This window comes from Mesoplodon mirus, assembly GCF_964341445.2.
Source record: "Mesoplodon mirus genome assembly, chromosome: 7".
In the NCBI taxonomy this organism is placed as follows: Eukaryota; Metazoa; Chordata; class Mammalia; order Artiodactyla; family Ziphiidae; genus Mesoplodon; species Mesoplodon mirus.
Window position 1 is genome coordinate 110,565,325 of NC_138983.1, and position 57,536 is coordinate 110,622,860.

At 38.4% G+C, this 57,536-nt stretch overlaps 1 protein-coding gene and 1 pseudogene across 6 annotated transcripts in view; one reads left to right on the forward strand and one right to left on the reverse strand.

Annotated features, from left to right (window-relative positions):
- Positions 1-1,162: 1,162 nt before the first annotated feature.
- LOC309808939 (small COPII coat GTPase SAR1B-like) lies at positions 1,163-29,485 on the reverse strand (annotated as a pseudogene). The gene is made up of 4 exons: positions 28,927-29,485; positions 28,581-28,699; positions 2,800-2,869; positions 1,163-1,234 (listed from the first exon to the last, which is right to left on the reverse strand). The product of its transcript is annotated as a small COPII coat GTPase SAR1B-like (transcript).
- Positions 29,486-50,100: 20,615 nt separating this feature from the next.
- Positions 50,101-57,536, forward strand: part of BIRC3 (baculoviral IAP repeat containing 3) — a 16,392-nt gene continuing 8,956 nt past the window's right edge. The window contains exons 1-4 of one of the 5 annotated variants that reach the window (XM_082626475.1): positions 50,101-50,219; positions 50,992-51,094; positions 54,244-57,381; positions 57,493-57,536. The exon at positions 57,493-57,536 is cut by the window's right edge and continues 56 nt beyond it. In XM_082626475.1, the coding sequence (XP_082482601.1) occupies positions 56,532-57,381; positions 57,493-57,536 (894 nt within the window). In that variant the 5' untranslated portion in view covers positions 50,101-50,219; positions 50,992-51,094; positions 54,244-56,531. Of the gene's footprint in view, positions 50,220-50,253; positions 50,597-50,991; positions 51,095-54,243; positions 57,382-57,492 lie in introns of those variants that run through there. The other 4 variants (XM_082626477.1, XM_082626476.1, XM_082626474.1 and 1 more) reach the window with 4 other exon arrangements.

The window sequence follows — 57,536 nt, forward strand, 5'->3', positions numbered from 1 at the left end:
AGGGTTTAACTATAAACATTGTATATAATTATAGTTCCTTCTTCTGAAACTGTTTTGTAAAGTGATGACACATATCTTTTTTTTTTTAACCTAAAGGGGATGGAAGGCATTTCCTTCAGATCGTTACTTCTATTTTTACCTGTTTACACCTGATTTTCATTTTCCATATCATCATTTATTTGTTTTCACAGTACAAATGTTGTGATTTCCTGTCATCCTATACTTTTCATCATTTACTGGAAATGGATAGCTTCTGGACTTATTGGCAGGCAAAGAAAGCACTGTGAAAGTTGATCTCTGTTCCTATTAACTAGCAAATTGGTAGCAATCACTTAATAGAAGTGGAAAAGTACAAATTTTATTTGATGCAGCAAAGTGGCAATTTCTCCAGATACACAACAGTGCTTGTTTATCCTTACTGTGAAGTTAACTCAGACTGGCACTTGAGTGGCTTCAAGCCCTGGCCCCCCTACCAGGTCCCTCAGAACAGCCAGTTCCGAGCTACACATGGGCTGTGTTCCAAAGCTGTGTTTGAAAGTCAGTTTAGGACTCAGATCACTTTTCCCATGCAAGCAGTGTAATAAGTGAAAGTTGACTCAAGGGGCCGTCCCCCCAAGTCTTCTGAACCCTCAATGTAGCTGAGATTGGGTGGGCAGTAGTTCTATTCTATTCCCCCTCCCCCACCGCCTACACCCCTAATCCCATCTGCTCTGCACACAGCCATGGCCAGTGATCTCCCTCATTTTATGACTCAGTGCTTAAAACCCTACCTCTACCCCAGGACCCCATATCAAATCAAGGTTCAATTCTATCCCCTAAATCCTTCTGTAATCTTAGTGTTTTTTTTTCCATCCTCATTGCTATGATCTCAGTCTAGGCTGTGGTCTGTCGCTGCCCAGACTATGAGAACGGTGTCCCAGCGGTTCTCCGTCTCCCGTTCCACGTGCCCGCCACTGCGGCCAAACCCTGGAGTGTGGCACGTCTGCTTCCGCACCAAGTCACGTGCTTCTGCACGTGCTCTTTCCTTTACTTGGAATTCCTGAGACATTTCTGGTCAAAGCCCAACGGCAGCTCCTCCGGGGAGTGTTCCCCAACATCCAGAAAGAGAAAGGCACTCATTCCTCCGTGCTTCCCACCCACTTTTATTATTGCGCACCACGCATCACTCACGACGGATAGTCAATGGGAAAGTGAAGATGACAAATTCCCACTCCTCATTCTTCAGAAGCTCGCTCTAGACAGAGACAGAAATCAGTAAACACAAAACATTCACTTTACCTAAGTGTGCTGAGGGTGCTGTGGATTCAAGGACAAAGGAGTAACCAAGATTTCCTTCCCCGGGGGCCTGGAAGTAATTAAAGAGGAGGTGATATTTGAGTTGATACTTGAAGGATGACTAGAACTTCATGAAGTGCTTCAAGTGGGAAAGGGCATCACAAGTAGAGAGATGAGTGTTTGCAAAAGCCTAAAAGCATGGGAAAGGTTAGAGTGCTTGGAGAACTGTAAAGAGTTTCATATGGTTCCAGGGCAAGGCATGTAAGAGAGCAACGGAAACCAGGCAAAGTCAGATCAGGAAAGGCCTTAGCAGCCAAAGTACAAAGTTTCCATTTTATTAGATATGACTGTCTATTATAGAGTTAAGGCTATGTGGTTATTCATCTTCGTATCACTTCTAGAAGCTGGAACCAGGTGGGCACATTGTAGGCCTTCTATATATATATATATATATGTATTTCTATAATGATTTTTTTTTAATTTTTATTTATTTATTTGTGGCTGTGTTGGCTCTTCGTTTCTGTGCGAGGGCTTTCTCTAGTTGCGGCAAGTGGGGGCCACTCCTCATCGCGGTGCGCAGGCCTCTCACTATCACGGCCTCTCCCGTTGCAGAGCACAGGCTCCAGACGCGCAGGCTCAGTAATTGTGGTTCACGGGGCTAGTTGCTCCGCGGCATGTGGGATCCTCCCAGACCAGGGCCCGAACCCGTGTCCCCTGCATTGGCAGGCAGATTCTCGACCACTGCGCCACCAGGGAAGCCCCTCTATAATGATTTTTAACATCGTTTTTTGTTATCTCTTAGTGATAAAGTCTGGAAAAATATAGGCAAAACTAAAAGTTAAATCTAATCTAATTTGCAAACAAACTTCTTATTTCTATACATTTGCTTCTATTCTTTTAATACTAAAAGAAATCAAGATACACAAGAAAGCGGGTATTACTTTTTCCCTTTAACTGTATATGTTTCTGTATAGTTTAAACATTTAGAAAATCTGGTTCATATGCTTTTCTAATTCAAAAAAGAGTTTACATTTTGTTAATTTAAAAAAGCAAATAGAGGCCTAAATATTGAAGGTCGAAAAATGATTCCCTCATTAACTTACTTTCCCTTTGAGATTTTTTGCACAGTAAATTAGTTAATTGCAAACCTTCCAGCAATGTTTTACTCCATTATAGATTACTTTGGAAAAACAAATTTGAGTTTTCCCTCTTGAACAATGAGTGGTTTATTTTAAAGTAGGTGAAAGGTAATGTGAAAGGAGAAAAAAAACCCAGCTTCACAGATGTATGGTTTAAAGTTTGCCAAATACTTAGAGAAGGGTTACACTAACTTCAAACGGTTGGAAAGTATAATGTAATGTGAGAACGTGAAGGTCTTGTTTCTTTTTCAGCTCTTACTCTCACTCAGTTCCCTGCAAACCGTCAACATAAAGAGCAGAGAGTTATCAAAATCACATCCCCTAGTGGAGAGCAAATGAACATAATGGGAAAGAGAAATGCAATGCAATGCGTGTCCTCCATTACATTTGCAATTGGGTTACGCTGTCCTTCGATAAGAATTTTATGTTCTCCGGTGAGTCTGAGCGTCTGTTCTCTAAATTATTATGTTGTTCAATTCAAGCAATGATCCAAAGCCAATAGCAGTGTGCAGAGCTGCCGCTTCTCGGTAGGTTGAATACTCATTTGTATATTTTATGTACTTTATAAAAGGCAAAGTAAATATTGGTAGTATAAAAGTTGATATTCCGCATGAATTGTCATTTGCTAGCCAAGCATCTCAAGCCTTTACCTTTAGGTGATGGGGTTTAAAATCTCAGCAGGAAGTCCTTGGGTTTGAAGTCTCTCCCATAAGCATCCAGTAAGACACTCTTTTTTTCTAAGATAGACCTCAGTGTATTGGTGTGAAGCGGAGCAGAATATGCCACCCCAAGATATGCTTCTTTGGCATAGGGATTACATTGAACTGATTATTTGAGAAACAGCAGATACAGGAGAAGCTCTTAAAACAGTAGAATTTACCCTTTGGTAAGGAACATTTACATTTATAAAGGAAATTTCCATTTGTAAGTGGCCTCCCTCTTTGCACCAGGAAGAAAAGTGTGACTAAATCAAAAGAGAATCTCATCAGTGGAGAAGACACCAACTTAAATCTATATAACAAACCCTTTTCCTGGTAACCTCCCCATAACTCTCCCTCCCACACACCTTTCTTTTTCTTCCCCCAATATCATGTTGTCTTTTTAAACTATTGTTATTATTTTAATTGAAGTATAATTGATGTACAATATTATATAAGTTACAATATTATATAAGTTACAACATAGTGATTCACAGTTTTTAAAGGTTATACTCCATTTATAGTCATTATAAAATATTGACTACACCTTTCTTTCTTTTGTCTTTAGCTGAAGATGGTATTTAAGCTGGTGGCTTAGGCCACCTTGGGAAGTTACTCACTTTCCCTGGCTATCTCCCATGTATACATGAGGTATACATGTTGATAAGCTTCTGCATTGTTTTTCTCTTGTTAATTTGTCTTTTGTTACAGAAGGTCTTGGCTAAGAGCTTTGAAAAGTAGAGGAAAATTCTTCTTCCTCCCCTACAGATGTTTCCAAATTGCAATCCAAAGGGCAATCACTGTCCTTATTTGTGACTCTTCTTGGAGGATAGTATTTGCCCCAATCCACCCCAGATCTGGGTAGAGGCTATACTATTTGCCCCAGTCTGCCTTAGATCTGGGTAGAGGCTAGCCTTGACTGGAGCCTCTGCCTGGAACCATGCATGATTCCACTACAGGCAAGCTGTTTCCACTTGGTGACAAGACTTTCCTTATGGGTGAAGGAGGTGACTTCCTACGGGATGTGATTTCAAGAGTGGAAGTTTACCTGAGGTTCCTGGAAGAAATGCTTTTCCCACCTGCTGATTCCCTAATATAAAGCTTCATTCCTTTTGTTAAAATGCAAATACGCCTTACAGAATAGTTAAAGCTGTTTGCTGTTATAAGTCATTTACATCATAGTGAGAGTGAGACTCATTTATGCTAAGCACAGGCTTTAATTAAAAGTGGAAGAGAAAGGAACATGAAGGTATTGAGATCTTGGCAACAGAAGGAAAGGGAAAGTTTGGTTTGAAAACAGTAATAATGGTGAATAGACATACCATACAGAGATGTTCAAGATAACTTTCATTACAATTTTGCCTAAGGCAAGGCTGAATGCAATGTTTCCCTTTAACAGAAGGGACAACGCATTCATTCAACAAGCACTTAATTGAGTGCCTTCTAGAGAAGGATTGATAATTCAATTTTTAGAAAATTTATAGAGGAAAATAAAAACCAATACTAAAATAAAAATGCCAATTTTTTTCCCAATGGTTCTGTTATCAAAGTATAACTAGAATTATAAGTGCAGAGTTAAACTCCATTTTTCTGTTAAGTGTAATTATAAGGAGCTATGTCTAAAATTGTGTTTTTCCTTCTGAACAATCTATCTTCTGCCTCAAAGACATTTTCTGAAAATGATCTGCAACCACTTTTTTTTTTCTTTTGGTCAAGATACCAGCACTGTGACTTTAAGTAGTACATTGTTAGCATGCATTTAAAAAAATGTACCAGTTAAGGAAAAATTATGAAAATAGTACATCTCACTAAAGCAAGGGTTGGCAGAGTACAGTCAAATCCAGTCCCCTGCCTGTTTTTTGTATGGCCAGTGAGTTAAGAATGCTTTTCACATTCTAAAATAGTTTTTTAAAAAGTCAAAAGAAGAATAACATTTCATGACATGTAAAAATTGCATTAAATCCAAATTCCAGTCTCCATAAACAAAGTTTTATTAGAACACAGCCACACCCATCCATTTACGTGTTGTCTATGGCTGCTTTCTAGCCAAAATGGCACAATCAAATAGTTGCAACAGACCATTTGGCCCACAGAGCCTAAAATATTTACTATTTGGTCCTTTAGAGAAAAAGTTTGCAAGCCGCTAGTTCCCAAAGTGTGTTCTAAGGAATAGTCGCCCCAGATGCTCTGCATAAAAAAGGCTTCTGTGGTCAAATAAATTAGGTAGATACTACAACTCACTTTGAGATAATCATGTCCACGTTGGCATATTAAAGGATCTGAGAAGTCCTGAAGTAACTGAATCCTGTTTAACTATTTTAAACCAGTTTCCAAAGCTTCTTTGACCTCAGAACAATCTCTCGCCACTCCCTTCTCTTTTACATTACACCTATAAACTTCCCATGGGACCGAGAGAAATTCTAGCCTAGATTTGCTTGGGGACCTCCTTACAGGTGGGAAGTATTTTCAAGCAAGGTTCCTGCTGTTCCTTTGATTTCATATGCTCCCACATACTCAGCACATTTCTAAGGAAGGTTTAAGATCATTTTGTCCAGTCACCTCATTTTACAGATTGGATGGGGGAGGCGAGTCATGACCCTGTGGCTTGCTGTTTCTTTTGCCCGGAGAGCTCTTCCCCTGGTCATCCATGTATCTCCATCTTTTGCCTCTTTTAGGTGCTGGCTCAGATGTCACTCACCTTCCCAGTGGGGGCTTCCCTAACCACCCTCATGGAAAGTGAAACTCTCTTCCCGACCCACCTTGACTGTGTTATTTTGTTTCACAACGTTTATCACTATCATACCCGACATTGGCGTATTTTTTTTTTAAGTTATGTGTCACCCCTCCTTTCCCAGGGGTTTTTGTCTGTTTTGCTGTATCCCAGGGCCTAGAATAGCATATGACTCATATGTATCGTATTCAATATGCATTGTCGTATGCAGTAGGCACAAAACCAGGGCTTGTTCCCATACCTCCTGCAGGAAAGCAAGTGGGCTAATAGTACGTTCAGTTTCAAATCTTAATTTTGGCATTAGGTAGTGGTGGCAATTTGGACTAGTTTTCACCCAGATAGCAGTGAGATAAAAAGGCATCGTTTTATCTTCTGTATATTCCTGTGATTAAAGAAGTCAGGGCTGATATGGCAGCTCCCCAGCCATCAGGGACCCAAGCTCCCTCCACCTATTTGCTTTGCCCTCCTTAGAGTATGGTTTCCCTCCCCAGCATGCCCCCAACCCCCTCCTCCCCGGGAGCTCCAGTCAGGACACCCGCATTGCTGGCAGGAGGAAGAATTCCGTTTCCTCTAAGGAATTATTCCAGTGACTTCCGCTTTTCTCTCACGGACCATCCCTGGGCTGGGAAATGGGCATGTTGTCAACCTCAACAAAGCTTTCCTCTGTTGGCAAAGAAAAAGGAGAGAATGGACACTGGTATAGGTAACTATTAGTCACTGACATAGTAGCTGTGTAACTTTTGGCAAATTACTTAGTGATATCTATCTTGTAGAGGGTGTTCGTTTCCTAGGGCTGTCTGAACAAAATACCACAAACTGAGTGGTTTAAAACAACAGAATTCATTTTCTCGCAGTTCAGGAAAATAGAAGTCTGAAATCAAGACCTCAGAAGGAATATCAAGTAGGGTTGATTCCTTGCTGGAGGCTCTGAGAGAGAATCCACCCCACGGCTCTCTCCCAGCTTCTGGGGTTCTGGTGAGGGGAGGAAAATCTTTCTTCAACTCTCGTAGTGTTTCTGGATGGGTCTGAAAATTAAACTGATAAAGATACACAGGAGGAAAGCATACACATGTATTTAATATAAGTTTTATGTGACACAGGAGCATTCATAGGGAAATGAAGGCCTGAAGAAAAGGTTATGCTTGTGTACTTTTATGCGAGGTTTGACGAAACATGGAAAGATATAATAGGGCAAGGAGTATGAGGTATGTACAATAAACTGGGGGAAGCTTGGCAAAGCCTGCTTATTTGGATTCTTGGTGTCCCTTGTCTTTGGAGATAAGGATGTTCTTTCCCTTTGAGTATAGGAAAGGCATCTCTTACGTGAGAGTTTTATGATTTGCTTCAGGAGAGAAGGGCAGGGTGGTCGGGGAGGTCAGCATGACCTTCCTGTTTCTGCTGTTTGCTCAGACTCCTTCAGTTTATGCCCACGTGCCATATTTTGGAGTAGTGTGTCCTGGACCCCCTCACAGGCAATCTTTGGCCTTCCTTGGCTTGCAGACCCATTCCTCCAATCTCTGCCTCATCTTTTCTTCTTCTGTATCTTCAGTGTGTTTTTCTCTGTGCCTTGTAAGGACACTCTCATTGGATTTAGGGCCCTCCCTACTCCAGTATAATCTCATCTTGATCCTTACATCTGCAAAGATCCTACTTCCAAATAAAGTCATATTCTGAGGTTCCAGGAGGACATGACTTTTGGGGGGAACACTATTCAATACAATATACAGAGTTGTTGTGATAATTAAAGATTACGAATATAAAGTGCTGGCACAGCTTATCATATCAGGAAAAGAAATCTTTTTTACTGAGATGTGAGTATGAAACTACATACACATCGCAAAACACTCTTTGGAAGTTATAGCATGAAAAGGAATCTTTTTCCTGCATTTCTTATGCTTATTTATAGGTAGTTTCATGTACATATCAGAGGCCTTTAGTTCTATAAGGTAATGTTTAGTTCTGTAATCCTGAGGATTAAACCTGGGGAAAATTAAGCTGTTGGACATGAGAAATACCATTCATCCATATCATGTGAAGGAATTTAAGGAAATTAGTGGAAGTGCCCACGGCAAGCAGGTGCCTCTTGGGTAGATGCCCAGCTCAGAATCATTCCTCCCTTTCTAGGAACTGCCAGCAGCTGGGCCAGTACTACAGGACTGCCTCAAGGCCAGAGCTGATTGGTCTAAGGATGAACCCTGATCCTGGCCTACAAGATTCTTTTTTTAAAATATCTGGAACTTTAAACTACAGATGTAAATGTGGAGTGAGTGGACCTGAGCCCTGTTGCTGCAGCCTTCTGGTCCTGCTTCCTGCTTGCTCCAGGGGCAACCCCAGATCTTTCCAATTCATCTGTGCTTTGGGGTTGTTTGAAGATGGTGCAGGTCATTTTTTGCAACCCAAAGGACCTTAACTGATAAAATACTGACGTCTCAGGATACTAGACTCAATATACAAAGGACAGTACACAAATTACAGATTGTATCTACTTTCATAAGTTTTCTGTTTAAATAACCATGTCTACTTAATTTTTCTGATCTTGAAATCATTTTTTTTTAAGATTTTTTTTTATGTGAACCATTTTTTTAAAAGTCTTTATTGGATTTGTTACAATATTGCTTCTGTTGTATGTTTTGGGGTTTTTTTGGCCATGAGACATGTGGGATCTTAGCTCCCCGACCAGGGATCAAACTTGCACCCCCTGCATCGGAGGGTGAAGTCGTAACCACTGGACCGCCAGGGAAGTCCCCCTGATCTTGAAATTATTGATAAAGAATATGAACTTGATTTTAAAGCAATCTTCATTTTATGGATAAACATCAGCACCTTAAAACCCTTAAGAGTGTCACTGGACTTTTAAGCGCCAAGCCGTCCATTTTTCTGAACTCTGGGAGGTGGAGCTAGATGAGCCATGCAGATGCAAAAGGAACTGGTGCAGATGCTGGGATTTCTACTCATATCTGCACGTTCCTTTAACTTTCTATTATTCGGCTTGAAAATCTGTGGCCCAGAACATAAAGACAAAATAGAAGAGGAGCTAAAATGGCCAAGTTTTATAGTAAAAATCTATACCAAAGTCATGGTTTAACATTTCCTCTATTTGGAACCAACATATTAAAGAAGAAAAGGCCACACAAGGTATTTGCTTCCTTAACATATGTATGTATTTAAAAATATTTGTCACTGCATTTTGACTTACTCAAATCATTTAACATAATGATATTTGTTGGTAGTATTGTTAGTAAAATAGAAATAAAGGTAATTTTTGCTTTGGCAGCATATTTCCTTCCGGTATCTCTGAGAGTGAGGGGAAGGAAAGATGTAAAGGATCTAAGAAAATTCTGGCGTGGGGAGAGATGAAGAAATGGGGGTTCTCTTTAGCCTTGTGGTGTCCTTGACAAGGCACTTGCTGTAAGGAACGCTTTTCAGGTTTATGTGTGGTAGTCGGGGTTACGTGTGGTCTCTCTAACTTTATTTCCTTTCCAGTCAAATATTTGTATTTTTAAAATGTTCTTTAGGTAGTGAGGATAAAGGTCCAAGTCATTCTGTCAGAAGCACGTTAAAACCTTTTTAAACCTCGTACCTCGGACTTCCCTTGTGGCGGAGTGGTTAAGAATCCTCCTGCCAGTGCAGGGGTCATGGGTTTGAGCCCTGGTCCGGGAATATCCCACATACTGCGGAACAACTAAGCCCATGCACCACAACTACTGAGTCTGCGCTCTAGAGCCCGTGAGCCACAACTACTGAGCCCGTGCACTGCAACTAGAGAAGCCGCCACAATGAGAAGCCTGCACACCACAACGAAGGCCCAATGCAGCCAAAACAAATAAATTAAAAAAAAAAAACCCAAACCTAGTTACCTTAATACTTTCAATGGATGCTTTTATTTAGATTATAAAATATACTCTATAGATTATGCTCAGATTACTAGTTAATTATAATCATATATAACATGCTTTCATATTTCAAAAAATAGGATTGTGACCACTACTTAGAGCTGGGATGGACCCTTCCCTCCCCCCAGATTTAATTTAGGTGTGGAGACTGTTTATTTCATACCTCCACCGGGAGGGTATGAAAAGGTTTTTTAATTTGTTTTTTATCACTAGGTAGCTTTTTATTTGTTATTATTATTATTATTTTCATTGAGGTATAATTGACATTTTTATACCTCAGGTGTACAACATAATGACTCCATATTTGTATACATTGTGAAATGATCACCACAACTAGTCTAGTTAACCTCCATCGCCATACATAGTTACAAATATTTTTTTCTTATGATGAGAACTTTCAAGATCTACTCTCTTAGCAACTTTCAGATATGCAGTACAATATTATTAACTATAGTCACCATGCTGCACATTACATCCCCATGACATATTTTATTTTATAACTGGAAGTTTGTACACTTTGACCTCCTTTACCTACTTCCCCCATGGCCCACCCTCTTCCTCTAGCAATCACCAATCTGTTCTCTGTATCTAAGTGTTCAGTTTTTTTTAAAGATTATAATATAAATGAGATCATATGATATTTGTCTTTGTCTGACTTATTTCACTGCATGATGCCCCCACAGTCCATCCATGTTGTCACAAATGGCAAGATTTCCTTCTTTTATATGGCTGAATAATACTCCATTATACACGACATCTTCTTTATCTGTTCATCTGTTGATGGATACTTAGGCTGTTTCCATCCATATCCTGGCTATTGAAAGTAATGTTGCAACAAACATGAGGGGTGCATATATATCTTTTTTGAGTTTGTGTACTCTTTTTCTTCAGATAAATAGCCAGAAGAGGTGTTGCTGGATCATACGGTAGTTCTATTTTTAATTTTTTAAAGGAAACTCCAGACTGTTTCCCATGGTGGCTGCACCAATTTATATTTCCACCAACAGTATAGTAAGGCTCCCTTTTCTCCACATCCTTGCCAACACTTATTTCTTGTCTTTTTGATTATAGCCATTCTGACAGGAGCAAGGTGATATTTCATTGTGGTTTGGATTTGCATTTCCCTGATCATTAGTGATGCTCACAACTTTTTCATGTGCCCAGTGGCCACCTGTATGTTTTCTTTGGAATAAATGTGTATTCAGATCTTCTGCCCATTTTTAAATCAGATTGTTTGTTTGTTTTTGTTTTTAGTTATTTTACTATTGAGTTGTATGAGTTCTTTATATATTTGCATATTGACCCCTTATCAGATATATGATTTACAAATATTTTCCCCATTCAGTAGGTCGCCTTTTCATTTTGTTGATGGTTTCTTTTGCTGTGCAGAAGTTTTTTAGTTTGACATAGTCCCACTTGTTTATTTTTGCTTTTGTTGCTTTAGCTTTTGGTGTCAGATTCAAAATATCATAGCCAAGACTGCTCTCAAGGAGCTTACTGCTTACCTTTTCTTCTAGGAGTTTTATGATTTTAGGTCTTATGTTTGAGTCTTTCATTCATTTTGAGTTAATTTTTGTGTGTGGTATAAGATATGGTCCAGCTTTATTCTTTTGCATGTGGTGGTCCAGTTTTCTCAAAACCGTTTGTTGAAAAGAATGTCCATCCCCATTGTACATTCTTGGCTCCTTTGTCATAGATTAATTGCCCAGATAAGCATGTGTTTCTTTCTGGGCTCTCTATTCTGTTCCATTGATCTATGTGTCTGTTTTTATGCCGGTATCATACTGTTTCAATAACTATAGCTTTGTAATATAGTTAAAAATCAAGGAGTGTGATGCCTCCAGCTTTGTTTTTCTTCCTCGAGATTGCTTGTAAAGGTTTATTAAGCACATAATGAGGCTTTCTGGGGAGAACAGTGTGGTTTCTGAGCAGGTCCAAAAATGGCTATCTTGAGAGAGCAGGGATAGGAGACTGACTTTGTTTTCACCATGATCAAGAGGTGGGGTCCTCATGTGGGCCAGGGCTTGCATGCTTTGAACTTCCCTTCAGTGCCAAAGGAGGAAGCACCCGGGACTTCTTATAACTTTCCCAGATGTGGGGTAAAAGGAGGAGGAAGTGGTGAAACTTGAAAGCTGTCAGCAAACATCAAAAATGGAGTCAGATTCTTTATTATAAGAATAAAAGACTTAAAGTCTCATGTTCATTAATAATAAAATATTTAATTTGTAGTTTACTATACTTTCCCACAATGTTCCATAATATAAGAAAACCATTTAAGCACATTTAAAAATTAGTATATGGTCTTAGAAATTTTAAGAATTGAGGAAAAAGAAAGTACTTGAGGTGGTATAAAATAGTTTAAAAATATCATGCAAAAGGAACTTTCAAGCTGGCTCATTCAGAAGTCATTTTACCCGACTTGTAATGTGTCCATCTTTTCTCTATTAACAGAAAAGTTTCACTTAAAACAAAAAAGTGAGCAAGTAAGGTATTATCTTTATTTTGGGCTTCCAAGTTTGTAACATCTGAACTAAATCAATTGCTGAGGGCTACCCTACCAATGTGAGCCTTGGGACTAGTCTGTCCCCTGTTAGAATGTAAGTCTCACTAGGGCTGAGACTTCAGAGAGTCTCTTCTGTTCACCATTTGCCATTACACCAGGGGTCCCCAACCACCCAGCCGTGGCCTGTTAGGAACCGAGTCGCACAGCAGGAGGTGAGTGGTGGACGAGTGAGCGAAGCTTCATCTGCCGCTCCCCATTGCTTGCATTACTGCCTGACCCATCATATCCCAACCCCCACCCCCCACCCCGGTCCGTGGAAAAATTGTCTTCCACAAAACCAGCCCATGGTGCCAAAAAGGTTGGGGACTGCTGCGTTACACAGTACCTGACACGTAGTAGATAGGTGAAAAATATTGGATGGATGGTTGGTAAGTTCAAATGAGTTGCCACTAGGTGGCAATGTTTTCTCGGGCCTGTGCTGCAAATCTTCACAGCATTAAAGCAGTCGATACCTGGTGGCTATGCCCAGGATCACATCAGTCACACATGTCCAAACCTCTGTGATCCAGCCCCCCCATGGCTGAAACGTCATCCCCCACCAGCCTTCTAAAATGTTAGGGGTTGGAGAATCACACAAGAATTTCTCATTGTAAGTCATCTTAGATATTATCTGTTCTATTTCAACTCCCTGGTTTTTCAAGCCAACAAAATGGGGACAGCCAAGCCCTAAGCCTCAGAGTGGCAGTGTAGCCTTCAGCAACTGATTTAGTTCAGGTACATCAAGTTCAGAGCCCAAAATAAAGATAATACACTGAACTACTATAGATACATGATATATGATATATATATGATTTAGTACAGTTACTGGCCCACAGTAGGTGCTCAATAAATACTACTTCTTTTCCCCTTCTCTGTAATAGAGGTATAAACAAAATGTTGTGGGGACACACAGTGAGGAGCAGTAACTGTAAGAGTTTTCTGAAAACTTTTTAAAAAACGTGACACTGGAGATTGGAAGGATGAATGGGAATTTGGAGGTGCAGAAGGAAGAGAAAGTTCCAGGCAGAGGACAAAGCAAATAGACAGGAGCGTCAGTGGGTCCTCTGGGAAGCAGATGCTGAGGCAGAGTTAGGAGTGCACTGCCCCAGGTCTCTCTGCCTGCTGTCCCTTGGCACAGCCTCGTTCCCTCCCAACATGTCTCACTCTGTTATTTCAGGTCTCAGCTCAAATGTCAGACATCCTCAGAGGGGCTTCCCTGACTATTTCTCTAGAATAATCACTGCAGTCTACCTCACCTCCTGTTCTCTTTTCTTTATGAGCACATCCACTACCTGTTTATTTGTGCATTGTCTGTCTCCCCAACTACAGTGTAAGCTCACTGAGGGCAGGACTTTGTCTGTCTTTTCATGGTGGCATCACCAGTCCTTAAAATAGAGCCCTTTGTAAACACTGTTGAATGAATAGATGAATATATGAGTTCCAGGACACGGAGAAAGGTACACAATACCAGTTATAAAAGTGAGGAACCTCTGCACAGCAACGACTGTCCTCTCTATCAAAAGCTCCTTCCAGAAAGGCAGGGGCAGATTGTACAGTCTCCTCCCATACATGTAGCTGCCATGTTCTCTCCTGTGAAGAGCAGGTTTTGAGCCAACCATAGATGAACTTCTTATGTGTCCCACGGTACCTCTCACTGCCTCCCTGTGGTGTCAAGAAGAATGAGAGAGGTTGCTTGAGCTTCTGGTGGGGAGGAATGTGCTGGAGACAGAAAGGATACAGCCATAGGCAGTTACAATTTATCTCATACTCAAATCACTCATGGTCATTGTCCTACTATAGTCTCAGATCCAGTTCTCAGAACAATAAAACCCTCTTATGACATTTTTAATGTCCTAAGCAACTAAGAAAACTTAGGAAAATTTCCCATATGAGGGAAACGTTGGATTAATTATGTCCAGAGTTCTGAACCACGTCAAAAAGAAAATCTTCATAAATGGCAATTAAACTGTCTCACTGTAATGCAAGGACAGACCTGCAGTGCTGTCCAGTGCAGGAAATGCTGTTGGGAGAAGCAGGAGAATTCTTCTTCAGTGCTTTTCAGCGTTAATAGGGGCAGATTTTCTTTCTTTTGTTACTAAATGTGCAACGCCACATCTTCTATTCTTGTTGCCAGATGGATGTGGTTTAGCACAATACTATCCCATCAGCATTTCTTTTCAAACATAAGTCAGTATAATGCTGAGCTGGAGGCTATATAAAAGTAATTAACCACAAAGACAAATGCAGTTTAAGTAGCTGTTCAAAAATCTGAGACATTGTGAAAAGTTATCATTTAAAAAACAAAAACACCTAAAATTTCCTGAAACATCTTGACCTTTTATACCTAACCTACACTACATGATTTCACACTTATGATGAAATTATGCCCTGAATAGACTTCACACTATTTTAGTTTCTTTTTTTGGAAATTCACAGTCTTTGCAGTTATATGAAGAAAAGGAAAGGAAAGTAAAAATACCACGAAGCTATAGATTATGTTTGTGTGTTTTTTTACATTAAAAAAAAAACCCCAAACCATCTTGGCCAGGTTTTGCTTTTTTACCACTAGAAGGTGCTAACATTACCATTAAAAAAAGTTCACTGTTTAGTGTTTCAAGTGTGACAAACTGGTGAGCCCACAGAGAAATGTATTATTGTGTTTATTTTTGAAGAATTAACTAACAATAGTTTGATTTGAAAAGACAACATATAAAGGTTTTTTTTTCCTCAAATGGGAAAACACTTAATCATAAATGTGGTTATTAGTGTTCAATCTAAAAAATAATATAAAGAAGGAATACATACAATAAATAAATAAAATCATCTCTTAGTCTTTCAAATAAAGTAAACTGAAATGTATTCTTGGTATGTTGAGATGACTCAATGACAATGCTTCTTGAATTTTGTATCAAGGTAAAATAACAGACCAAATGAACAGAAAATGAATGAATAAGATGTTCATCTCAGAGCAGAAGCAAGAAGAACTACAATCCTGCAACCTGCAGAATGAAAACCACAATCACAGAAAGATAGACAAAATGAAAAGGCAGAGGACTATTTCCCAGATGAAGGAACAAGATAAAACCCCAGAAAAACAACTAAATGAAATAGAGATAAGCAACCTTCCAGAAAAAGAATTCAGAATAATGATAGTGGAGATGATCCAGTACCTTGGGAAAAGAATGGAGGCAGGGATCAAGAAGATGCAAGAAATGTTTAACAAAGACCTAGAAGAACTGAAGAACAAACAAACAGAGATGAACAATATAATAACTGAAATGAAAAATGCATTGGAAGGAATCAATAGCAGAATAACTGAGGCAGAGCAACGGTAAGTGACCTAGAAGACAGAATGGTGAAAAGCACTGCTGCAGAACAGAATAAAGAAAAAAAGAATGAAAAGAAATGAAGAGAGCTTAAGAGACCCCTGGGACAATATTAAATGCAACAACATTCAAGTTATAGGGGTACCAGAAGGAGAAGAGAGAAAGAAAGGACCTGAGGAAATATTTGAAGAGATTATAATTGAAAACTTCCCTAACGTGGAAAAGGAAATGGCCACCCAAATCCAGGAAGCACAGAGAGTCCCAGGCAGGATAAACCCAAAGAGAAACAGGTCAAGACACATAGTAATCAAATTGACAAAAATTAAAGACAAAGAAAAATTATTAAAAGCTACAAGGGAAAAATGACAAATAACATGCAAGGGAACTCCCATAAGGTTAACAGTTGATTTCTCAGCAGAAACTCTGCGAGCAAGAAGGGAGTGGCACAATATGTTTAAAGTGATGAAAGGAAAGAATGTACAACCAAGAATACTCTACCCAACAAGATCTCATTCAGATTCGATGGAGAAATCAAAACCTTTACAGACAGACAAAAGCTAAGAGAATTCAGCACCACCAAACCAGCTCTACAGCAAAGGCTAAAGGAACTTCTCTAAGTGGGAAACACAAGAGAAGAAAAGGACCTACAAAAACAAACCCCAAAATTAAGAAAATAGTAATAGGAACACACATACTGATAACTACCTTAAATGTAAATGGATTAAATGCTCCAACCAAAAGACACAGCCTTGCTGAATGGATACAAAAACAAGACCTGTATATATGCTGTCTACAAGAGACCCACTTCAGACCTAGGGACACGTACAGATTGAAAGTGAGGGGATGGAAAAAGATACTCTGTACAAATGGAAATCAAAAGAAAGCTGGAGTAACAATACTCATATCAGATAAAATAAACGTTAAAATAAAGAATGTTACAAGAGACAAGGAAGGACACTACATAACGATCAAGGGATCAATCCAAGAAGATATAACAGTTATAAATATATATGCACCCAACATAGGAGCACGTCAATACATAAGGCAAATGCTAACAGCTATAAAAGAGGAAATTGACAGTAACACAATAATAGTGGGGGACTTTAACACCTCACTTACACCAATGGACAGATCAACCACACATAAAATTAATAAGGAAACACAAGCTTTAAATGACACAATAGACCAGATAGATTTAATTGATATTTATAGGACTTTCCATCTGAAAACAGCAGATTACACTTTCTTTTCAAGTGTACACTTAAGATTCTTCCAGATAGACCACATCTTGGGTCACAAATCAAGCCTTGGAAAATTTAAGAAAACCAAAATCATATCAAGCATCTTTTCTGACCACAATGCTATGAGATTAGAAATAAATTACAGGAAAAAAAAACTGTAAAAAACACAAACAAACACATGTAAGTTAAATAATACATTACTAAATAACCAAGAGATCACTGAAGAAATCAAAGAGAAAATCACAAAATACCTAGAGACAAATGACAATGAAAACATGACGATCCAAAACCTATGGGATGCAGCAAAAGCAGTTCTAGGAGGGAAGTTTATAGCTATGCAAACCTACTTCAAGAAACAAGAAAAATCTCAAATAAACAATCTAACCCTACACCTAAAGGAACTAGAGAAAGAGGAACAAACAAAACCCAAAGTTAGTAGAAGGAAAGAAATCATAAAAGAGCAGAAATAAATGAAATAGAAACAAAGAAAATAATAGCAAAGATCAATAAAACTAAAAGCTGGTTCTTTGAGAAGATAAACAAAACTGATAAACCTTTAGCCAGACTCAACAAGAAAAAGAGGGAGAGGACTCAAAACAATTAGAAATGAAAAAGAAGAAGTCACAATGGACACCACAGAAATACAGAGCATCATAAGAGACTATGCCAATAAAATGGACAACTTGGAAGAAATGGACAAATTGTTAGAAAGGTATAACCTTCCAAGACTGAACCAGGAAGAACTAGAAAATATGAAGAGACCAATCACAAGTAATGAAATTGAAACTGTGATTTAAAATCTTCCAACAAACAAAGTCCAGGACCAGATGGCTTCACAGGTGAATTCTATCAAACATTTAAAGAAGAGCTAACACCCATCCTTCTCAAACTCTTCCAAAAAATTGCAGAAGAAGGAACACCCCCAAACCCATTCTGTGAGGCCACCATCACCCTGATACCAAAACCAGACAAAGGTCCTACAAAAAAAGAAAATCACAGACCAATATCACTGATGAATATAGATGCAAAAATCCTCAACAAAATACTAGCAAACAGAATCCAACAACACATTAAAAGGAACATACACCATGATCAAGTGGGATTTATCCCAGGGATGCAAGGATTCTTCAATATATGGAAATCAATCAATGTGATACAACATATTAACAAATTGAAGAATAAAAACCATATGATCGGGACTTCCCTTATGGTGCAGTGGTTAAGAATCCGCTTGCCAAGGCAGGGGACATGGTTTCAAGCCCTGCTCCTGGAAGATCCCACATGCCACGGAGCAATGAAGCCCATGCACCACAACTACTGAGCTTGCACTCTAGAGCCTGTGAGCCACAACTACTGAGCCCACGTGCCACGACTACTGAAGCCTGCATGCCTAGAGCCCATGCTCCACAACAAGAGAAGCCACTGCAATGAGAGGTCCGCGCACTACAATGAAGAGTAGCCCCTGCTCGCCACAAACTAGAGAAAGCCCACATGCAGCAACAAAGACCCAATGCAGCCACAAATGCATACATAAATAAATTTATTTAAAAAAATTTAAAGTAACCCATTTGATCATCTCCATAGATGCAGAAAAATCTTTTAACAAAATTCAACACCCATTTATGATAAAAACTCTCCAGAAAGTGGGCATGAGGGAATTTACCTCAAAATAATAAAGGCCATATATGACAAATCCACAGCAAACATCATTCTCAATGGTGAAAAACTGAAAGCATTTCCTCTAAAATCAGGAAGAAGACAAGGATGTCCACTCTCGCCACTATTATTCAACATAGTTTTGGAAGTCCTAGTCACAGCAATCAGAGAAGAAAAAGAAATAAAAGGAATCCAAATTGGAAAAGAAGTAAAACTGTCACTGTTCTAAGATGACATGATACTATACATAGAGAATCCTAACAATGCTACCAGAAAACTACTAGTGCTAAGCAATGAATTTGGTAAAGTTGCAGGATACAAAATTAATGCATAGAAATCTCTTGCATTCCTATACACTAACAAGGAAAGATAAGAAAGAGAAATTAAGGACATGATCCCATTCACCATTGCAATAAAAAAAATAAAATACCTAGGAATAAACCTACCTAAGGAGGTAAAAGACCTGTACTCAGAAAACTATAAGACACTGATGAAAGAAAACAAAGATGACACAAACAGATGAAGAGATATACCACTTTCTTGGATTGGAAGAATCAATATTGTGAAAATGGCCATACTACCCAAAGCAATCTACAGATTCAATGAAATCCCTGTCACATTACCAATGGTATTTTTTACAGAACTCTAACAAAATATCTTAAAATTTGTATGGAGACACAAAAGATCCCAAATAGCCAAAGCAACCTTAAGAGAAAAAAAAAAAAAAAAAACAGAGCTGGAGAAATCAGACTCCCTGACTTCAGACTATACTACAAAGCTACAGTAATCGAGACAATATGGTACTGGCACAAAAACAGAAATATAGATCAATGGAACAGGATAGAAAGCCCAGAGATAAACCCATGCACCTATGGTCAACTAAGCCCTGACAAAGGAGGCAAGGATATACAATGGAGAAAAGACAGCCTCTTCAATAAGTGGTGCTGGGAAAACTGGACAGCTACATGTAAAAGAACGAAATTAGAACACTACTTAACACCATACACAAAAATAAGCTCAGAATGGATTAAAGACCTAAATGCAAGACTGGACACTATAAAACTCTTAGAGGAAAACATAGGCAGAACACTCTTTGACATAAATCACAGTAAGATCTTTTTTGACCCACCTCCTAGAGTAATGGAAATATAAACAAAAATAAACAAAGGGGACCTAATGAAACTTAAAAGCTTTTGCACAGCAAACGAAACTATAAACAAGACAAAAAGACAACCCTCAGAATGTGAGAAAATATTTGCAAACAAATCAACGGACAAAGAATTAATCTCCAAAATATATAAACAGCTCATGCAGCTCAACATGAAAAAAAACAAACAACCCAATATAAAAATGGGCGAAAGAACTAAATAGACATTTCTCTAAAGAAGACATACAGATGGCCAAGAAGCACATGAAAAGCTGCTCAACATCACTAATTATTAGAGAAATGCAAATCAAAACTACAATAAGGTATCACCTCACACTGGTTAGAATGGGCATCATCAGAAAATCTACAAACAATAAATGCTGGAGAGGGTGTGGAGAAAAGAGAACGCTCTTGCACTGTTGGTGGGAATGTAAATTGATACAGCCACTATGGAGATCAGTATGGAGGTTCCTTATAAAACTAAAGATAGAATTACCATATGACCCAACAATCCCACTACTGGGCATATACCCAGAGAAAACCATAATTCAAAAAGATTCATGCACCCCAATGTTCATTGCAGCACTATTTTCAATTGCCAGGTCATGGAATCAATCTAAATGTCCATCAACAGACAACTGAATAAAGAAGATATGGTACATATATACAATGGAATATTACCCAGCCATAAAAGGGAATGAAATTGGGTCATTTGTAGAGATGTGGATGGACCTGGAGACTGTCATACAGAGTGAAGTAAGTCAGAAAGAGAAAAACAAATATTGTATATTAATGCATATATGTGGAATCTAGAAAAATGGTACAGATGAACTGGTTTGCAAGGCAGAAATAGAGACACAGATGTAGAGAATAAACATATGGACACCAAGGGGGAACAGCGGGGTAGGGGTGGGGTGAACTGGGATATTGGGATTGACATATATACATTAATATGTATAAAATAGATAAATGATAAGAACCTGCTGTATAGCACAGAGAACTCCACTTCGCTCTACAGTAGAAGCTAACAGAACATTTTAAAACAAATATACTCCAATAAAAAAAATTAAAGAAAAAATAACTTAAAAAAATTAAAGATTATGAGTTGGACAATTGTTAGAAAAAAAAAAGATGTTCATCTCAACATTGTTTAAAATACTGTATAATGGCTATTTTATGGTATCTTCACATAGTGGACCTGTGTAATCATAAAAATGGTACAGATGTTTATTGTTATGGAAAGCTATCATGCAATTTATTAAGTTAAAAATGCATGTTATCACTAATCATTAGAGAAATGCAAATCAAAACCACAATGACACACACACAGCTCACACCAGTCAGAATGGTCATGATCAAAAAATCTACAAACAATAAATGCTGGAGAGGGGGTGGAGAAAAGGGAACCCTCTTGCACTGTTGGTGGGAATGTAAATTGATACAGCCACTATGGAGAACAGTATGGAGGTTCCTTAAAATACTAAAAATAGAACTACCATATGACCCAGCAATCCCACTACTGGGCATATACCCTGAGAAAACCATAATTCAAGAAGAGTCATGTACCACAATGTTCATTGCAACTCTGTTTACAATAGCCAGGACATGGAAGCAACCTAAGTGTCCATCGACAGATGAATGGATAAAGAAGATGTGGCACATATACACAGTGGAATATTATTCAGCCATAAAAAAAGCAAAATTGAGCTATTTGTAGTGAGGTGGATGGACCTAGAGTCTGTCATACAGAGTGAAGTAAGTCAGAAAGAGAAAAACAAATATCATATGCTAACACATATATATGGAAACTAAAAAAAAAAAAAAAAAGGTTCTGAAGAACCTAGGGGCAGGATAGGAAGACGTAGAAAATGGACTTGAGGACACGGGGAGGGGGAAGTGTAAGCTGGGACAAAGTAAGAGAGTGTCATGGATATACACTACCAAATGTAAAATAGCTAGCTAGTGGGAAGCAGCTGCATAGCACAGGGAGATCAGCTTGGTGCTTTGTGACCACCTAAAGCAGTGGGATAGGGAGGGTGGGAGGGAGACACAAGAGGGAGGAGATATGGGGATATATGTATATGTATAGCTGATTCACTCTGTTATACAGCAGAAACTAACACACCATTGTAAAGCAATTATCCTCCAATAAAGATGTTAAAAATGCATGTTAAAGTCGTTATGGGCAGTCGGTGATAGGATGGACTCCGGTGATTCTTCAAAGTCTGTGTATTTTGGTTGGTGGAAAATGATGAAAAGGATAGAGTTCACGTCTATGTAGATGCTGGTTGGACAGAGGTAGCATGTGTAGATGCAGGATTTGGTGGTCATAGGGGGTCATGAGACTGCATACATTTCCAGAAATTAATAGAAATCTTGGATAACCCTGGGCCATGAAACTTGGACTCAAGGCAACCTAGATCTCAAGGGACAAGGGAGGGAGGGCTCCAGGTAGCAGCATCCAGATTACATAAAGATGTGTGTGTGTGTGTGTGTGTGTGAGAGAGAGAGAGAGAGAGAGAGAGAGAGAGAGCGAGAGCGCACCTGCAAGTGAGAGCAAGAGAGGGAGAGAAATTCACATATGAGAAGAGAATTGGTGAATGGAGAGAGAAATCAGTTGTGCTTATGAAAAACCCAACTACAGTTATATCTGTAATCCTGTAATAGTCACATTTCTATGCGAATATAGACTCTCTTCTGGTTTCCTCCCTGCTTCCGATTAGAAGCTGAATGTATTGCCCAATATCCCTGACAAGTAGATACCTCAAGTCATAGGAAACTCAGTGCTTTTGGGGGAAGTCCTTTCCATTTTGAAAAACGTCGGTGTTTAGGAAGTTCTTCGTATTAAACTGAAATTTTCATTCATTCATTCATCTAACTAATGCTTATTAAGTGTGTACTACGTGCCAGGCATTGTTCTGTTTACTGGGGAGGCAGAGGAACTGCCAGGACAGTGCCCAGGCAGGAGTGGTGGCAACAGCAGCAACCTGCACCCACCAGCAGGGGCAGAGGCTACAAGGCAGGAATGCCAGAACAGTGCCAGCTACTGAGGAGGCTTTTAGTGGCCACTGGGAGAAAGGGAAGCCACCCAGAAGCTGCCCAGGGGAAGGGGTTTGCATGGGTCTAGAGTTCCAGCAACTACAATAACCGGAGGCTGCTGTTATCATGTCCCACTTTTCAGAAGCTATACACACTCCTTACATCCCATCCCACGCTAGTATGGTCAGGTTAACACAGGTTACACTACAAATCACATCTCTGTAATTCTATTCTTGAGCTATTTTATGCCATGGTGTGTCAATTTACATTACAAATCTCACCTGTCAAGATCTGAAGTTCTAAGACTGTTATCATTTGCTGGTGTCAGTCCTAGATTTCTGCCGCTTTTAAAAGTGATGAGCAGTATCTTTATCCAATCTATTTTTCATTATATTCACTAAAATATTGCAAAAGAAGAATTTGAGATCAGACCCCGAGACATCATCAACATGTGCAGGGAGAAAAAAAGTCTGTTTGACAAAATTGGGATTGAACATCAGATACAAATCAACACCACATATGTCATCATCCAGGCAGTTATTGTTCATTTGCCACTAAGATATCATGAGAGACGTTGCCAAGGGCTTTGATGAAATTACACATCTGCAGTATTACCACCAGTCTCCAAAGCTTATCAAAACAGGAAGTGGGCGGGTCGGGCCCAGATCTTTCCTTGTGATTGCAGACTATCTCATGGTGATCACATCTTCATTTTCTAAAAGCTTACACACCACTCTTTGACTAATTCATAATAGAATTTTGCTTAAGATGGTTATTACATTTATTTACCCTGAAATGTCTGCAGAAGTTTCTTTCTTTTATGAAAATTAGAAACGTTAGCTCATTTTCAGTTCTTCCACTATTCTGTGTGATTTTCAAAAATAATTATGTCAATAGTTAAGTAATATGTTCTGCAAGTTTTTTAAGGTCATATATCTAAGATAAGAAAGAAGAATTTAGAGTTGTTACTTGCTTTTTTTTTCTGTTCCTTTTTTTTTTTACATCTTTATTGGAGTATAATTGCTTTACAATGGTGTGTTAGTTTCTACTTTATAACAAAGTGAATCAGTTATACATATACATATGTTCCCATATCTCTTCCCTCTTGCGTCTCCCTCCCTCCCACCCTCCCTATCCCACCCCTCTAGGTGGTCACAAAGCACCGAGCTGATCCCCCTGTGCTATGTGGCTGCTTCCCACTAGCTATCTATTTTACGTTTGGTAGTGTATATATGTCCATGCCACTCTCTCGCTTTGTCACAGCTTACCCTTCCCCCTCCCCATATCCTTAAGTCCATTCTCAAGTAGGTCTGTGTCTTTATTCCTGTCTTACCCCTAGGTTCTTCATGACATTTTTTTCCCTTAAATTCCATATATATGTGTTAGCATATGGTATTTGTCTTTCTCTTTCTGACTTACTTCACTCTGTATGACAGACTCTAGGTCCATCCACCTCATTACAAATAGCTCAATTTCCTTTCTTTTTATGGCTGAGTAATATTCCATTGTATATATGTGCCACATCTTCTTTATCCATTCATCTGATGATGGACACTTAGGTTGTTTCCATCTCCGGGCTATTGTAAATAGAGCTGCAATGAACATTTTGGTACATGATTCTTTCAGAATTATGGTTTTCTCAGGGTATATGCCCAGTAGTGAACAGCTCATGCAGCTCAATAACAAAAAAACAAACAACCCAATCCAGAAATGGGCAGAAGAACTAAATATACATTTCTCCAAAGAAGATATACAGACTGCCAACAAACACATGAAAGAATGCTCAACATCATTAGTCATTAGAGAAATGCAAATCAAAACTACAATGAGATATCATCTCACACCAGTCAGAATGGCCATCATCAAAAAATCTAGAAACAATTAATGCTGGAGAGGGTACGGAGAAAAGGGAACACCCTTGCACTGCTGGTGGGAATGTGAATTGGTACAGCCACTATGGAGAACAGTGTGGAGGTTCCTTAAAATACTACAAATAGAACTACTTGCTTTTTATAGCCTCCTCATTATCTTGGCCTCTGTTTTCTTCTTACTAATGTTCAGCCCATCCTATTCCCACCCTCTTCCATGGGATTCAGGTTTGACTGGGAAAAACACTAACCAAGTAGCTGCTGCCAGAGGATGGGACCAAAAACCTGAAGTGAAGGCTTGATTGTCTGATTTATTTATTTTTTATTTTTTATTTTTTTTATTATATTATTATTATTATTTTGTGGTACATGGGCCTCTCACTGCTGTGGCCTCTCCCGTTGCGGAGCACAGGCTCCGGACGCGCAGGCTCAGCGGCCATGGCTCACGGGCCCAGACGCTCCGTGGCATGTGGGATCTTCCCGGACCGGGGCACGAACCCATGTCCCCTGCATCGGCAGGCGGACTCGCAACCGCTGCGCCACCAGGGAAGCCCTGATTGTCTGATTTAGATGAGAGCAGTGAAGGACAGTGAGATGAGGGCAAGCTAATTAATGTCCATCAGGAAAGACAGAGCTAATGCATAGCAAATAGAAGGTCAAAGTTGGGGTTCAAAAGCAAGCCAGGACTGGACTTCCCTGGCAGTCCAGTGGTTAGGGTTCGGCACTTTCACTGCCGTGGGCCCCAGTTCAATCCCTGGTCAGGGAACTAAGATCCTGCAAGCAGCACAGCACGGTCCCAGCCAAAAAAGCAAGCCAGGACCAGGAAAGAATGGTGTAAAGCTATTCTGTCAAATTCAGTGACCACTAATCACGTGGGCTCCTGAGCACTTGAAATGTGGCTAGCACCACTGAGGAACTGAATTGTTGATTTCAGTTTAGTTTAAACTAATTTACTTTGAAATTTAAAATTTGAACCAATATAAAAATGTTTTCATTAAATACAACTCCATTGTTCTGAGAAGATTACATTGCACCTTAACCATTGAATCATGTAAATGTCACTGTAATGGTGTAGTGTGCATGGTGGGCCTGTGTCTTTTCTAGTATTACACATAAACACATTACCAATCTAGTTGGTGTCAACAAAATGATTTAAATCCTTTTTCCTACACATCAATGTAACATTGTAACACAATTATTTGGATGTATATACAGAAAGCACCAGTTACAGTGATACCTATGTAAATTGTAATTGGTAATCAAATGGAAATACTTATTATTTCAATTAAAACAGTTATATTATTGTTCTAATTTAAAAATTAAGTATGGACAAAATTTTAAGTTTAAAACTAGGGCATACTAGTGATTAGAATCAAATGGAGATGCAGAAGCCAGTCCTACAACTAGAGCAATAAAGGAGAAAAAAAGACTAGGGGAAGATGTGTCCCAAATTTCACAAGTCATGGTAATTGCAGTTTTTTGTGGCCAAGCAAAACGAAAAAGCAGTTTGCTTGATATATAAGTGTTCTTTAAGATAATAAAGCAGACTATATTAGAGATAGTATCAGAAAATACATGGTGTATTTGATAAGTTTCCTCTCAACAGTCAAAAAGATTTGAAAAGAATAGACTAAATTAGTTGCCAGAAGTCAGAAGTGAATATCCAACAGCAATTTAAAAAGCTATGTCTAATAGGGTTTGAGCTTGTAACTTTAGCTAGATATTAAATGACTTAGATTCTTGCACAAAAGAGAAAATCATTTTTAGATGGAAACATGGTAAAAGAAATTATTATTTCATTTCTGGAAATATTATAAAATTACTAGGAAAAGAGTAAAAATCATATTTTATAAAAAATAAAATATCTTCAATGAAGTCACCGAAAAATTGCCCATAGAATACAAGCTCTTCTTTAGAATATCAAAGATCGATTGATTCAGAATTGGAAAGACTGCAAGTACTTTTCTTTAACACGTTTCAAGTGCTTAGGATGAGTCATGCCTAATTAATACTTTGGTTATGTTTAGTCTCAGAGGACTTCCAAACTTATGAAGAAGTGTTGTCAACTCATAGACTAAAAAACAAAATTCGTGGCATAGATATATTTGAAATTTTTATGACTGTCAAAGAAGAATTTCAGCTAAATATGAAAAAAATTTGTTTATATCATGATGGAGGTGCTTCAGCTGTTACGTCAAAAATCTGGATTTATAGGAATTTAAAAATAAGAGATTGATGTTTCCCTTATTGCTTTCTTCCACAAAATGATACATATTGAAAATACTTGTGCTCAGTTTTCTGAATCAGACTCATAAAAAGTGTCATGGATACAGTTATTAAAATTGTTCCATATATACATGCCAATGCTATGAATCAGCATCAGTTTATGGCACTGTGGAAAGAAGTAGAAGACCCTGAATTTAATGATCTTGTGTTATTTACCAGTGCTCATTGGTTGAGTTGTAAAAGAATTTTACCAAGATTTACTATGCTGTTAACCCCAATTCAAGATTTTCTTGAAACAAAAGAATATTTGCCACATTTTCAATAATGGCAGACAAAACTTGGCAGTTATGATTTACATATTCTCAGTCATATCACGCTGCATGTGAACAAGCAAAACTTGAAGCTCCAAGGATTAGAACAGCTTATTTGTAATCTAGATCTATAGATATAAGAATTAATGTTGAGGGCTTCCCTGGTGGCGCAGTGGTTGAGAGTCCGCCTGCCGATGCAGGGGACACGGGTTCGTGCCCCGATCCCGGAAGATCCCACATGCCGCGGAGCGGCTGGGCCCGCGAGCCATGGCCGCGGAGCCTGTGTGTCCGGAGCCTGTGCTCCGCAACGGGAGAGGCCACAGCAGTGAGAGGCCCGCGTACAGCAAAAAAAAAAAAAAAAAAAAAAAAAAAGAATTAATGTTGATATTGAAATTTTTCATAATACTAGTTAATAATGATTTTACACATTTTTCTAATATGAATTAATAAGCAGAATATTTTAACTATAACCAAGAGTGTTATGTAAATTGTCCAAAAAAAACCCAAAAGAATTTGAAGAACATTTTGTTTGCTAATGATAAATTTGGAGTTTCTTTGCTTCCTCCCCCTCCAACTTTATTGAGATATAATTGACGTATAACATTGTGTAAGTTTAAGGTGTACAATGTGAGGATTATGCAATGATTACCACAATAAGGTTAGTTAACGCATCTACCACTTGACATAATTACCTTTTTTTTTTTCTTTTTGAGGAGGTGGTGTTGAGAACATTTAAGATCTAGCTTCTTAGCAACTTGCAAGCATACAATACAGTATTGTTAATGATAGTCACCACACTGTACATCAGATCCTCAGAACTTGTTCATTTTATAAGTGGAAGTTTTTACACTTTGACCAACAGAGGTGCTTTCAATTTATGCAGTACCCCCTTTGAATTTGAAGTTAACACTGAATTGTCTTGTTAGTGAACTTACTAGCCTTTGACATAGTTTTGAAATTGATATGCTTTTAAGGATGTCAAACCTTAGAGTTTGTTTTATTGCATGATGTTTGTGTAAGAAAAATTATTGAAAACTGTAAGACATCATCAATCAGCTAATTATTAACTGTACACTTAAACTAGGTGGACATAAAATCTAAAATTTAAAAACTAGTTTCAAAAAGTAGACAAAAATTTAAGATCATGAGCTTTTCAATATGGCTTATATTTGTAGTTTCATATTGTTTAAAAGTGCTTCAAATGTACAGCTGGAAAGTTGCTCTTTATACTGTAAATATTGTTGGGGTAATATCAGATTGCAAACTGTAAAAACTAATTATTTTTATGGAATGATAAAGTTAACATTGTGATAACCAGTTTTCAATTCTCACTCAAATGTTGATATAATTTTAATAATCTAAATAATCTGTTTTATAACCAACAACATTCTACTGAATTCAAGTTATGAATGTTGCATGATCAGATCTCTGAGTGGGCCTGAATGGTGAGACCTGGAACCGATTCAGGTTGGTGTTAATGACCTGTACCTGCAGAGGACGCGTTCTCCGTAACCTAGTCTTTTGAGCACACTGCACATGAGAACTTAAAGGTCGGCATTCAACTCTTTCCTGTTGTCTGACCATGTAAACCAAACATCTCTCGTAACCTCTCTTTTTTTTTTTTTTTTTTTTTTTGTGGTACACAGGCCTCTCACTGCTGTGGCCTCTCCCATTGCGGGGCACAGGCTCCGGATGCGCAGGCTCAGCGGCCATGGCTCACGGGCCCAGCCGCTCCACGGCATGTGGGATCTTCCTGGACCGGGGCACGAACCCGTGTCCTCTGCATCGGCAGGCGGACTCTCAACCACTGCGCCACCAGGGAAGCCATCGTAACCTCTCTTCACTGATGGCTTCAGGTCTGTTGATCTTATTCCCAAGAATCAGTATAGACACATTAGAAATGGTTTCAACTGTCATTAGTGAATCAAGTTCTTCTTTTGATTCTAACAGCCTTTTATGATCTGCACAATCCACCAGAAGTGTAATGCCATTGATAGCAGGAAGGTAGTTTTCCCACACTCTTTGATCTTGAACATGTTCACCCAGATCAAAAGTTGCAAAGGTCATGCCAGTAATGGTTAGTTCTTTTGAAAGGGGAGGTAACATTGGGACATATGTCCAAGTCTGTCATCTTTTAGCATATATAGCAATGTTGTTTTTCCCACATTATCCAATCCAAGAAATACCAATTTGCCAGTTCTCTTATATAATCCTAAAAACTGTAGCATTCTGCTGAAACCACTGTATATCCAATCAAATATGAAGGACCTATCCATACCTTAGAGTCTGCGACTGAAGACAATGTTATTCCTTGCTTGGCATTGGCCCTACAGCCTCTGAGACTGAACTGAAAATTGTGATGATTGCTTGATGTGCTTTTGCTTCAAAGTCAAATCAATTCCTCTTGGAAAAGATGAACAAGTTTTGTCAATGCGGATGCAAATTTTAAAAGAAAAGAACTTTTCATATTCAATTTAGTTATTTGAAAAATTTTAAGTATGTTTGAAACAACTTGGGTATGTGATATTACTTTCTCAACTTTGAATTTTTAAAAATCTTAAAATTAAAAAAAAATTTAAATCAGCTCAAGTATTTTGATGTAAATTTAAATCTGAATTGAGATGTGCTCTATGTGTAAAATACATATGAAAATGTAGTACAAAATGTAGTACAAAAACAGTAAAATATTTTTATATTGACTGCATGTTGAAATGTTAATATTCTGGATATATTGAGTTATATAAAATAAGTGACAATTTCACTGCTTTTCACTTTTAAAAAAGTGAAAAATTTTAAATTACATATATGGCTCACATTATATTTACACTGGACAGCATGAGTCTAAGGCTCTTGTCTTGAACAGTGTAGGAGTGTCAAGAACTCACCTTTTCATACATACGTGGGGATGTGCAGCTACTTCAAAGGACCAGAAGCAGAGTAGACAATTTTACACCTTTCCAGGTCTGTTGGATTGTCAGCTCAAAAATGGGGTGCAGTACTGTGCTGGCACGTGTTTAACAATTGGTTCTATGGGGTAAAAAAATCCCTGCTTTTTACCATTATCTAGTTTCCATGGTATAAATACTCCCACCATGGTCCATTTCAAGCTACCAAGTGGACATCGCTGGGAGTTTGGAAGAAATACTGATAATTGGCTCTTGCCAGCAGGTAGCATCCAGCTTCAGTACACCACTAGCTGGGACTATCTATTATTCTTCATTGTTTCTGCAGTATCTTGCATAGAGATCAACAAAGAATAAGCCCATTTTAAGTATTTGTTGAATGAACAAATGCTTCTGCTAGCTACAAATCTCCTGTTGCTTCAGTATTCCCCTGATCCTTTAACTTTTCTGAAATGTACATTCCTAAAGTTGAGGGTGGACGTATGACTACAATAAGCATTCTCTTATTGAATGTGTTGTGCTGTCCAGATCTCCCTTAGCTCTGAGTCATTCATTATCCTGGCTGTTCGGAGTATTATGTGCTGATGTTGCTCAGCTGAAACTCTCCGAAGGAATTCTACAGGTCTGAAAGAAGCTGCCTCCCCCATGGTTTCCCAGGCAGCTCTCTGCATCTAATGCCTTGTTAATGTGGGAGTCCAGCTCTGGCCCCTTCAGTTAGAGACATTTTTGAAGAACCATCCAAGTTTGAGAGTTTCCTGTGAGACCTGCTGCGACCTCTGTTACAACTGTATTATGACTCAATTTATACCTCTGCTCAGCAGGGCTTCTTTCATTCCTTTGTGCAGGTGGTCTCTGAAAGCACTGCCCCATACCCCACCTGCACACCATCTCCAACTCAGGGTCTGTTTGCCAGAGAATGCAATCTACAACAGTTGTAACAAAAAACATCAAAAACAACTTTGCTCCTTTCACTCAGGGTCAGTGTTATTTTTAACTTAGTCAACCAGTTCTGCCATGTTGGTTACAATGAGGGCCAGATCTTACCACTTACTCTGTCTTACAGAGATGAAATTTACAAGCAAGGTAAGTTAAGAAGTTCAATTTGAGAAGATTGGTAAGAATATTCATTGTGGATGAGTTTAAAAGCATGAGTTAGCAGTGGGGCCGGGGGGACCTTCAAAGTGACAGAGGAGTAAGACATGGAGATCACCTTCCTCCCCACAAATACATCAAAAATACATCTACATGTGGGACAACTCCTACGGAACACCTACTGAACGCTGGCAGAATACCTCAGACCTCCCAAAAGGCAAGAAACTCCCCATATACGTGGGTAGGGCAAAAGAAAAAGAAAAACAGAGACAAAAGAATAGGGAAGGGACCTGAACCTCTGGGAGGGAGCTGTGAAGGAGGAAAAGTTTCCACACCCTAGGAAGCCTCTTCACTAGCAGAGATGGGGAGTGGGCGGGGGGAAGCTGTGGAGCCGCGGAGGAGAGCGCAGCAACAGGGGTGCAGGGGCAAAATGGAGAGATTCCCACACAAAGGATCGGTGCCGACAAGCACTCACCAGCCTGAGAGGCTTGTCTGCTCACCTGCCAGGGTGGGTGGGGGCTGGGAGCTGAGGCTCAGGCTTCAGAGTTCAGATCCCAGGGAGAGGACTGGGGTTGGCTGTATGAACACAGCCTGAGGGGGCTAGTGTGCCACAGCTAGCTGGGAGGTAGTCCGGGGAAAAGTCTGGAACTGCTTAAGAGGCAAGAGACCATTGTTTTGGGGTGCACAAGGAGAGGGGATTCCCTCCCTGTGTGCCCACAGAAGGCAGAACACCACCTAAGCAAGCTCCAGAGACGGGCGTGAGCCGCAGCTGTCAGATCGGAGCCGAGAGAGGGGCATGAAATGCTAATGCTGCTGCTGCTGCCACCAAGAAGCCTGTGTGCCAGCACAGGACGCTATCCACACCTCCCCTTCCGGGAGCCTGTGCAGCCCACCACTGTCAGGGTCTTGTGATCCAGGGACGACTTCCCCGGGAGAACACAAGGCGTGCCTCAGGCTGTTGCAATGTCATGCTGACCTCTGCCACTGCAGACTCACCCTGCATTCCAATTATGACTACCGTACCCCTCCCTCCCCTGGCCTGAGTGAGCAAGAGTGCCCTAACCAGCCACTGCTTTAACTCCCTCCTGTCTGGGCAGGGAACAGATGAGTGAGGGTGACCTACATGCAGAGGTGGGGCCAAAGCCAAAGCTGAACCACAGGACCTGTGTGAACAAAGAAGAGAAATGGAAATTTCTCCATGCAGCATCAGGAGCAGCAGATTAAATCCCCACAATCAACTTGATGAACCCTGCATCTGTGGAATACATGAATAGACAACGAATCATCCCAAAATTGAGGCAGTGGACTTTGGGAGCAAATGTAGACTTGGGGTTTCCTGTCTGTGAATGATTTGTTTCTGATTTTTCTGTTTATATTAGTTTAGTTTTTAGCGCTTGTTATCATTGGTGGATTTGTTTATTGGTTTGGCTGCTCTCTTCTTTTTATTATTATTTTTTTTTAATAATTTTTTCTCCCTTTTCTTCTGAGCCGTGTGGCTGACAGGGGCTTTGTGCTTCAGCCTGCTGTCAGGTCTGACCCTCCAAGGTGGGAGAATGAGTTCAGGATATTGGACCACCAGAGACCTCCTGGCCCCACATAATATCAATTGGTGAGAGCTCTACGAGAGATCTCTGTCTCAACACTAAGACCCAGCTCCACCTGACAGCCAGCAAGCTCCAGTGCTGGACGCCCCATGCCAAACAACTAGCAAGACAGGAACACAACCCCACCCATTAGCAGAGAGGTTACCTAAAATCACACTAACTTCACAGACACCCCAAAACACACCGTTGGACATGGCCCTGCCAACCAGAAAGACAAGATGCAGCCCCACACACCAGAACACAGGCACCAGTCCCCTCTACAAGGAAACCAACCACACTCACTGGGGGCAGACACCAAAAACAATGGGAACTATGAACATGCAGCCTGTGAAAGTAGACCCCAAACACAGTAAGTTAAATAACATGAGAAGACAGAGAAATATGCAGCAGATGAAGGAGCAAGTTTAAAACCCACCAGACCAAACACGTGAAGAGGATTTAGGCAGTCTACCTGAAAAAGAATTCAGAGTAATGATAGTAAACATGATCCAAAATCTTGGAAACAGAATGGAGAAAATACAAGAAACATTTAATGTGGACCTAGAAGAACTAAACAGCAAACAAACAATGATGAGCAACACAATATATGAAATTTAAAATTTTCTAGAAAGAATCAATAGCAGAATAACTGAGGCAGAAGAACAGATATGTGACCTGGAAATAACTACCACAGAGCAGAATAAAGAAAAAAGAATGAAAAGAATTGAGGATAGTCTCAGAGACCTCTGGGACAACATTAAAGTCACCAACATTTGAATTATAGGGGTTCCAGAAGAAGAAGAGAAAAAGAAAGGGACTGAGAAAATATTTGGAGATTATAGTTGAAAACTTCCCTAATATGGGAAAGGAAATAGTTAATCAAGTCAAGGAAGTACAGAGAGTCCCATACAGGATAAATCCAAGGAGAAACACGTCAAGACACTTATTATTCAAAGTATCAAAATTAAATACACAGAAAAAATATTAAAAGCAGCAAGGGGAAAGCAGTAAATAACATACAAGGGAATCCCCATATAATTAACAATTGATCTTTCAGTAGAAACTCTGCAAGCCAGAAAGAAGTGACAGGACATATTCAAAGTGATGAAAGTGCAAAAGCTACAACCAAGATTACTCTACCCAGCAAGGATCTCATTCAGATTTGATGGAGAAATTAAAACCTTTACAGATAAGCAAAAGTTAAGAAAATTCAGCACCACCAAACCAGCTTTACAACAAATCCTAAAGGAACTTCTCAAGGCAGGAAACACAAGAGAAGGAAAAGACCTACAAAAAAAACCCCAAAACAATTAAGAAAGTGGTAATAGGAACATACATATCGATAATTACCTTAAATGTAAATGGATTAAATGCTCCAACCAAAAGACACAGACTAGCTGAATGGACACAAAAACTAGACCCATATATATGCTGTCTACAAGAGACCCACTTCAGACCTAGGGACACGCACAGACTGAAAATGAGGGGATGGAAAAAGATATTCCATGCAAATGGAAATCAAAAGAAAGCTGGAGTAGCAATTCTCATATCAGACAAAATAGACTTTAATAAAGACTGAAAGTAAAGAGACAAAGGAGGACAGTACACAGTGATCAAGGGATCAATCCAAGAAGAAGACATATCAATTGTAAATATTTATGCACCCAACATAGGAGCACCTCAATACATAAGGCAAAGGCTAGCAGCCATAAAAGGGGACACTGACAGTAACAAAATAATATTAGGGGAGTTTAACACCACACTTTTACCAAGGGTCAGATCATCCAAAATGAAAATAAATAAGGAAACACAGCTTTAAATGACACATTAGACACGACGGACTTAATTGATATTTACAGGATGTTCCATCCAAAAACAACAGAATACACTTTCTTCTCAGTGCTCATGGAACATTCTCCAGGATAGATCATATCTGGGTCACAAATCAAGCCTTAGTAAATTTAAGAAAATTGAAATCATATCAAGTATATTTTCTGACCACAACACTATGAGACTACATATAAATTACAGCAAAAAAACTGTAAAAAATAAAAACACATAAAGGTAAACAATACACTACTAAATAACCAAGAGACCACTGAAGAAATCAAAGAGGAAATCAAAAAATACTTAGAAACAAATGACACTGAAAACACGACCACCCAAAACCTAAGGGATGCAGCAAAAGCAGTTCAAAGAGGGAAGTTTATAGCAATACAATCCTACCTCAGGAAACAAAAAAAAATCTCAAATAAACATCATAGCCTTACACCTAAAACAACTAGTGAAAGAAGAAGAACAACAAAAAAAACCCCAAAGTTAGCAGAAGGAAAGAAATCATAAAGTTCAGATCAGAAATAAATGAAAAAGAAATGAAGGAAATGGTAGCAAAGATCAATAAAACTAAAAGCTGGTACTTTGAGAAGATAAACAAAATTGATAAACCATTAGCCAGACTCATCAAGAAATAAAGGGAGAAGACTCAAATCACCAGAATTAGAAATGAAAAAGGAGAAGTAACAACTGACACTGCAGAAATACAAAGGGTCATGAGAGATTACTACAAGTAACTATATGCCAGTACAATGGACAACCTGGAGGAAATGGACAAATTCTTACAAAAACACAACCTTCCAAGACTGAACCAGGAAGAAATAGAAAATATAAACAGACCAATTCACAAGCACTGAAATTGAAACTGTGATAAAAAATCTTCCAACAAACAAAAGCTCAGGACCAGATGGCTTCACAGGCAAATTCTATCAAACATTTAGAGAATAGCTAACACCTACTCTTCTCAAACTTTCTAAAATAAAACAGAGGGAGGAACACTCCCAAACTCATTCTACAAGGCCACTCTCACCCTGACACCAAAACCAGACAAAGATGTCACAAAAAAAGTAAACTACAGGCCAATATCACTGATGAATATAGATGCAAAAATCCTCAACAAATTACTAGCAAACAGAATTCAGCAGCACATTAAAAGAATGATGCACCATGATCAAGTGGGGTTATGCCAGGAATGCAAGAATTCTTCAATATATTCAAATCAATCAATGTGATACACCATACTAACAAACTGAAGGATAAAAACCATATGATCTTCTCAATAGTGCAGAAAAAGATTTTGACAAAATTCAACACCCATTTATGATAAAAAGTCTCCAGAAAGTAGGCATACAGGGAACCTACCTCAACATAATAAAGGCCATATATGACAAACCCACAGCCAGCATCATTCTCAATGGTGAAAAACTGAAAGCATTTCCTCTAAGATCAGGAACAAAACAAGGTTGCCCACTCTCACCACTATTATTCAAAATAGTTTTGGAAGTTTTAGCCATGGCAATCAGAGAAGCAAAAGAAATAAAAGGAATGCAAATCAGTAAGGAAGAAGTAAAACTGTCAATGTTTGCAGATGACATGATACTATATATAGAGAATCTTAAAGATGCCACCAGAAAACTACTAGGCATAATCAATGAATTTGGTAAAGTAGCAGGATACAAAATTAATGCACAGAAATCTCTAGCATTCCTGTACACTAATGATGAAAAATCTGAATGACAAGTTAAGGAAAGAATCCCAGTCACCACTGCACCAAAAAGAATAAAATATCTAGGAATAAACCTACCTAAGGAGACAAAAGACCTGTAGGCAGAAAACTATAAGACACTGATGAAAGAAATTAAAGACAATACAAACAGATGTAGAGATATACCATGTTCTTGGATTGTAAGAATCAGCACTATGAAAATGACTATACTACCTAAAGCAATCTACAGATTCAATGCAATTCCTATCAAACAACCAATGGCATTTTTCACAGAAACAGAGGAAAAAATTTTACAATTTGTATGGAAACACAAAAGACCCTGAATAGCCAAAGCAATCTTGAGAAAGAGAAAAGGAGCTGGAGGAATCAGGCTCCCTGTCTTCAGGCTATACTACAAAGCTACAGTAATCAAGACAGTATGGTACTGACACAAAAACAGAAATATAGGTCAGTGGAACAGGATAGAAAGCCCAGAGATAAACCCACGCACCTATGTTCTCCTTATCTTTGATAAAGGAGGCAATAATATACAATGGGGGAAAGACATCCTCTTCAATAAGTGGTGCTGGGAAAACTGGACAGCTACATGTAAAATAATGAAATTAGAACACTCCCTAACACCATACACAAAAATAAACTCAAAATGGATTAAAGAGCTAAATGTAAGGCCAGAAACTATCAAACTCTTAGAGAAAAACATAGGCAGAACACTGTATGACAAATCACAGCAAGTTCCTTTTTGACCCACCTCTTAGAGAAATGGAAATAAAACAAAAATAAACAAATGGGACCTAATGAAACTTAAAAGCTTTTGTACACCAAAGGAAACCATAAACAAGACGAAAAGAGAAAACTCAGAATGGGAGAAAATATTTGTAAACAAAGCAACTGACAAAGGTTTAATCTCCAAAATATACAAGCAGCTCATGCATCTCAATATTAAAAAAACAAAAAACCCAATCCAAAAATGGGTAGAAGACCCAAATAGACATTTCTCCAAAGAAGATACACAGATTGCCAACAAAAACATGAAAGGATGCTCAACATCACTAATCATTAGAGAAATGCAAATTAAAACCACAATAAGGTATTGCCTCTCACTGGTGAGAATGGCCATCATCAAAAAATCTACAGACAATAAATGTTGGAGAGGGTGTGGAGAAAAAGGAACCCTCTTGCACTGTTGGTGGGAATGTAAAATTGATACAGCCACTATGGAAAACGGTATGGAGGTTCCTTAAGAAACTCAAAATAGAACTACCATATGACCAAGCAATCCCAGTACTGGGCATCTACCCTGAGAAAAACATAATTCAAAAAGAGTCATGTGCCAAAATGTCCATTGCAGCTCTATTTACAATAGCCAGGACATGGAAGCAACCTAATTGTCCATCGACAGATGAATGGATAAAGAAGATGTGGCACATATATACAATGGAATATTACTCAGCCATTAAAAGAAACGAAACTGAGTTATTTGTAGTGAGGTGGATGGACCTAGAATGTGTCATACAGAGTGAAGTAAGTCAGAAAGAGAAAAGTGAATACCGTATGTTTACACATATATATGGAATCTTAAAAAAAAATGGTTCTGTTGAACCTAGGGGCAGGATAGGTATAAAGATGCAGACCTAGAGAATGGACTTGAGGACACAGGGTTGGGGGAAGGGTAAGCTGGGACGAAGTGAGAGAGTGGCATTGACATATATACACCATCAAATATAAAATAGATAGCTAGTGGGAAGCAGCCGCATAGCACAGGGAGATCAGCTCGGTGCTTTGTGACCACCTAGAGGGGTGGGATAGGGAGGGTGGGAGGGAGACACAAGAGTGAGGGGATATGGGGATATATGTATACGTATAACTGATTCACTTTGTTATACTGCAGCAACTAACACACCATTGTAAAGCAGTTATACTCCAATAAAGATGTTAAAAAGAAAAATAAATAAATAAATATAAGCATGAGTTTGCTGTCTGAATAGTTAGAATCCTCATAACTAATATGTCTTAACATTTTTGATTTACTACTTGGAATGTTGTGATTTTTACTATGTCATTGTAGGAAATACCGACTTACCGCGATAATTGACCTCAGCCCCATTCAGCATTTTTGCACCTATCAGAGCAGCAGGAATAATTGCCCAACATTGAAGCGCTCCTAATCATATCAGAGGAGAGCTATTTTCAAAACTCCTTTACTGATAAAACCTGACACCTCAAGTATTCTCAGTTTCTGAGTCAACATATTGTACTTTAACTTAATGCTTTTCATTTTATGAGAAAATGTTTCTCAATCTACCCAAAAAGCAAATTTATCTATTTTTTCCCTCCCAAATTCATGTTTTTTCAAGTATAAAAATAGAATAACATAAAGTCAGGTAGTTCTATTCAATTATTGAATAAAATTCTATAGACCATTTTGGAGAAGTCCATTGCATGAGTCAGAATTTTTTTTCTTTAACAATGCCTTTTGCCATATATTAGATTAAATTGTGTTTTCCTAATTTGATCTGCAGACTAAAACAAAAGCAAGTTATATGAAATGAATAATAAGAATTTGGTTTATCTTGTAATTTCTGATCTTAATTAATCATAAATGAATATTACCTTCTAAACACTTAAAAATCATTTTATCAACATATTTGCCAAACATCCAGAGGAGTAGTCTCTTATTTATTATAAGGATTTTTCTATAGTACCTGATATGCAAATAGAGTCTAGTAAAATATGTCAAAATGTTCTTCATAAACTCACTTTATCTCCACAGTAGCTCCACATCTAACATTTATTCTCATTGTCATAATATACTTCTAGAGAAATCAAAGTTTTTATTGGTAGTTGTAAATGACTTTTCAAATATGTCTAAGGGATAATCTGTGATTGAATAATCACTGGTGATTCCTATTTGGTTATGGAATGGACACCTTAAATTACTGAATCTGAGGCTAGGTGTCTTTCAACGTTTCTGGAAAAGTCTCAGCCACTACCTCTCTATTGGATTTTCCTGTCTCTTTATTATCTCTTTCTGGACCTTGAATTACACAAACACAGGACCCGTCCTCCATGTTTAACACCATTTTCATTTTTCCACTTCTTCATCTCTCTATGCTACAATCTAGTAGTTTCTACAGGCTGCTTATCCAGTTCACTAATTATTTCTTTATTAGCAGTTTGAGTATTTCATTAAGGTTTTAATTTCAATGATTATTGTTCAGCTTCTAGAAGTTCTATTTTGTTCTTTTACAGATATTCCTGTTTGTTTTTTTATAATCTCTTGCTCCTTACCCATGTTTTCAATTCCCTCTTTTATTTCTTTAAACATCTTAGATGTACTTCTTTTATATTTGGTGATTCTAATATGTCTTGTGACTTTTATGTGTAAGCTCATATTCGTTGGGGCTCCATCAATGGTTTTGTGAGACCTAGTATGAGGATGAATTCCTCCAGAGAGAAATTGAGTTTGCTTCTGCTTTGCAATTTATTATTTTTAAAATAGATATGTAATGTTTCATGGTCTTGACATATAATTTATTCATCACTTCTCTACTAGCAGAGATCATGGGGTGGGGCATAAAAGTATTGTGTATTTCTTCTTCTTAGTATGGATTACATTTTGAGGTTTCTTTTTTCCCTCAGTTGAAGTGTTAGATAACTGTGAAACACTGATACAACCTAACAGATTCCTGTGACTAATGATGTAAGATACTATCTTAGCCTGAGAAACATCATTCCCCAAACAACTGTACTAATTACCCATTCTGAAAATGTAAAGAACTGTCATATCTTTATATCAGACAGCATCAACCTCTCATAAGAGCTAAACTTACTGACTCTATGTATCAGAAACTTTTTGAAGTACCCATAAGTATCAAATCATTTAATCTTCACAGCACTCTTAAAAAGTGTGTATTATTATCCCAATTTTACAGCTGAGTTGTAATGGTTAATTTGCTCTAGACACTACTGTGTTAGGCTTTCTGGAAGCAGAAGCTCGCACAGGGATTCAGGAACATAATGTCCTGAGAGTGTACTTACCACTCTTCAAAAAAGCCTGTAGCAAATGTGGGCAGGGGGAATGAGCTGAGTCTAAGCCTGACCCACAGGCGAAGGGCAGGGGATGGTAATGGTAGCAGCTGTGGTAGTGGTCTCAGAGTCACGTCAACCAAGGGTAATGGTCTAAACTGGGTCGCAGGTGTAAGCTGTTAGCAGCTCTGAACCATCTGGAGTTTAGGTGCAGAGGGACATAACAGGGATCTGGGTTGAGTACCAGCAGTGTCTGCTGCAGTCACATAGCTGGGAAGGGGAAAGTGGGGTTCAAAGCCAGATCATCTGGCTCCAGTTTTGCACTATTGCCGCTACAGGGCCTCCTGCAAACTCTGCTTTTGCTGCCTTCAAACACCTCAATACAGTCTACCAAGAAGCCTCTGACTTGCCAAGCCAAGCACTGCCTCCAATTTCCTAGACAGATAAGAGCTTTTTGACTGGAGAAAATTTTGTGCCCATTTAATTCAGAGGTTTCAAGACCAATTCAACAAGAGCTGTCTTGTTTCCATTGCTCCCAATTCAGAAAGGCCTATTAAATGCACATTTTGCCCTTGCCCAGGGCCAGGACTAGGGTACACACACCTGAGAGGAGTGCCTCCTTAAACTTTGTGTCCTACGTGCCTCTCTTGGCTTGCCCCAGTGCCATTGAGAGACGAGCTATGATCCTACACCCTCTCTTCAGACAACAAAGAGTCTACTTAACCATAAGTATCCTGGTACTTCCTTATGTTCCCTTCCTATACTTTATCCGCAGGGAAAATGGTAGAATGAGGGAGGTAGGCATCTTGATCACTTCAGTTTTTAAAGCTTCTGGGACTTAGGAATGTACTCAAGCTTACATATGTATGGAGTCAGCCATGGAAGGCTGGAAAGCTTTCAAAATGGGGAAACAATGCAACAACAGAGTCCTCCTATATTATCTCTCTTTGGATATCATCTCTCTCCTGCAACCTCTTCTGGTCTTCTTAGCCTGGTTCCTTTGTGCTAAACAAGCTCCCCCAGGTCTGAGAGTGCTATTTCCTAGCTACCATAGGGAACTGCCCATCCCAACATTTTCACCCTCAGAGGGATAATGCATTCAGCTGGCTTGGCTCCTGTAATAATTGGTCAGGTCCTAGGGCAGACACCTAGTGGTTTTCAGCCTTTGATCATGAATTGGCCTGCTTTATCTCTCCATGCACCAAACCCCAAATGCTCTGGGAGCTGTGAAGTGCTTTTTTACCTGTGACCTACTCCAGAGCTTGGCTGATGTTTGTCTGGACCCACTACCACAGCTGCTATGGCTCTAAAACTCTGCTAGTAAGTAATATTTACTTCATGGGATCAAATGTAATAAGTATATATTATCATGTGTTTCTCTTCATTCAGCTACACAGTAATAGTAATTAAAATAAATTGTTGACTTTTAATTAGTTCTTATCTTCTCTACCAAATTTAAATATTTTGTTGTAGTTATATCCTACATTCTCTTGGTATCTCAATTATCTTATTTCCGTTTTTTCCCCCTTATTGCTCTTCTTTTCCAGCCTCAACTCAAAAATCCTAAACAAAATACTAGGAAATTAAATCCAGGAATATATAATAAGGATATTACACCATGATCAAGTGGAGTTTATCTCAGAAGTGTAAGGCTTATGTAATACTTATAAATTAATGTATTTCTCCATATTAATGGAATAAAGGAAAAAAATATATGGTCATATCTATAGATACAGCTTCCATTTTTCATTTTAAAAGACTCTTAGTAAACTAAGAATAGAAAAATACTTATCTATGAGAAATCTATGGTTAACATCACTTTTTCCCTAAGATCAGGAATAAGGCAAGGAGGTTGACTCTAATCAAGCCTATTCTCCATTGTACTAGAGGTCTCAACTTATACAATAAAGCAAGAAAAAAAAATAAAAGGAATAAAAATAGGAAAGGAATAAATATGATTGTTTCTATAGGTGACATTATAATTTACTGAAGAAAATATAGAAGAATCTAAGAAATGACTACAGTATGTGAATTTAGCAAGGTAGATCCTGATACTAAAATCAATTTTATTTCCACATACTGACAACAAATAACTGAAGATGGAATTTTAAAATACTATTAACAATTAAAAATCTAAATTTAAAAAATAGTATTTAAAATAACATCAAAAATATGAAACACTTATATGATAAAAACCCTGCAGAAAGTAGGCATAGAGGGAACTTTCCTTAACATAATAAAGGCCATATATGACAAACCCACAGCCAACATTGTCCTCAATGGTGAAAAACTGAAACCATTTCCACTAAGATCAGGAACAAGACAAGGCTGCCCACTCTCACCACTCTTATTCAACCTAGTTTTGGAAGTTTTAGCCACAGCAATCAGAGAAGAAAAGGAAATAAAAGGAATCCAAATTGGAAAAGAAGAAGTAAAGCTGTCACTGCTTGCAGATGACATGATACTATACATAGAGAATCCTAAAGATGCTACCAGAAAACTACTAGAGCTAATCAATGAATTTGGTAAAGTAGCAGGATACAAAATTAATGCACAGAAATCTCTGGCATTCCTGTACACTAATGATGAAAAATCTGAAAATGAAATCAAGAAAACACTCCCATTTACCATTGCAACAAAAAGAATAAAATATCTAGGAATAAACCTACCTAAGGAGACAAAAGACCTGTATGCAGAAAATTATAAGACACTGATTAAAGAAATTAAAGATGATACAAATAGATGGAGAGATATACCATGCTCCTGGATTGGAAGAATCAACATTGTGAAAATGACTCTACTACCCAAAGCAATCTACAGAGTCAATGCAATCCCTATCACATTTTTCACAGAACTAGAACAAAAAATTTCAAAATTTGTTTGGAAAAACAAAAGACCCCGAATACCCAAAGCAATCTTGAGAACAAAAAACGGAGCTGGAGGAATCAGGCTCCCTGACTTCAGACTATACTACAAAGCTACAGTAATCAAGACAGTGTGGTACTGGCACAAAACAGAAAGATTGATCAATGGAACAGGATCGAAAGCCCAGAGATAAACCCACACACATATGGTCAACTTATCTTTGATAAAGGAGGCAGGAATGTACAGTGGAGAAAGGAAGGCCTCTTCAATAAGTGGTGCTGGGAAAACTGGACAGCTACATGTAAAAGAACGAAATTAGAACACTACTTAACACCATACACAAAAATAAGCTCAGAATGGATTAAAGACCTAAATGCAAGACTGGACACTCTAAAACTCTTAGAGGAAAACATAGGCAGAACACTCTATGACATAAATCACAGCAAGATCCTTTTGGACCCACCTCCTAGAGAAATGGGAATAAAAACAAAAATAAACAAATGGGACCTAATGAAACTTCAAAGCCTTTGCACAGCAAAGGAAACCATAAACAAGACCAAAAGACAACCCTCAGAATGGGAGAAAATATTTGCAAATGAAGCAACTGACAAAGGATTAATCTCCAAAATTTATAAGCAGCTCATGCAGCTCAATAGCAAAAAAACAAACAACCCCATCAAAAAATGGGCAGAAGACTTAAATAGGCATTTCTCCACAGAAGATATACAGACTGCCAACAAACACATGAAAGAATGCTCAACATCATTAATCATTAGAGAAATGCAAATCAAAACTACAATGAGATATCATCTCACACCAGTCGGAATGGCCATCATCAAAAAATCTAGAAACAATAAATGCTGGAGAGGGTGTGGAGAAAAGGGAACACTCTTGCACTGCTGGTGTGAATGTGAATTGGTACAGCCACTATGGAGAACAGTATGGAGGTTCCTTAAAAAACTAAAAATAGAACTACCATATGACCCAGCAATCCCACTACTAGGCATATACCCTGAGAAAACCATAATTCAAAAAGAGACATGTACCAAAATGTTCATTGCAGCTCTATTCACAATAGCCCGGAGATGGAAACAACCTAAGTGTCCATCATCGGATGAATGGATAAAGAAGATGTGGCACATATATACAATGGAATATTACTCAGCCATAAAAAGAAACAAAACTGAGCTATTTGTAATGAGGTGGATAGACCTTAGAGTCTGTCATACAGAGTGAAGTAAGTCAGAAAGAGAAAGACAAATACCGTATGCTAACACATATATATGGAATTAAAAAAAATGTCATGAAGAACCTAGGGGTAAAACAGGAATAAAGACACAGACCTACTTGAGAATGGACTTGAGGATATGGGGAGTGGGAAGGGTAAGCTGTGACAAAGCGAAAGAGAGGCATGGACAAATATACACTACCAAACGTAAGGTAGATAGATAGTGGGAAGCAGCCGCAGAGCACAGGGAGATCAGCTTGGTGCTTTGTGACCGCCTGGAGGGGTGGGATGGGGAGGGTGGGAGGGAGGGAGATGCATGAGGGAAGGGATATGGGAACAGATGTATATGTATGACTGATTCACTTTGTTATAAAGCAGAAACTAATTTTAAAAAATATGAAACACTTAAGAATAAACAACAAAAGATGAGAAGGATCTTTGTACTGAAAACAAAACAAAACAAAAAATTAAAGACGACCAGATAGAGGGATATACCATGCTCATGGATTAGAAGACTCAATAACATTAAAATGTCACTAATTCTCAAACTGATCTATAGATTAAATATAATGCTAATCAAATTCCCAGGAACTTTAAAAAAGATATTCACAGAATAATTCTAAAAATTATATGAAAATTTAAAGGGCTTAGAATACCCAAGACATTTTTGAAAAACAAATTTAGAGGACTTATTCTATCTGATATCAATGCTTACTATAAAGATACAGTAATCAGTACGGTATGTTACTAGCATAAGACAGATGGATTAATAGACCAGAATAGAGAGTCCAGAAAGAAACCTCCACATGTAAGTCCAATTGATTTTTGATAAAGACATTAAAGCAATTCAATGAGGAAGGGGGTCTTTTCAATAAATTGTGTTGGGACAATATTTAGAGGAAAAAAATGAAACTTGCCCTCAACTCACACCACATGCAAAAACTAACTCGATATAAATCATACTCCCAAGTGTAAAAGCTAGTATCACAAAGCTTCTAAAAGAAAACACAGAAGAAAATCTTTATGATCTTGGGGTAGGTAAAGATTTCTTAAATGGGATATAAAATGCACTATACATAAAAGAAAAATGTTAAATTAGATTTCATCAGAGTTAAAATAGTCTACTTATTAAAAAAAACTGGTAAAAAATGGCAAAAGGCAAGCCATCAGCTTGGAGAAAATATGCACAATGCACACATCAAAGGACTCATATTCAGAATATATAAAGAATTCCTTTAAATCAATAATAAAGTCAATTGATTCAATTTTAAAATGTACAGAAGATTTGAACAGGCATTTCACAAATGATGATGTCTAAATCATCAAAAACATATGAAAATATACTAAAAATCATTAATCACCAGGGAAATGAAAATTAAAAGTATAGTGAGATACCGCTACATACACAAAAGAAGAGGTCAAATTTAAAAGGTTGGCAATAGTAAGTCTTAGAAAGGATGTCCAGCAACTACAATTCTTATATATTGCTTGTGGGAGTGTAAGATGGTGCAAACACTTTGTAAAAGTTTTTGGCAGTTTCTAATAAAAATAAATATACGCCTACCCAATGGCAATTACATGTCCAGATATTTATGCAACAGAAATGAATCCATAGATTCACAAAAAGACTTGAACTGAAATGTTCATAACTTCACTCTTCATAAGGAATCAAACCAGGAAATAACCCAAATGTTTATCAGCAGGACAATGGATAAACAAACTATAGTATATTCAGCCAGTGGAATAATATTTGGCAATAAAAAGAACAAATTACTGGTACACACTACGATGTGGATGAAACTAAAAATAAGTAAGTAAGCCACTATTTAAAAAGGGACAAACTTCATCACACTGAGAACAGTCCCGTCTATATATCCCGTCTATAATGATATTTCTTTGTAAATTTCTTCATCAGGACTTTTTCAAGGATGATCTAATTGTATTTTATTTGCAAGAAATGAAGTTGTCAACAGTCTAAGAAATTACCAGAATTTACAATGACTCTCATATTTACTTTGGAATTAGAATGGCATGTTCCCTTTGTTAGATTTCACTTTTACTTTCAGTTCTAGGTTCCTGGTTAGAAGCTTTATGTATTTCTTTAATTAAAAATGTAAAAACTTACAATAGCAGTAGGCTGGAACTGAAGTTGTTACATTAGTATTATGTGGAATTCCTTCCAGAGAAAGAATGTTTTTTATCATGATTACCCTCAAGGAAAAAAATACTTTAAAGCTGATTATTTAACAATAGGATATTGAGAACACACCACTGTTAAGAATTATCAAAGTTCCAAACCAGGAATGGGATAGAAAACTCTCTCACACACTTCTCATACTTTGCTTGCACATTGCAAATAGAAAACTGGCAAACAAGAGATAGTAATAGCCATATGTCTGTCTACCTTGTCACTTTCCTCAAATATTTCCTTGCTTATTTCTGTCTCTAAAGAGTATTTGGAGAGAGAATATATTTAGGAAAGTTGGATGTTGGGAGGAAAAGGGGAGTTTTTACATAAAATATTTGGGATAGTTAAAGGGTTACAGGGAAAAACTAAGGTATTAAAAATTTGGGTGAAGGTTTAGTCTAGAGAAGCAGCTAGACTGACTGCATTTTTGTCAGTCGGTCAACAAAGATTTATTGAGCACCTTCTGTTTGCAGGTTCCCCACTAGTGCTAGAATAATGCGGTTAATGAAATACATACAGTACTTGATCATATGCAACTCAGAATTACTACAGGAAAACAACTACTTTTAAAAAATCAGGGACTTCCTGGTGGCACAGTGGTTAGAATCCACCTGCCGATGCAGAGGACACGGGTTCAATCCCTCGTCCGGGAAGATCCCACACTCTGTGGAGCAACTAAGCCGAGCGCCGCAACTACTGAAGCCTGCACACCTAGAGCATGTGCTCCGCAACAAGTGAAGCCTCCACAATGAGAAGCCCGTGAACTGCAACGAAGAGTAGCCCTCCTCATGGCAACTAGAGAAAGCCCGGGAGCAGCAATGAAAACCCAACTCAGCGAAAAAAAAAAAGAATCAATAATTAAAGTTGTGCAAAATTTTGCAAAGGAGACATATTGATACACTTTAGGCCCTGACAGGTCTGATCCCAACTTTTATTACTAGTTTGAAGAATGTGGGAATCCTAGTTAGTTCAGGGTTTCTTAGGCCATGGTCTTTAAATTGGGATAAGTGATCCCTTGGGCAAACTTACCCAGTATTTACAAAAATGTAGCATTGGGTAAGTGGGAACTCAAATAGTTTTAAGGGAATTAACAACCTGATTCTCAATTTCTACAATGTAGTTTTTCCTAAAACTGATCTGAGTGAAAACAAGAGCTGTCACAGATGCCAGGCTTGTTCTGTCTTCTCACCAACCTTTTCACAATAGTTCTTTCTTCTTAAAAAAGACAGGCCCACCTCTCACCCATCTTGGGTTTTCAAATGGTATAGTATTGGCCATGGGTATAAAATATTCCTGGACAATTAGAAATAACTGGTGTTAATGTTGAGAAAATGAATGACTCTAATACCTGGGTATAGAGTTATCAGAGAAAATATAGGTCACCCAGTTAAATTTGAATTCTAGCTAATCAATGATTAATGTATTCAATGAATAATATATTGCATGGAACATACTTATACTAAAAAGTTATTTGTTGTTTATCTCAAATTTAAATTTAAGTAGGTATCCTGTATTTTAATTGCTAACTCTGGCTACCCTATCTGGGTAAAATTCCTGTGGTTTCTAAGTCACTGATTTCAACAAAATTGAGTTGTCTACTGATAACTAATTACATTTTAGGATTAAAGGTCACTAAAGAATTTTGGGGCTATAAAACAGATGTTAAAAAATTGTGGAAAAAATCGATATAATAACATTTCTTCTGGGCCTGTCTGCTTATTTATGTGAAAAAGATTTTTCAACACTTACAATCTTTAGAAACTAAAAAAATGGAAGAGAATCTATGTTGAACCCTATAATATTCTAGTAATAGGTAATATTCATGAACACACACTTGAACAAATTGTTCAAATTCAAGCTGCCCCACTGAGATTGCATTTGTAAAATAATTTTACTTTTTATCTTGAGTAATCATTAACATTTATATTTAGATTGTTTTGATCAACTGACTTTCAATATACGTACTGAAAGTAATATATAATAATGCAATCAAGGAGAAATTTTTCTTTAAGTTACAGCCTTATGATCACAGGAAAAAAGTTAAATTTCTATTTATACATATGTTTGTTTCAGAAATATGTGCCAGAGGGATCATAAAGATGTCCATTATAAACATATATTAAAATTCTATGGGAGAAGTAGAATGTTCAAGGACAAAAAGCATTGATATAATATTTCCGATGATTAAAGATGAGCTGATATATAATGATGGGGGGTATCAAATGGCTATGGTATTTGTAGTCCATTGAACACATTTAAAAGACTGCGGATCAATTTTATTCTAAAACATCTATGTCTACATTTTGTAGTTCCTTAGCAACTACAACAACTTTTTTGTTTTAATCTTAAATTAAAAATATGCAGAGGAATATAGTTTTTCAAAATTATTTTGGTAGGTACATGATCATAAGTATATAAGGAGCACAAAATCTTTCCCACTATCTCAAGGGTGAGTTGAAAATGGCTTATAAGGTTTTGAACTAAGCAGGCTCAAAAGTGAATTGAAATCTCCACATAAATAAACTTAATCTTTTTGATATATTTCCAATTGGAACTCTAACTGTTGTGGGCAGCCAAATCCACCTAATCCAGAAGATATCCCAGCTCATCCTGACTGTACTGCATTCTTGTTTCCATAGGATGTTGAAGTACTGAGTAATTTATGGGTTCTGCCTTTAGTGCTTGATATCTTTTATTTACTGGAAGGCAGGAAAATCAGGTGAGCTCTCCCAAGCCACCTGTTACCCTGGCATGCACTGTCTTTAGATAATTGTGCTTAAATTTACTGCTTAGGCAGGAAATGTTGAGGAAAATATGGCAGTGCAGTTAGACTCTGACTTCAGGTTTCTATGAGACTGTCATGGTAATTTAGACATCTCCCCTGTGACACAAAAGGCTAAAAGGCGGAATTTGTTTTATAGCCAACTCCACCCTAGTTATAAAAACAAGCAACGAACCAAAAAAAAAAAAAAAAAGATTTCAATATAGCAAACTAAGATGGTAATCTCAATCTTTTAAAACACTAAAAATAAACTGAAAAGGAGAATCTTGTGATTTTTTTTTACAAACCCCTACATTTCCATTCATGCTTTACAATTATAACAGAATTAGAACAAAAAGTAAAAATTATCAGAAAGAGTTCACAAAGTTTCGCGGTTTTTTTTTTTATTATGTGGGAGATGGACCTTTTCCAGTCAGGCTGACCAATGCTCATCTTCCCCCTCACAGATTATCAAGATTTCCTCTGACCCACGAACAAAGAAGCAAAGGTATTTCAGTAAATGCCACGCCGATACGCCCCGGTTAAGAAACAGTCACGCTTTTCGGGTCATGGAAATCCCCGAGTGGGTCTGCCAGGCCACTGATTAAGGGGAAGTGCGTGTGGTTATTACCGCTGGAGTTCCCCTAAGTCTTAAGAGGAAAGCACCAGCGAACAAGCAAACCGCTGGGAGGAGTGCGGGACAAATGGAGCGGGGTGGGGGTGGGGAAGGGGAGGAGCGGGGGGTGGGGGTGGGGAAGGGGAGGAGCGGGGGGTGGGGGGGTGGGGAGACGTTTAAAAGGCAGGGTGAGACTCCAGCCCGCACCGAACAGCGGGCCGACGGCTGTCACCCGCCAAGACTCGGCCGGCACAACCCGACTGCCGCGCACCTGCCGGGGTCGGCAGGCCGTCCGGTAGAGCTGAGGTGAGTGAGCCAGAGTGCGCGTGCGCGCGACTGTTTGTGTCTGTGCGCGTGCCCGTGCGCGCGACCCCTAACGTCTCCGCACTGCGTCCCGCGCGGGCGGGGGTCACGTCTGCCGCTCGCCTAGGGGCGCACGGTAATCAGACGTGCTGCAGGACCCAGAGGTCGGCTCCAGGCCGGCTCTCGAGCCGACCAGGGACGTGAAGAGAGTGGGAGCCCGGGCGGCCCTTCCCGGCGCGGCCGCGCTGGTCCGGCCAGTCCTCGCCGCCGCCCAGACTTGCCCTCCAGCCCGTGGGGCCGCCGGGTCCGGCGCTGCCTCGCCGACACTCACTTTCCGTCCGCCTTCCTGCCGGGTGTGCAGTTCCTGTTTTCCTTTTGCAGTGAGTCAGTGGAATGGGGAAGCTTTGACAGTTGGTTTAACTCGATTGCCAAGAGATATCACCGGGCCTTAGACGGTGCCAGATGAGCTTCAGCACAGAGCCTAAAGCAGAGCTTGGGCATAGTAAGGACTCAGTAAAATCTTTTTTTTAATGGACAGATGGAGGAGTGTTCCCAAGTGGTGGCAGAAAGAGCAGATTTTTGGTGGTTTCCTGGTGATCAGCATGGAAACCCTGTAGTGCTCTTAATCTAGTTAGTAAAGTGCTGGAGGTATTTAACCGATCCTAAACTAACAGTAATATTAACTTTGTTTGCCATTATTTGTTGCTAACATTAGGTGTTTCTAATACCCACTATATTCAACGACTCCCTTAGAAGACTTTACATGTGTTTTCAGGTCTAATTCTCACAGTCCTAAGAAGCACTTGCCCAGGATCACACCCCTGGTATGCGGAGACTGAATGATATTGGAAACTCAAGATGTCTGACTCCAAAGCCTGGTATTAAACCATAACTGAGCAGACTTTGTAGTCATTAATGTAAAATTGATGTCCTTAATACCATGCAAGTGAGGGTGCTGCGGTCCTGGGGGGCTCAGTCAAGTTAGCGAAATTCACTTCTCAGCAAAAAGTCTTAGTGTCTACATTATATGCCAGGCTGAATGGCTGGTGGGAGTGGGAGGGCTGGTACAGAGCTGAAACAGTTCTGCTGTGAAGGAGCTCACAGACTAGGGGGAGGCAGAGAGAAAAGGCACACTTAAACTCCAGTGTCTGAGACATGGATGTGCTAAGTGCCCAAGAGGATAGACACACCCAACATCTCTGGCATCAGGGAGGTTGCCCACTGGAAATGATAGAGTAAGAAGAGATGAGGTTGGGGACTTGAGCCAATCTGAGAAGGAGCCACAAGAAAGGAAAGAGGAATCCCAAGAGAGTGGTATCAGAAGCCAAGGGACTAGAACATTTCTTAGAGGAAGTGGACCCCAGTGTCAGGTGTGAAAAATTCCACTGGTTTGGGGAAAGAAAAGATTGGTGTTACTCATACTGAGAGTGGTTTTCTGCAGACACAGAAAACAAACATGGTTACCAAAGGGAAAGGTGGGGGATGGATAAATTAGGAGGATGGGATTGACATATACACACTACTATATATAAAATAGATAACCAACAAGGACCTACTGTACAGCATAAGAACTATACTCACTATTTTGCAATAACCTATAAGGAAAAAGAATCTGAAAAAGAATAGGTATGTGTATATATATATATATATATATATATATATATATATATACATATATATATCTAAAATTGAATCATTGTGCTGTACACCTGAAGCTAACACAACATTGTAAATCAACTATACTTTAAATAAATAAAAGAAAAATAGAGAGTGGTTTTAAGTGATGCTGGCTAAAGCCAGTTGTATTGGGAGACCTTCACCATAGACAGTTGTTCATTTCATTTGGCTGTGAAGCGAAGGTGAGATACAGGGTAGTTGCTAGAGTGAAAAGTAGAGTTGAAAGAGGGTTTTTTGGTTTTGTTTTCATTTGAAAGCCGAGACAGAATTAAGCATGCTTGTTATATTGAAGGAAAAGACCCAGTAGAGAGAGTTGAAGAAATGAGGAGGATGGGGTTAAGAGCAAGGTTTCTGAGGCCAGTGGGGGAAGATGGGATTCTTTTAAGTGAGGCAGTAAGTGGGTTGTGAGCAAAAAGGGCATGGATTTGAGAATGTGAAAGGATTACTACTCAGTGATGTCTCTTTTCTTTGAGAAATCGAAGGCAAAACAATCTACTGAAAGTGAGATGGGGAGTTGTGGAGGAGAAATTTGAGGAAGGTATTGAAGGTTTAGAAGAGTTGCATAGGCCAGTGGGCTAGGCTTAAGAAGAATTGATGAGAGATAGTGGAGGGCCAGCCAAGGTGGAGTCTGACGTCATTCTGGTCTCTATCTACAAGGTTGTAGATCTTCCCCAGCAGCATTTAGAATTCTAGGTGTTGAAAATGGTTAAGACAGAGTTTGAATGGATCCAGGGTTGGCATCTTGGCATATTTTTGTATATTTATTGTATAACTGTTGCCTAAATGTCCACAGACATGCCTTGTTTCCACATCAAAGCTTCTTTAGGGTAAGATCTGTGTAAGGAGTTTGAAATCTCATCTGCATAGGGACCAGGCAGGTGATATAAATGAACAAAACTAGGGGTGACTTTTTTAAACAAAAGCACACTTTGCTTACATATTTAACATGTAGGAATAGTCTTCCTTTCCACAAAGAAATATGTTACTCTAATTTTTCTTAAAAAATGTCCCTCTTTGTCTACCTTTCATTTTTGTTACTTTTGATAGACACAGGTATTAGAACAATTCCACTTTCTTCATAATTCTACTGTGAGAAAAACAGCAGTGCCAGCTCAGTGACAAAAAGCAACTGACAGTCTCCATATCAGAGTGCCAAAGGGGAGAGCGTGTGCCTTCCCTAAAGGGTGCAGCCGCTGCTCGGCACTAGCTGATTGTTGCCATGCAGGAATATATGCCCGGTGTAGCCAGGTCTTCTGATTTTTCAGGATAACGTTGGGATCTAGAATGTCATGGGAAATCTCTTACTTTTTTTTTTTTTTGGCCCCTCCATGTGTGGCATGTGGGATCTTAGTTCACTGTCCAGGGATTGAACCCGCGCCCCCTGCAGTGGAAGCACGGAGTCTTAACCACTGGACCACCAGGGAAGTCCAGAAATCTCTTACTTTTATTTTATTTATTACTTTTTTTTTTTACAGAAATCCCTTTAAAAATTTATTTTATTTTATTTTATTTTTATTTATTTTTGGCCGCATTGGGTCTTTGTTGCTGCGTGCGGGCTTTCTCTAGTTGCGGTGAGCAGGGACTACTCTTTGTTGCAGTGCGTGGGCTTCTCGTTGCAGTGACTTCTCTTGTTGTGGAGCACGGGCTCTAGGCGCGTGGGCTTCAGTAGTTGTGGCACATGGGCTCAGTAGTTGTGGCTTGCGAGCTCTAGAGAGCAGGCTCAGTAGTTGTGGCGCACAGGCTTAGTTGCTCCACGGCATCTGGGACCTTCCTGGACCAGGGCTCAAACCTGTGTCCCCTGCATTGGCAGGCGGACTCTTAACCACTGAGCCACCAGGGAAGCCCAGAAATCTCCTACTTTTAAAAAATGTTGGTAATTAACTAAAACATTTAAATGTACTGTGGTATTTTTCCAAGAAAAATCTTACTTGGAAAACTGGTGAAATTCAAATAAGGCATATAGATTAATTAACAGCATTGTATCAGTGTTACTTTCCTGGTTTCTATGGTTATACTTGGATATGTAAGTGCAGGATATGTGGGAACTCTTATTTTTATAAGTTTTCTCTATGTATAAATTAATTGCAAAATAAAAGTTAAAAAAATTAGTGAAATGCTGGAGTCCAATTCTGTGCAAGCCAAACATAATACCTCTGTTGACCACCAGTTTGAGCCTTCTGGTTTTCATCTGGGATTTCTTGGCCTCTTTAGTACCTAATACAGCACCTTGTATGTCACAGACATTCAGTAAATACTAGTGCTCTGCTTTGAAAAAAATGTTTAAAAAGAGATCATGGTGTTACATCTATGAATTATTTGACTTTTAAAACTGTCTTTTTTTTTTTAACAGGTTTTACAAAAGAGACGAACTGTTCTACTTCTTCTAAGTTTATTCCAGTTTTTTCTATAAATCAAAACATCTCAAAATGGAGGCCTAAAACTCTTAAAAGGGACTTAGTCTAATCTCCGGGAGGTAGTTTTGTGCATGAATAAACAAAGTAGTTAACAGGAGTTTTTGGTATCCAAAGAATGTTAATTTTTAAAATATGATCTGGTTATAAGAGGTATAACTATAAAGTAATAATAAGTTTGATTCTGAATTTGATTTGTGGATATAAAGAAATGATTGTAGCTGGGACATATTGTTGAACTACTTTTTTCAAAGTTGGCCAGGAAGTTTCCCACTGGCTGCTGTGTAGAATAGAAAAAAGTACCTGTGTTTGGTAAAGATTTAAAAATGAGTGACAGTTATCTGGAACAAAGAGTTAATATTCAACCCTCTGCTAAATTAGAGAAACATGCATATAAAACCTTTGGTATGTTAAAAGATTTCTGCAATGACAAAGAAATGTCAAGAACAAAACTTTTTGATAGGTGCAACAAATTTAGAGCAAGTATGAAAGATAAATATGATGACTGGTAAAGAAATTAACCATTTTTAAGACTGTTGATATTTTGAAAGTCAAAACTTTAGTTTGTTCAAATGGGCTGTTATTTCTGAGAATAATTAGAATGAGAATGATGACTGGATGGTTACATTTTGGTAAATGAACAAACTTATTCCAAAAGAAAATTCACACAGAGACAGTAGTAACACCAAGAATGAAAGGGATACTGAAGTTAGACATAATAATTTACCTCTGAGGGCAATTATCACTGGTATTTAGATATGTTTCTACTCCCACCTGGAAATAAAGCATTGAAGTCTGCAGTCAAAAGCCCCAACATATGTGGGACCCAGGAAGCATGCTTGCAAAACACTTCTAGAAAAAAAAACCATGTTGACTTGTTTATTGGTTATTACTGACATTATTGACACAGAACCTACTTACTAATAGCTACTTATAATTGAGAAATTCTGAACTTTGAGATCTCTGCTGTTCAAAAGAAGTGGATTGTGACAAAATAAATTTATTATTTTTTGTCATGATAAATTCTGGTTCAAGGTATGCTATCTGTGAAATAATTTCTGACCAAAGCCAGATTTTTTTATCCTTTTTTTTTTTTTGATTATTTATCTTAGCTTGCAGACTCAGCACTCTGACTTTTGACTGTTTTTAAAGGTAAATCCATTATCAGGAGATTTGATGTTGGTTCTCAACAGCATGAAGCTGAGTCTAAAAGACCAAGTGAGCAAATATATTCATCTCTGATAATTTATTTGAAATGCAATGTTTAATTTGCTAAGATCTAGTGGTATTGCTATGACTAAGCAATCCGGTACCTGTCTATGGGAAGTAATTATTATTTAATAAATCTTGAAACCAGGTCTTGAGATGTATGAACCAATTCTGTTACTACTTAAGCTCTTTATTTGGAAGAAAATTTTGAATTGTTTTGTTCTCCCTAATAAAATTGTTGTAGGAAGAAAAATTAATTTGAGCAAGATTTTGGATAGACTGTATTTCATTGAATCTAAGATGTCATCATTTGTAAAGCACACCATTATTTTATGTACCTCTAAGAAATAAAAATGCTGTTAATTAAAATGTGACATGCCATTCATTAATTGTAAGATACCTCTCCATAGCAGAGATATTAAAACATGCATCTTAGAATCAGTGAAATATGATAGTCCATTCTTTTCCTCTTTCGAGGTAGGTCTTATGCTTTTTTTTTCTGGCTACAAAATTTCACAATTTAAGAAAAGCAAAATAAACATAGTTTGAATATTTTTGTGTGTATAGAACACTTACACAGCATAGCTTTCCGCCGAAACAAACTAGCTATGTGAGACATTTTATCTTCAGGCTGACTGGATGTCACTGAAGCATACTAGTGGAGAGGGTGACCTACCTGTGGAGATATCTGACACTAAGTGGCATCTTGATGACCTAAAGCACTCTACACTTTTATGAATGGTTTTAATTTTCATCACAAGGTACTGTGTAGTATCATGTTTACATTGTATGCAAGAGTATACAAAGGTGCAGGTACATAACTGGCCCTTAAAATGTATCAATATAAGATTTAGAATCTTGCCATGCTATAACCTTAAATGCATAGAAGAAAAAAGAATGAAAGATTTCCTGTTCTAAGTGTTCAATCTAGTACTAAAATTAATAAAAATCAAAACCCATGCACAAAACTACCTCCCCAGAGAAAGGCTAGTCCCTTTTCCTCCCCATCCATTTCATTATGAACATAGTAGAAAATAGCGTATTCTTGTCAAATTTGATGAAAAGTGCCAACATATTTGAATTGAAGTATGACTTTTCATGTGAGCTGTACCGAATGTCTACCTATTCGGCTTTCCCCGCTGGTGTTCCTGTCTCAGAAAGGAGTCTTGCTCGTGCTGGTTTTTATTATACTGGTGTGAATGACAAGGTCAAATGCTTCTGTTGCGGCCTGATGCTGGATAACTGGAAACAAGGAGATAATCCTATTGAAAAGCATAAAAAGTTGTATCCTAGCTGTAGCTTTGTTCAGAATCTAAATTCAGTTAACATCTCGGGAGCCACTTCTCAGCCTACTTCTTCTTCAGTAACAAATTCCACGTACTCATTACTTCCAAGTTTGGAAAACAGTGGCTATTTCAGTGGCTCTTATTCAAGCTTTCCATCAAATCTTTTAAACTCTGGACCAAATCAAGATTTTTCTGCCTTGAGGATAAGTCCCTACCGTTGTGCAATGAATACCGAAAAAGCCAGATTACTTACTTTCCAGATGTGGCCATTGACTTTTCTGTCACCAACAGATCTGGCAAAAGCAGGCTTTTACTACATAGGACCTGGAGATAGAGTGGCCTGCTTTGCCTGTGGTGGAAAATTGAGCAACTGGGAACCGAAGGATGATGCTATGTCAGAACACCTGAGACATTTCCCCAACTGCCCATTTTTAGGAAATCAGCTTCAAGGCACTTCAAGATACACTGTTTCTAATCTGAGCATGCAGACATATGCAGCCCGCTTTAAAACATTCTGTAACTGGCCCTCTAGTGTTCCAGTTCATCCTGAGCAGCTTGCAAGTGCAGGTTTTTATTATATGGGTAAGAAACTTAATCTGATAATAAAAAACAGATATTCACCATGTGTTATCTCATACATTTTAGTGGTCAAATTATATGTATTCATAAGTTTTGGTCCAAAATTAATTTTAGGTCACAGTGATGATGTGAAATGCTTTTGCTGTGATGGTGGGCTG